This window comes from Anser cygnoides, chromosome 4 (genome assembly GCF_040182565.1).
Source record: "Anser cygnoides isolate HZ-2024a breed goose chromosome 4, Taihu_goose_T2T_genome, whole genome shotgun sequence".
Lineage (NCBI taxonomy): Eukaryota > Metazoa > Chordata > Aves > Anseriformes > Anatidae > Anser > Anser cygnoides.
The window spans coordinates 56842150-56914238 of record NC_089876.1 but is presented as its reverse complement, the minus strand read 5'-3'; positions in this window follow the sequence as shown (position 1 = coordinate 56914238).

Here is a 72089-nt window from a genome sequence, read left to right as displayed (position 1 = left end):
TCAGCCACACAGGAGAACAAAGTGAAGACAGGGGCTAAAACCCTTACACACTCTTGCTCTTACTTTCCTCCGTTTACTCAACAAATCTCTCTAACCACATTATGCCCTTTTGTCCCCATGTTGGCATCAAAGTTTCTTAAGTCTCTCAAATGACAGGCACATGTCAAACCTGCAATACCCATTAAACTGCTGAAGGTTGCAGCATGGATTCTTTCGAGAAATCATGAATTAATCTCCTGGTTGCAGTCATTTTTCTTAGACACATTTTTAATAGAATTTTGGGACTGGCTCTATTCAGTATTTGCTTTCAATTTGTCTCTCTCTTTTTTTTTTCTTTTTTTTTTTTCTTTCCCTCAATAGATAGATAAGCATGATAACTATTGCTGTTTCATCACTAATGGATGGTAATCAAAAACTGTTTAAAAAAATCAAACAAATGTTCCAGCATGAATCATTGAGCGAAACTGAGAACACCACCCTCCTGTTGCTGATGTACATCATCTTTTTAATAATTACCTACAGATTTCTTTTCAACTTCAGCAACACTAATTGTATAAGTAGGATTTATGGCTAAAATACCATATCTATATTTAGTTCTGAGTGGAAAAAATAGCACATTTGGACTTACTATGATATTATAATATTTGTTTTTCTTGTTTATTGGAAAGGACTTGGTTTTGCAATAGTTCATTATTTTGCATTTTTTAAAGAACTGTCTTTGAAAACATATATATATACACACTATATTTTATTCCCCTTTATTCCTTTTTTTCCTTTTTTTTTTTTTTTTTTTTTAATTGCATCAGCTACTTCTTTACACATATTTACATATCTGTTACCGAGATGATATACTTGGCTCTCCTGGACATCAATTGGGACACATTATTCATGTTTCTGTACTAGACTAATATAATGGCAGCTCATAATCCTCTTACATGTGGGGATTTTCAGGAATAATTCGATGTCATGTGAGATGTTTTCTCTGGCATATGAAACTGGCCTTCACAAGCATGCATGTTACCTGAAAGGCTCTTTTATTCAGACATTTCTTAGTTTAATACCCACCAGATTCTTCTTATGCATAAGTCCATATACCTGCATAATTAAAAATACAAAGCCTTCTCAGGAACAGTAACATACACATAAAAACTTATTAACCACCATGTATTTTTACACTGTGATTTTACACTATCTCACCAACACTATAAAAATCTGGAGAGAGTTGGGCATAGAAATTGTCTGAGTTTGAGTGATGGCAGAATTGCAGCTGCTGGAATTAAGACAGCTCTTTATAGCCAGTTTTAAGTAAAAATATATCCATCCCAATGATTTCATATATAGTAGTGGCCTTCTTGCCATAGGTATAGCTGCAGAAAAGCAGCTAGAGAATTATTTTATGAAAGTGTTTTGTGACCCAAATAAAGCTCTGATTTTAGGTCTTTTTTGAATATCACAGGTCACCAGGCATGCCACTGTACTACACCAGAGTGGAAATTCCCACTGCACTATGTTAGGTCCTCAAACACTATCTGCATAACAGATAATATTGGTGTATAGCCTGTTTGTGAGGTGTTCAGAGCCAGCCATGAGAAAACCTGTTGCAAAATGAGTCTGATGTCTAACTGATTTTAGAAACTGTCATAAATATCAGGGTTAAGCATGCAATGGCTTCCAAAAGTATTCTTAATTACTATGATATAGTGTAATATGTTCAAAGAGGGTGTTCCATAATGACATTTAAGGTATTAACAATGTCTTTTTTGGGTCACTGAGCAAAAAGAAACAAACAGAAGTCTTAGGACTAGGGAGCCACTATTAGGTAATTAGTGATAGAATAAATGTAGAAAAAATGCTCTGCCTTTCCCCAGTCATTTGGAAAAGAAATCCAGTTGATGCATAAGTTGTCTAAAAGGAGCAAGTGGCAAAAGAATTTAAATTTGCCTATGCGAGAGAGTTCAGCATAAGCTTAAAGTGAGAAGAATAATTGGCCAAAAGAGAGGTGACCCTAGTTTATAGTGAGATTCTCACAATCATGGAAAACCACAGCTGAGGGTATTTTGGTTCCCACAGCTGTTATCAACACTAATCTGCACTTCTGTAAATCAAAGTAAGAGAACTACTTGCTTGCAAATAAAGGAAATTAGTGTGTTGCTAAGGTGCCTGAATAATAAACTTGGTGTCAACAACATCTCCATTTCCTCACTAAGTAGAAAAAATTCTTTATGTAACACTGTCCTCTGTGTTTCTTTTCAAAGATTTGTGGATGTCGAAATTCAAGGCAAAGTGTTACAATGAAGTAGACTTTGGCTACGTACCTAGTACAGTATTCAGTAATCTTGTCTATAGAACCAAGTCATATTCTTCTCTTTGGTGCTGGGAGACCACCATAATACGTCTTCCTAATACAAATGAATACAAAAGACTATTTTATTTTAAAAAAATGCATGAACTTTTAAGTCTCTCCTCCACCCACCCAACTCCCCCCCCCCCCCCCCCCCGGGGGTGGGGGGGGTGGGAGGGCGGAGAAGTATATAATTAGAAGTTCCTTCTTTTAAACTATCTTTTGATAGCTAGAAACTTAACTAAAATTCAGTTGGTCTTGATAGAATACCTTATAATCAAGAAAAAGACTGCCACTGAATCAATGAACAAAATATACCATTCTTTGCACATGCATCAGACAACAAATATGACTTTATGCATTGTCTTAAATTTTCTATTACAACACTGATGAACTTTATTGTTCCCATAACATTGTGGGTGCGATATCAACCAATACTATGGGAGCTGGTACAGCCTGCTGTAAAATTGTAACTTCCAATCATTCAATTCATGTTTCCACATGTCATATTTATCTGGAAGTTAAAATATTTTATTCTTGTATGTTTGCTAAATTTTGAGCTTTTGTGACTGTACATGCAAAACATTTAGAAAAATACTGAGAGAAGAGATTAACTTATACCTATAATCAATTTATACCTCTCCACGTATTTTGCTTTCAGGCTATTAAGCTATCTATTGCGAAGAAATCCTGATTTTAGAAAGCAAAGGAAAATAATGGACAACAGCATTACTGAAATATTGCTTTTTTAATACTAAAAAATGAAGATGAAGTTCAACATTTGTTGGATGTAATCAACTTCAGTTATGCACCAAAGTATGAACTGAGTATTAGACAGTTTAACATTATTATAAAAATCTGCACTTTGCAAAAGAATGACGTGGATACATTATATGAATCTGAAAAGAAAACCTTTGGGAGATGATCTAATGGTAGCAATTATACAATACGTAGCAGGATAAAAGTTCAACAGCATAAATATTGGTGGCAATTAGCTAAGAATTAAATGCACAGTTAAAAAGGTAAGTGCCATATGAGAATTGAATGCTTCAGCAGAAATCTTGTTTGGAAAATAAAAGGAGATTATTTCAAAAACTTGTGCTGTAACATAAACACATCATTACTAAAGGATTTTGATTAGGTGGAAGAGATTAAATTTGTTTCTCTGAAACTTAAAAGCCTTGCATAAGCATACAAAATGAGAAGTGGCATAGAATTAGAGTTCAGCAGCAAAAGAGGCTGGGTTTTATTCCTAAAAGAACAATATAGTAAATAACACCAATAACACCAGTAAATCTATCACCCCAGCTGTTAATTACCATGTTTCATCTCAGTGATATATGTATATGTCTTGCTTAGATATTTGTATATCTGTTAATACAAAGATTGATATAATAAATGTGTCAGCTAATAATGTAGCTTCATATTGATATCTGCACCCTGGTGCCACAGTTTCCTAGTCAGTCCAGGCAGAAATCGGCACTGCTGCTGAACTAACAGATCCACAATATGCCTCCAGCCCTGGCTGCATCATCCTATCCCTATGCCACTGCCTCTTCCATATTGGCACAACCTGCTGTAACTGCGGTCTTAGTTTTATTCTGGGTTGACTCTGACTCAAACCAGATTTTGTGTAAGCACGTAGGAAGGGTGGTGTCAAAGTGAGGATGGGCAGATGTGATGGGGCTTCATTTATACTTCAGCAGCAATGCACTGATTGTGGAACACTGTCACCAAAGAGAAAATTGAGATTATATGTATTATTCCTCACTGAGATGAGGACTGATCTGTGAAATTCTGGATATGACAGTTAGTCTGTCAACAGCTGTTTTTCCTAGAAAGAGAAGCAATGTTTATTTCATCTGGGGAGTGGCAAGAATTGCCCCTGAATGAGAAATGCATTTCAGAGAAGTTAGCAGAATAACTTACAGGGTATGTAAAAGTTTTCTTGGTGAATCATCAGCCATTCCTCTATGTCTTCTAATGGAGAAAAAGTTTCAGCAACACAGGAAGGGGAAATGTGTTTGTAAACACGGGCTTATTTTCCCTTTAGAATCACGGAAGGTAGGCAGATACTAATGCACAGGTGAAAAGGACAGTTGACAAGGAACAAGTAATGCTACAGAAGACACTTGGTAATGCAGAAGTCAAGCAGAAATTTTTCAGGGAGCAACAAAATTGTCCATGGACTGCTCAAGTTGATGCTTTTTCATAACACAAACATGTAGTAAAAACAAACCTAGTATAACAAATGAACAAACAGACAAACAAACAAAAACTAAGGTAAGAAGTTTCCTTTAATATGTCTGGATATTTCCTATGCTAAATGTCTGTTCCAAAATATTTGTATCGTTACCAGACACAATCTCTGGTCTAGATCTATTGAAAGACCTGGAAGAGAAATGGCTAACCTGTTCCTCTAGGAAGGTATTTTTGTTAATGAATGCAAAATAAAACAAGTATGGGCAGAGTGACAGAATCCTTGACAAATGGTGACCTTCTACAGATGGATACAGACCTTTCATTTTCAAACTCCGTGCAAGAGCAGCATGTCTTTTATTTCTTTACTCAAATCTTTTATAAGCATTTATCTACTTTGTATGCTGAAAATAAGTACTTATATTTGCATTCAGGTTAACATCTTTAAAGAGTGAAGCAAATTCTTTTTAAAAATTATAATAGGAGCTGATTCCCATGACCTTGTTTAAGATGAGCAACAGCTTACTTGAAACCAGATACTGCTTAACGTCATCATTTTATAGTCAGATAATATGCTGAGTAATCTACTCAGCCTATATTTATGAATGCCTATATTTATTCAAATTATTCAAATTTATATCAATGTTATTTGCAGTGTTAATCTAAACACATAATTTCAAGATATGTTGAAAAATCTTGTCCTATCTCACCACTTTTATTCCCAGCTTTTACCAAATTCTAGCTCAGCTTTCACTCTTAGTTTGTATGATGATACAGGCCTGTAGTCACCTAACTTTTCTCACAGGGCAACCATTTTATCCTCCTTAGATGGTGTGAAAAGTCCTCAAGCTTTTATTATCAGCCTTTTTTATCAGCCTTATCAATTTACTGAGTCTGATTTTTCCACTGCTTTGCACAGTACAGACTCACTCACACCTGAGAAAAGTGAGTGCTAGGTGACTGTGGAACACTTTTAATCAGGAAAATTATTTGACAGCTATTTAGCACTTACTTTACAGTGATATAAATAACAGAATATATAAGGCAGTAGAAAAAAAGCCTAAGGTGCCTTAGTTGCTCTTTATTAGCTACTTTTGTTATTGCCATAAGCAAAGGAAGTTTTTACTTGAGAAACATATTCCATTCCCTTTGTTGACATTGGTGCTTTTACAAATCAAAGCTATGAGAAGAAATTATGGCACCGGGAGAAAAAAGCACTTGTCATTAGATTGTGTAAGTACCAAAATTATATCTCTTTCCAAACACCTCAGATGAGAGAAATTGAAAATAAGGTAGTTGTGCAAATAATGAGATAATGTATTTTTTTCCATGATAGCTGGAATAATTCTCTTCATACCTAATAATTCACAATGGAGGCTGCAAAGATGAAGTAAAATACATATATATATATGTATATGAAAAATAGATGTGCATGTGTATATATATGTATATAAATATGCATAAATATATATGTTTAAAGACTAATATATTTAAAGAGCAACAGTCCTAAGGAGATTCCTCTTTCAGAGCAATGAGTGAGACTCATATCCTGTGTATCCCTGAAAAATGAACTCTCTAAACTGAGTACTGGCTAGGAGTGTTGAGCTAGAATACAAAGAACAGAAAAAACTTCATGTCTTCATCTGAGGCTGTAGTATGGAATAAGATACTAACTATTCAGATTTTATTATAAATGATGAGATATAAACTCTGTAGATACAGACATTTATCAGTTGTGGTCTGGAGGAAAACTTTCTTTTAGCTAGTGATTTTAGAAGTAGCTACTATTTACTTATGTCCCAGCCTTGACAGCATCTTAAATAGTCCTATTAAAATAAGTGGGACCATTTCATGTGCAAAAAACTGACAGACACATATGTGTCTAAAGGACTGAAGCTTGAGAATCTAAATTACTTGATTTGTGGATGTTCTCAGGCAGCTAGACTTCTTAATGGACAATATTATGGATGAACCCACTGCAGATAAAAATAACACCCACAGCTTTCAAAAGCTGTGTTAGAAATGAGAGCCACCAAATAAATTACCATCTAACAATTTACATAAATGGAAATATGAAAGTATCATTCTTCAGACTTTCTGAAGGACTCTAGAACAAATGATGATTTACTTGAAACCTAAAATGGGATATTACTGGATTCAGAAAACCACTTTAAGGCTTACTAGATCAATAGAAAATAACTGTGCAGAACCCCAGCACTCTCTTGAAAGTTTACCCAGAAGATTTTGAATGAATAACAATGATAGTCAAACACTGGTTCGCTAAAGTTTTATTGATATCTCTGGTAATAAATGCAGTAAAATAATTTTGTGTGATGAAAGAAAAATGCAAATGAAAATATTTAAAGACAACGGCAAAATATCTAAAGTAACTAACAGATGATTCAATTAATTAACTTCACCCTAGATTCACAATGAGATTAGCCAAATGTTATTCATTAAGATATAATTTCTTTCAGAACAGTATTTAGTAAACTAGATACAGGAATATCCCCTTCAATAAAAGTCTAGAAGATAAATAAAAGTTGCAACTGAAACGATTATTCATTTTGCTGGGTATAGCTAACTATTCTTTTCTAGTAATCACCAAAATATTTAATTTCCCAACAGTAAATCTACTGATAATGAGGTCTGAGGGTGCAATAGCCTCATCATTTGAACTGCTGAATGTCATATAGATTTTCCAGGTAGAAACATGTTGCAGGAAAATTCTTAAAGTTTCTCCAGTGTCTTTAGCCCTGTTTCCTACAAGGCTCAACACTATAATCAACAAAACATTAGAATTTGCCAAGGGATTTGAACCTATCTGTGCTTTGGACAGTAAAAGCAGTGACAGATGTAGATCTGATGATAAACTATTACCAGACTTAACAGTTTAAACAGTTGTATCTTTAAAAATGAAGCAGAAAAGGAAAATAAAAATAACATGGTTAACTGACAAATTGAAGGGATCAATCAAACCAGGAAGAAACTGAAATCCAGTTTTGGTAAGCAGAGAGGAAAAATAAATTATGTCAGATAAAACATAAATTAAGAGACTTCAAAGGCAATCTGAAGTGCAAAGTCTGAGAGTTTACAGAGGGATCAGGAAAATAGTCACACAAAAACAAGGGGAAAGAGCTAGTCAGGAAAAAATATATATGTATTTTCATTATTTTTCCAGTTGATTCATGTTATCAAAATAGATGCAATTTTATGCCTAGAAATTTGCAACGAATCCCAGATTCCTGTTTTCCTTCTGTAGCATGTGCTTACTTTCTACAGCTTAGCTGGCAGACTGCTCTTTGGCACAGATAGCCATATTTTGCTGAATATGATCCATTCTGTGATATAGATTCAAGTTCCTACACAGGTAAGTTACTTGGGAAAACAAAAAAAGAAAAAAAGGAAAAAAAAGAAAAAAAAACACAAACAAGCAAACATGACTTCCCGGGTCCGAGAAGTTGTTAAGAAGTTCAAAATCTTATTATCTCAGGGAAAGACCAAGAAGCTATGGATGGATTAGTGTTACTAGACTACCAAGGAAACCACTGAGGGATGTCTGACTATCTGCTTGGTAAGAAACAGAATTGCTAAAGACTTTGCCTTTAGCAAGCAGACACACTGGAATTAGTTGTACCTAAATTAACAAGTAGTGTGGCAAAACTGGCAGACTCACTAGTGCTGAGAACTGACAATTGCATTACATAGTTTCATGGTAGTTTACAGACCAGACTAGTTCTGCTCTGCTCCTGGTAACAGAATGTCTGTTACGTGTTGAACAGTACTGATATACCCAGACCATATTTCCTAGGTAAGTTTCATCTGAAAGGAACTTTTGTGTGTGTGTGCGTGTGTGTGTGTGTGTTTTGATACTACTTTGTGAAGCAAACCAAAGAGCAGAAAATGGTGACTATCACGACATTTATTTCAAAAATGCACTTTTGATCTTTAGTAAAATGCTTATGCGGACTCACTTACTGATGATTAACTTGAAGAGAATCATCTGGTCAGGTTCAGATTGTTTTTTTGGGCAGTGATGAAATTATTTTTGACATGTTTAAAACAGGGAGGGGAAGGTCTGATCACGTGGAGTTATTTCTGCTTTCTTTCTTGACCAGTTTTAATTAAAGAACCAATTTTAAAGTGGGTTGTCAAGGAGTAAAAAGACCCGTCTTTCTTCCTCAATACTACAGAAAAGTTAAATGAGTTCTTTCCATCATTCTCTACCACACTTGCCAGACATACACCTGCCCTAGAGCTGTTCTTTGCAAGTAATGAAGATGAGGCACTGTCAAAGATCAAGATGACAAAAGAGGATATGCCAGAACAAAGTGATAATTTAAATCAAAATAATTTGCCAGAACCGGATAGTAGAAATGGAATGAATGAAATAGCTGAACTGCTAACAATTATTATTATTTTTTTAAATTGATTTATATTGGACAATTGGAAAGTCAGTCATTTTTGCTTACCATCATGAGAGATGATGTTGTGAGCTGCAAATCACTGATGTTCACAAGTAAATTAACAAAAAAAATTAATTTATATATATATATGATACATAGAACATTAAAAATAACATTAAATCCTCATGGATTCTGTGCAAGGCAACCATTCTGCTTCAGTTAGCTGAAGCCTTTTACAATATTTAAAAATGGCAAATAAATTTTTGAGGTAGAATTTTTATGGTATGTCACATTGTTATTTTTATGATGTGTCAATTAAAAAAAAAAAAAAAAGCTGTTATTTTCTTGCTCCGGCTATTAAACTTGCAGGTTGTAAATTCAATTCTACTGTAGATTAGACAACAATGGTGGGGCTAAGGAAAAAGTGTAAAAATAAATAACTACTATATGGGTGGAAGGTAAAAGTTAGTGCCTGGCTAGGAAGTGTCCAACTACTTATTACTCAATAGGGACATTTGAGTGTAGGGTGAAACTACTGGGGAATCTTATCCATCTTTAATGCTTGTCCTCCACAAAGGAGGCAATTCCTAAATTTGTGCAACCCCTGACTTTCACAAGCATTACTTAGATTGTGAACTACAGTTTAAATGATGAATACCTTTTTGTTTGTTTGTTTGTTTGAATAAGGCAAGGGAGAATTAGACTGCTTTTCCTCCATAGGTTGAAATTTTTTCACTTTTCTTGAAACTTTCCTGAATCTTTCTGGGCATGGCAGGTTCTTTCCAGGACAGGTTTCATTCTAAGTACTGTGTGAGATGAAAGAGATATGAAAAATGTGCTGTTAAAATATATTATAAAGAACTAAATGTGAACATGTTAAAATATGTGGTAGAAAAGAGTAGAAAATGTGTGGACCTTATTTCCTTATGATATTTCTTAATCTCTAGTACTGGGCATCTTTAATATGGTGCATGCACAATTTTTATAAGCCCATTGTTACTGCCCAAGTAGCTGTCATAAAATACAATTGAGACAAAGAACTGTAGGGTTCAGAAAAGAAGAAAAATGTGTACAAACAATAGGAACTACAATTACCTTGCCAAGGATTAAAATACCTACTTGGTTTGTCATTCATGTTTCACGACACAGGTCCTCACAGTGATTGCCTGGGATTAGGGAGACATGTCCCTTTCTTTACAGGGATCTCAAGCCAGCTCTGAACTCTTTCATATTGTACTTTTCAGTATCACCACAAGAATATCATGTTAGATATACCATTAGTCTGATTCAGAATGTCAGCCTCTGTGTTCTCTGTCTCTGTGTCATGTATCCAAAGCAGAAACTTTGCTTTACTACTTAGAGATAAAGAAATTCTGAATTCTAATAGTTGTGTCTTAAAGGAAACTTGCCATGATAGAGCATGCCAGCTGTTGATTAGTAACATGCAATTTTCCTTCCATGCCTCTAAGCAGAGAAATTGGCAGCTATGTATAGTTGTTATGATATAAGAAACACACTGCATATTAGGAAACTATACAGGAATGAGATGTGAAAACTTCTGGAGAACTGGAGCATTATCACAGAACATATTGAAAGCAATAGGACAATCAACAAAGTTGTATTTAGAAGATAACAAGGTAAAGAAAGAACACAGATGTCACAGTATTAAAAGTAAAATAATAATAATAATAATAATAGAAACACAAGCAAAAAAACAAATGAAGAATGGAGCTTATTGTACCAACTATACAGAAAAAGATCAATAAATATAAGGTCAGCGTAAGAAATCAGATCTGATTCAAACATCTAAAATGTTTTACTCTGTACTTGTGGCATGAGTAGATAATTAAGACTTTATCTTGCAATGTGACAACGTTGCAAAAATAAAATCATTGTCGTCTCCACTCCAAAATGTCACTGATAAATGTAAAAAATTTATTTGAATCTCCATAGTTAAGTGAATGCTCAAAATAGTGTTATTGCTTACTCTCTATGTTAAAATCTTCAGAATCAGTGAGCAAAATGGCAATGCTGACTCTGGAACACAAATGTTTTAACATTTTTAAACAGTCTGCTGTATAATCTTCAAGATACAATCGCCTAGTTTCAAAAGCACAGTGGTTATAGATATCCCCATCTGCTCGCTGTTTCGCTATTCTGAATGGGCACAGAAGGGGGGATGGATCATCCTTTACAGCATCTAGCTCTAAGGATTGTCTTTCTACGCTCCTTAGGTATACAGACCTGATTTGGATTCCTCTCTGGAACCTGACAGCTGAAGAATAACTACCTTTTATGTGCAAAATTCTACTTTTATGTTAGCTCTGAGATTCTTTTCTTTTCCGTTACCTGGATGAGATATGGTTTGGATTGACTCTCTTACCTTGGTCTTGGTCTACCTACCCAGCATCCAGCCTAGGACTGTCCATTCAAGAGCTGAACAAGACTCAGTCATTTCTGTGTGTGTTTTCTTAAATGGTAGCTGGTAATACCAAGCACACTCTGGTTATATGATAGTTCTGGTTCATGCAAAATTTTCGACTTTTGCAGTTCAAAACCCATGAAACTTAAATAATTCCTCTAGGTGCAAAAAGAGAAAAAAAAAAAAAAGTTTGTTACTCAACACAGCATTTTTACCTCCTGATAAGGTTTTGGTTTTCTCCCAGAAGAGGATGCAAGGATCACAAATTGCACCATAATTAATCATGCAAGTGCTGCCAAATATTGAGGTGAGCTCATGAGCTTATAAGTTTCGTAACTGTATATAGCTCTTTATGGGAGATATCAGCAAATATATCCCAAAACGGTATTTCTGTGATTGTGTGAAGCTACCTGAAAACCACAAGCTTTTCATAGAATCATAGAATGGCTTGGGTTGCAAGGGACCTTAAATATCATCTAGTTCCAACCCTCCTGCCATGGGCAGGAACACCCACCACAAGACCAGCTTTCTCAAAAACCTGGTTTTTAACACCTCCAGGGATGGGACATCCATAGCTTCTCTTGCCTGTTTCAGTGACTCACTACCCTCATAGTAAATAATTCTTCCTTATATCTAATCTAAATCTATTTCCTTTTAGTTTAAAACTGTACCCCCTTGTCCTGCCCAAGGAATAAGCTGCTCTCTTTCTTTTTATAAGCCCCCTTTAAGTACTGAAAGGCTGCAATAAGGCCTTCCTGGAGCCATCTCTTCAGGCTGAATGACCCCTTGCTCTCTCAGCCTTTCTTCATAGGAGAGTTGCTCCATCCCTCTGATCATCTTCATGGTCTTCCTCTGGACCCCGTCTAACAGGCCAACATCCTTCTCGTGCTGGGGGTCCCAGACCTGGATGCAGCACTCCAGGTGGGGCTTCACAAGGGCAGAGCAGAGGGGGACAATCACCTCTGTCAGTCTGCTGGCCACCACTCTGTTAATGCAGCTCTGGATGCAGTTGGTCTTCTGGGCTGCAAGTGTGCGCTGCTGTTAAGAGTGGAATATAAAAGTGGAATTTCCCCTCTTTAAGATGTCACTTTAAATGAATGTTTTTCATGCTGATGAGCACCTATGCTCTAAAAATCAGAACCTCTGTAATGTTTTTTGTTGAATCACTAGCAAATCATCATCATCATCATCATCATCATCATCATCATAATGATAATAATAAAAACTTCTTTCACTGTGTGAGGTGAATTGCAAAAAAAAAAAAAATAGAAAAAAAAAGAAAAAAAGTCATAGCTACCATGATACAATGGTATCTGTATAAAATATTTAAAAACAATTGGTCATAATTTTGATTTTCAATTTGTCATAGACCTCTTAACCTTCTATAACACATTGTGCTTGAGGAGTAAGGCCATTAGTCTAATAACTATAATTAGTCATAATTATCCTAATAGGGGATATTAGTTAATGAAATCTCATATCAATGTTCTTAATAGATTTAATTAATGCAATATTTAAGTCAGCTTGAAAAATAGGCATTTTGCAATGAACCTAATTTTTAATGACTTACCAAAGAAGTATTAATTTAATAAAAGTTGCCAAAATATACACAATTTCTCAATGTGCCATAAATTCACCTTTTACCAGTCAAAGTAACATGAGAGAATATGAAGACCTTTATACCTCTCTCATTTACTTTTGCTGCAAAGTATTTTTAAACATCCATGGTTTTTCTAATGATTCATTTTTCTTCTCAACTTCTTGATTTTATTACTACCCTAACAAGTGATTCAAATGTTATTCAGTCACTAGTGTCTTTCCCTCACTTATGATCCTTTCTGGGAGAAGACCAATAAAACAAGCTGAAAATTTCCAAAACAAGAAGGAGATTACAATAAGGAAAGAATACCTATGTGATATTGCCTCTCAACAGCTCTGGACTCAGGGAATTCATGTTTGCATTTACGTAATAAGCACTTAAAAGATATTAGCACTTGTTGAATTCTAAGTGCTAATTGAATGTTTATGTTGAATTTATCACAGAAAACCACAAAGATTTAAAAAATACTTTTGTTTACTGGTTTCAAAGACCTTATGCTGATATAATCAGGCTTTCTGTCTAAATCTATTAAATTCTTTGTTCTATTTTATGTAGAGGCTGAGCTTTGCTACTGTTTTCACAACTCAGGGCCTAAAGCAAAGTACAAAATCTGCTTTGGAATTACGGAAATATCCTTACCTGTGAACAGATGCAGTTCTAACAGTGGGGGACCATTCTCACCAGAATTTAATAATCCTCAGTAAAATCTTTTCAAGTCTTACTCCCCATCTATGCTAATCATGATGATGTCCATACCCAGCCTGACACCACAGCACATTAGCACTGGAAATATAACTTGCCAATGTATCAGCCCTCAAGAGGAGATCTGCAACAGCTAAAAGGATTTAGAGTCCTATTTTTAAACATAAACAAAAGTTTTAAAAAGTGATAGAATCTCCAGGAAAAAGAATATATACATATATGTACATTGCAGAGGAAAAGGAAGTTTTCATTGTTCTGAGTACCAGATTGAAGGCTCTTGCAAGCTTTGTTTTCTCCCTGAAGACAAAGAAAAATTGATAGGAGTCTTTCATCCTTTGAGCCTCACTGCCAAAGGGCCACAGATGCTTAGTCTGCCTGTCCCTGCTGAAAGCAGCAAATGGTCCAGGAACTTGGACCATTCATGTAAAAACTGAAACTGATAGCAGCCTTCTAGGTGATCAACCAGGGACCCATCATTTTCACTCTTCCCACCAGAAAAAAAGGTTCCTTAGAAAAAAAAGATATTTCCTATCAGACATTTGATCTAACAGAAAACAGTATCAGCTACCGATAAGCTTTTAAGACCCCCGCATGAACTTTGAACTAAATTAATTTAAATGTTAGCACACTATTGTTGTCTGTAGGTTACACTGTCCAGAATAAAACTTCCAAAAACACCTAAGTGTTTTATAAGCGAAACTGTTTTCAGCAATGACTTAAGCTTTTATTATTTAGATTCTTTGGAAATTTATAGTTTTCAAATCTTTGATGCTAAAAATAAAATACAAAAATGAAAAAAATAAAAAATTAAAAACACAACCAGGAGTTGAGGTTGTTAAACTTTCTACAAAGAAGGTTATGTTGAAAAAGTTTGTTTTTAAGAGACTGACTGTTCCATTTGAGTAGATTGATATGGATTGATCTTGTCTTGCAGCCGCTCTTTTGCTTTCTTTATGATTGTTTTATATCCTGAGAAAACTGCTACAGGGAAGCTGGTAAGCATGTAGTTTCTTCTCCTCGCCAGCCACACATTCCCATCCGTTCCCTTATGCCAGCTTTTGAGCTCACGTGGTTGTATCATTAGTTAAATAAGGAGATGATGCATTGGAAGTTGATCTTTGGTTGCTTCTTTTTTTTTCTTTGGTTCATTTGCAGCTCTGTCAGCTTATTGAGGACATGGAATTGAATCTGTGTCAGGATGAGGAGTGTGGAACTGCCCCACCTGCTCCCATTTCATGCACTAGAAATAAAATGTGTCAGGGAAAGAAAAGGAAAGCTACTAAAATTCAGATTCAAAATTCACATCTGGCTTCTTTTTCTACTCTGTACTACAGCAAATTATCCCATCTTAAAAACTGGAAGATTTGGTCTGTCCAAAGAAGCAGAAGGTTCAGTTTGATGTAAATCATGCATATAAATCTTTATTTTCAGTATCTATTACTTGTTTTATTTATTTATTTATTTTACCCTACATGGTTACAATTCACTGTAGGTTAAAGAATCAGGAATTAAGTCTCTAAACCATCCTCATCCCTTCCGAAGCCTTCCCTTTTGTAAGCAATATATATCTAAATTCAAAGGTGATGAATAAGGTGGTATAAGTAGATGTAAGGCTACATGCTGTTATAATTAACATGTTGGAGAGCCATAATTAATTCTTTTTTTTATACATTTCATGAGAGTTTCCTTGAAGAAGGTTAAACATCATAGTGTTATACACCTTATTAAAAACTAAAAGTTCCAGTGGGTTATCAACAGAACGGATTCTTTGCTATACATTTTGACTTTTTTTTTTTTTTAATTACTGAATGACTAAGTATAGTTACTCAGAATTTAAAAAGGCATTCTTAAACTTTCTTAACCTATCACAAACCTAACAACAATATGCACTAAAGATCTGTTCTAGCTACCAGGCAGAGATTCAGGAAAAATGAAGTTTGTTTTGGACACATTTCTTTTTGTTTCTTTCTTGCATGCTGTTATCCGGTGCAGAAAGCAATCTCAAAGTTACTGTATGTAAGAAGTATCCTAACCCTATTTTGAGACTCTCAGCAGGACTTCAGAAGGATTTAAGGCTGGGCATTGAGAAAATAACCCTACCCAAAGGGAAGTTTTTAGTAATTATTGTCATCCTGGAATTTTAAAAAACAATACATGATAATGAAGAAGGCTTTAAAATATTGCCCTGGTCATTGTTAATTCCTCTGGTATTTATGGTAATAATGGTACTTGTGATGAACTGGTTTCTCACTAATGTGAATGCTTCTGGAATTCCACATTAATTTGTAACACTATATTAAAGTGTTATTCAAGAAGCATACTATACATTATGTTTTTAAAGGTTTATAAACTCTTTAAAAACAAAGACCTTGGAAAAACAAACAAACAAACAAACTTTTTTTAATATATTATTTATTTTTGATTAAACCCATAATTTCTGCAGAGATTTAACTATGATGAAAATTGACAAGATTGAAGGGAATAAGCTGAGGCTCTTGTCACAGGAAGTATGTTCACAGAGAGAAGGAAAATCTTGTACTCTTCAAACGTATTTGCTTAAATTATTTTTGCTTTTGTTTACCCCTAGTGACAACTGCCAGATTAATGCCACGGGAATTTAAAAATTATGAGTTTATTCAGTACATTTAGAGTGCCAGGTTCTGGTAATGTTGACTGTATCTGATTGAAACACAGATTTATAATGAGAGTTGGGCAATTCAATTTCTGTATGTTTTGGTGTACCTCTGATGCTGCATCTGTTTATGGAATCATCACTCTACTATCTTTACTAATGATCAGAGTGTTAGAGATGTATTAGTCTGTTACATTCACAGCATGTAAATTTTTGGGAAACAAATATTTAAACCATAACCCTTCAAACTCCTTAAATTAGCTGTGTGGTTTGTTTCTTTTTCCTGCTTCAACTGCCTGTTGCACCTAGGCCTTAGCATCTTCCATGCAGGTGAAAGGCCAAATCCAAAGCAGATATGTGGTTTGCTTTGCATTTTTCAATGCTTCTTTCAAAGTTCTGGCAAGTGCTGAGAACTTCCATTCACACCTCGTCAGGACGGGACTACTGCTCTGTATTATTTCCACTGGCAGCAAGGCTGACGTAAATGACTCCAGTATCCTGCCACTCATTCTCCCTTCAGAACTGCCTGGTGAATTTGTATTACTTGAAGCACATTTTTGCAGTGTTAATATCAGCACAGCTGATGGGAAGTCACAGGAATGAAAATCATCAGCAAGAGGAGACAGGAAGATGCTTAAGTCAACTTTGCTGCCTAGGAGAAATGGAAAGACTGGTCTTAAGTTTATGTGCCAGTTAAATTTATAGAAGGCTCAAACAAAATGGGATTTAAGTTGTACATAGACTTCTGTGCACAGGTATTTGTGCTCTGCCAAAACAAAACAAAACAAAACAAAAACAACTGGTAAATACTCATTCAAACATTAGTATTTTCACAACTTTTTATTTTCACTTTTTGCAAGCACTGGAGTTTGTGAACTTTATTATGCTAAAATACACATGAAAACCAATGAGAAAAATCAAATGAGCTTTGTTAAGCTCGAACTCTCTGTTATTCTAGACAGAGCACAGCTGGAAATCCTTTGAGCTTTGCTGGCTATTCCTCTGGAATAAAGAATGTGTCCCCCCCCCCCCCCCCCCCCCCCCCCCCCCCCCCCGCATTCTCTTCATTGTTGCTATGTGCCTCTGAATCCTGGATACTAGACTGTCTCCTCTGAGCAACAGGCAAACAGACATGGCTCAATGTAAGCCTAAATGCTGCCAGTATCACACAGCTGCAAAACTCTGTTTCGCAACCCTTTCTTCATACACTGCCTGCTTAACCAGCCGCAGCTGAGGTTACCTATCACATTAATGGGATTGTGTGTAGAAAGAAGACATGAGATGCAGGGGAAATAAAATAGTGAGAGGAATGATTCTTTGCAAAAAGGAAGATTCCTTCATATCTTGTATGTGTTTTGTGGTACTAAAATATTTCCCTGTAGAGGAAAACTTTATATCGACCAGTAAGCATATACTTCAAAAAACAAAAGCAAGAAGCAACAAAAAATCTTTAACCTGACAGACAACTGCCTAGAAGCAACCGTATGAAAATACCCTCACAAAGCAGAAAGTGAAAAAAAGCTGGTAAACATATCTCAAAGGGCAGCTCTCCTGAATTGCCTGTGTTTCCTACATACTTATGTTGCCAGCTCTACAGCAAAACTTCCAGGAGGAAAGGAAACTTTTAACATAGCTTTCCAAAATGAATGTGACTATTACTTACTATTTCAAGAGATGTTTTCAATGTCCATAATGATGCTGAGATTTTTTATTTTCATATTCCTTCCCCATTTCCCCACAACTGCTTCAGTGAGGTATTAACTCTCTTTCCCTTCAGGTTTTTATTCTTAGTAAGTTTGATAAGCCTAACATTTCAGCATTTATTGCATTTGTATTATAATTTTTTGTTTGTAAACAAAATGGATTTTACAGTATTTTGCATTTTAATTTAAAATACCATGACTGCCTATCAAACTTTTAAAATTTGCTTTGAAAGTATGTCAAAATTAGCATTTGTATTTAACACTTCACTGTGCTGGTAATAATCAGTGGAACAAAATTGTAAACCACAGAAACTCATCTTTTATGGCTGGATAATTCCATCAGGAGGGAACAAAAATAGGTTGTTCTCTTCTTTAATAGGCTTTGAGATGCATCTGTCTTACAGTAGACATCAAACCTCACCAGCCATATTAAAAATTATTTATATTGTCATGAGTTAGTTCTTTGAAATATGGCTTTTAGAGACCATAAAATTGTTTGTTTGTTTTTCTTCCTTACAGGAAATTTTCAGCCTTAACAGACTGCATAGGATATGATTAAAATATTGGAAATGCCAAGACAAATTTGTAATAATTAGTTTCATTAATTCAGATAAATATTATCACTGTAAGATTAGTAGGGAAGTAGGGGAGGTAATCCTTATAATAATAATAAATAATGAAGTAGTGTAAATAGATTTAAACTATCTGAATTTTCCTAAACCAGAGCATGAGGAAAGGAGAGTTTGGGGCTGTATTGCACCTTTATGAACACTGTCTTGTTTCTGCAATTCATGGATGTTCTAAAGCTGAGTATTAGTAGTGAATAAGGCTCAGAAAATATTTATTGTCTCAGTGTGAAGCATTTTTAGCCCAGAAATGCTATCTTTCAAAGATATATGTAAACTCAGCATTATGTAACAACATCTTTGGAATAACCATATAGCTAAATATTGATTATGGCTCTAGATCTCATCTTTGAAATGAATGTCTTGATATAGAACAATCAGTGAAGTCAGAGGTCAAAAATGCATCTTCTCTTGTATTTTTTCATTTGAGAAATTAGAGCATGAAAAGAAAAGGAGAATGTCAGGGATAGAGGGCAGAAACAAGATTGTTGCTTCTGCAGAAAATACATAGGAGGTGTAGTACGCATAAAGAGGTATTGAAGAGCCTCACTCAGCTCCTCATAAAGTCCCATGACCACACCAGATGGAGTTAGAGATCGGATGAAATTCAAGATAATCTAACCAATGTACTTGTTGATTCATTACTATTATGAGTGATTCTTCATATTCATCGTTAAACTCTAGATGATAGTAATTTTCCATTTCTGTCCATGACACCTTTCTAGAATTGTTTTTCTCTTGTCTCTGATGTTTCTGTTTAAAATATTACCTGACTGTCCATAGTTGTATATTGTCTCTTTTAAGCATGTAGTAAATCCAAGTCATCTTTCAAATTGGATATCGTTGCAAAGGTTTTTCCTTGTCATACTTTTCAAAAATAGGCTTTTCTGTATAATTCTTAGTCTGTAATTATAATCTGTAAATTGTGTTTAATATTCTGTTTCAACTCCCAAATTGAAATTATTAATAGAAATATTAAATATTGTTAATTAATTCAACAGCCCAACAAGATTACAGATTCAGAAAGGCCAGAATTCAGTAAGGAATGAGCATTTGTTTGTTTTCTCAAGACCTCAGTAATGCTGGCTTTCAATACTGCAAGGCCTGATCCCCTATTGGCACTTGTATCACTACGAAATGAATGTAACGCACTATCAAATTCAAACTTAACTGGCAATCTTAGTAGTGACTTTCCTATGCTGTTATGTAGTAACCTGGCACAGAATTTGGCATTGAAGATCAGAGTCTCCTGAGCCTCAAACTGGGGCTTTCTGTAAGGCTGAAGAAAAGGGACTGCTTTCTCAGAAAGGCCTTAGCTTAGTGATTATTCAACCAAGCTACATGAGCTCTGTCAGTTGATGGAGACCAGGAAGTGAATTTCTCTCCTACACTGTTGATCCAGGCTAAATATGGACTGGCTTTGTCATGGAATGCAAAAAAAAAAAAAAAAAAAAAAAAGCCAGGTTACTGGCAACACAGGGCTATGTTAAGTAAATCTCCTATTCTTCTGTCTTTTTGTCTTCCTCATTTCCCTTCTCCTCATGCAGCTTATGCCAGCAGAGATTGTTTTGTGAGTCTTTAAATTCAGTTCGGTTTGATCACTTCTTTGCAAACCTATTCCAGGCACTTGGCTGATGACAGTCATGAATGTGTTGACTGTGAAATGGTTTAGTCTCTAAACATAGCCTCTCTAGAACTGTTGGTTTTGGAAATGATTTTTAGTACAACAGATGACTAGGGAAGGTAAGAGCCACTTTATGCAAAGTTCTCCTTTATTACACACCTTTTGAATATTTGTTCTCAAATATTACATCTGATGCCAAGTCCTCTATGACACTTTGTTGCTGCTGTTCAAGAGAAATACTGTTATAGATGAAATCAAATGGAAGCAAATGTGATATCTGCTATTTATTTGAAAGAAGAAGAAAAAAAAATGCCTCTGGAATGAACTAATTCATTTCTAGCTTGAGAGGGAAATTTTAATATTTTGTTTTTTTGTTTGATTGATTTTTCATCTCTGACAGGCAAGGGAACACGGCATATAAAAGTCAATAGAAGCTTCCTTGGAGACTCCAGTATCTTTCAGGTACAATAGATGGAATATTTTCTAAATTGAATGTTTTTCGTCACATTAGAAGGACCAGTCAAAAATACAGAATTGAGACTATACCTGTAGGGAGCCATTTTAGAAAAATGTGCAGAAAAACTGTTAATGCATGAGTCTGAGAGTTGGTAATGCATGTTATGGAGGAGAATCTAACATCAAGTTTTTAGATACAAGTGGCTAGCCAAGAACTCAGGTACAGTGTGGGGCCCATTTCTAGTACTGAACTCATGACTCTGAAATATATATTCTTCTATACATTTTGAAAATGTTAAAACATAAAATATGGAGAGTTTTGTTTTTTTTTTTTTTAACATTTGAATAACTGCTTACTCCTTATAAGATGCCTTATAATATGCTTGACATATGAGCTTGTTTAATACCACTGAGATGTGTGCATAATCAACTCAATGACTTTTTTTTTTAAAATTGCTAGTAATTTTTGATGCCTTGCCTGAGCTCCTTAAGAGAGATTCATTTCTTTAGAGAGAAGTAAGCATTTCCTTCTTCCCAGGAAATTAGATCTTTATTGAAAAACCTAATTTAGAAAAACCCAATAATTTCTTAAGAATAAACTGTTGATATTGCAAACCAATTGTATTCTATGTACTTTATAAATCTAGTGAAACAAATGATTTAGGTATAATATATTTTTTTAGATAGAAGGATACATATTCCATAATAACAGCTGTTTGAGATCACAGCTTCTACCATAATACAGAATCAAACTAAATATAACAACTTGTATGAAGAGCCATAGCTTCTTCGATTGTCAATAATCTTTGTAATTAAACATTGCTTTTATATTGAAAGACTAATATTATTTTTTTAAAGTTGCTTCTTCATAATTCTAGGATTATTTTGCTGTGGCTTGCTGCACTTAGCTGTTAAAATCAAGGGAACATGGTGAACTGTACATCAAATAAGAAAAAACAAAACAAAACAAAACAAAAAAACCCACACTGATCACCTTGTGAACTTTTCCATGCATCAATATTCTACTGGATCAAAAAGTAAATGTGATTGCTCTTTTCAGTTTCAGAAACTCCTTTGACTCCATGACCAATCCAAATATGACTAGTAAATAAATTCATGAGAAATTTACTTGTTAGAAGAAATCACTGCAATGTGGTTTTGATTCATAATATGAAATGTTAATAAATGTTAATATTTCCAATAAAAAATAAGTGGAAAATATTTGTTGCATTTAATTTAGCATTTCAGAGTGTGTTGCAACTGCTGATAATGGTTTAAATCGACTTTCAGATAATGGAATTAGAAAACTACTTAATTCTGATTACAAAATGAGAAACCTTACAGTCTAATGAATTTTTAATAAAGCTTCTGTGTATCATTGTCTGGGCTTGCTCCTTAACACATGAGATGGAGATAACATTCCATTTGTTTCCTTGTTTCAGGGAAATGATAATAAATCATCCAAATATTTACATTTCCACATTACTCTCCTAAGATTGAGTTCTTGAACATGTAGGACCAAATTCTTCTCTTAGACCTCTATATTTAAGAATTTGATTCATGATGTCTTACTTTGTTCTTCAGAAAAACATGTTCATTTCCTAAACCACAGGCATAAAATGTCAAAGAGTACTAAATAGTTAGAGTGGACTTAGATGTTTCAACATCATCTGTCTAAAATATAGGTATGTAGGAGTTTGTTTCAGCTGAATGAAAACAATGAAACAACAAAAACTATCTTTCCTTGTATTAACAATGAAAGATAAAGAACAATTCATCTGTTAAATATATATATATATGCATATCTTTTATATACCACTTCTGACTCACTTGGTATGTTCTGAATTGCATTAAAAAGCAGGGTATCTATTTCTAGATATTGGAAGTAAGAGGAGTAGGATACTGTGAGCTATGAAAAAAAGAAATAAGTAAAGCTTCATGTCCTCTCCCTATTCAAGTACCCATGGTGAAACCAGTTAAAATATATTGCTTTGGGGGGACTTTTTAGAAAAGTATAGAGAATGCATATTTGATATTTGACTTCATTATTTTACTCAGGTCTGTTTCAGAAGGTAAAACATTGCTACTGTTACAGATAACACTAACAGTCACAAGTATTGAATTACAAATCTGTACCTTTATGATATTGTTCTGGGGGAGTTGTCTATTTATTAATCAAACCTGTTATTTTTTTGTGTTATAACCACATGAAACCATAATGTCTGCTTAATATTTACTTAAAGAGGATAAAGCTATTGCTTTTGCTCTTGCTTTATGGTTTCTGAGCCCTTGCATTTCTATTCCAAAACTGTTTTAAATGTGAAAGTACTCAATGCTCAGCAAAGAAATTAATTAAAGGGAATGTAAATATAGCTAAGGTTTCTTCTCCCTTTTCCTATCTTGCCCTACTGAATTTTTGTTGTGCCTTTATTTCAAGACGCTGACTGAATGGCTGTGAACTCTGATGTTTGATAACTCAGAGAATTCTGGTTGATGGGTTGATGTTATGGAGTTATTTTTATGAAAGTTTTTTTTTCTTTCTGTTAACGTCTATCTAATAGAAATGTTTTAAGTGTAACAGGATGATGCAAGATCTTATTTTCTGTTGCTGAGAGAATATAGTAGGAGAAAGTAATACCTGAAGGCTATTTTTCCCTTATGCCTGCAGTAAAGGAGATTAGAATAATATAAAATTAAAGAAATCGGACACCAGAAAAAGGGCATTAGAGAAGGGGTCAGAAAGGCACAGAGGAAGGTTTAGGAAGAAAACAAGAAAAATACAGAATGACTTTCCTAGAAGTGTGGATGAGGGTGATCGCAAATCAGCAAAAGTGAATCAAGGGTTATTCAACATATGTACACAAAGTTCTTGTATAACTGAAAATAACTCAGGACTCACACCTAGAACCAGAATTAAGAGAAATCTGAAACAAGGTAATGTATGGAGAATTAATTCAACACAGGTGTACTTCTTGTACTACCACATAAAGAAGAATGAAGATTTAAAATTTGCAGTTTATGCTATATTATATGTTGTACCTCTCAAATATCTCTTAAAAACTAGTGTTAAGCCCAGATCTAGAATTCTGTCAAAATGTGTTTAGAGGTCTGTTAGCAGTCATTATTAATTCTGGCTGTTAAGGGTTGCATTTCCATTAAGAAGTAACAAACAGGGCACCTGTGCCTAGGAGTGTGTCACAGAAGACAAAGAGTGAAACCCTACTGATGCCTACTGCTCAAGGTATGGCAAGGCATTCATGGTATGTCTCAGCTGTGGAGCATCTATACAGACTAGTTTTGCCACCTACCAGGTAAAGATGCCGTGTGCCCCATCACCTTCAGGGGAAGTCGCCTACACAGTCTATGTCAAACTCATAAGAAAGTAATGAGAAACTTGGTGCTAAAGTGAAAGGGAAAGAAAAAAAAGGGAAGAAGAAAAACCTCTTTTGTGTTTTTTAGGTTGGGTAGTGGTACAATGCAATATTTCTAGAGACATCAGCACCCAAAGGTGATAAGCATTTTGAGGAATTTCTTCTCTGTCTTCTCCATCCCTCAATAGAGAAAGACAAGAAGGATGAGAGGTTGACCTCAACTACAAAATTATCCACCTCAGTCCTTTCAAGTGGAACTTTATTAAATTCTGTCAGCAGGAATCAGGTCCTTGGCATAGCACGTAATTTTTTCTCCAAGTCCTAAAAGAGATAGCATGCCCTATTACCATTGAAATGGGACTTCAGCTAGATATGTGCCCAGTGATTAATGTTGCTCAGCTTAAGCCTGTGTTGACATTGGTCAGCCTGCTGCACTTCATAGTAAAACCTGTGGGAAAACAGAATATATTTTATTGCCATGCAGATATATATGGTGAAAAAAATCAGAATTTTTCGGTGCATACTAGTCTTTCAGCTTTGGAATAGAAATTTCCAACTTCTAAACAGCAGCTATTCTTATACAGTTTGAGAACAAAAACTCTGAATTTAACTTGACCACATTAATCAGCGCTAATATGAAAACAAATTATTGGTAGACTGGTAGGAAGAAGCTATAAAACGGTTAGCTTTTGTGGAACCTGGAGAGATTCTCTTTTATCTGGGAAAAATTATAACGTCATAAAACTGATATTTCCACTGATGTCAATAATTTTTAATGGAGTGTGAGTTATGAATGTTAGTTCCTGGGCTTGTCTTCTGAGCTACTTCTGTAGATCTCCCTTGAGACTTCTGGACTGAGAAGTCAAAGATAAAACATTGTTTGTGAAAAATGTTCTTCAAGTAGTAACTGGACATCTCTGCAGTTTACTGATTGTGCATTTCTATTTTGGTGCGTTATGTTTGAATTATTTAATCCCTTTAATTTCTAGAGAGGCCTTTAATGAACCAGATTAAAATATATTGCATTTTGGAATGTGTAGTGTAGGATTCATGTATTTTCATCCACCAGTTTCATCATGGTTGTTGTTGGTCCTCAGCAAGATTTTTTTCTGCCGATGAGATTAACAAGGCTGGGAGTTGTGAAAAGATTGGGAAAGTATGGATTGTAACTGCTCAGATGTTTTTCTGTGCAGGTTTCAGTAACAGTAGTGATAGGGTCTGCATAATTTTGAATATGAGTATAAATTTATGTTGAAAAAATGCTCAAGCTACTTTATCACTACATTTTTTTTGAGGTATAGTTACTATAACAACTGCTACTAGATTGTAACAATGCACACTAACACCAAAAATCAATATAAAGCTAAGGGAGATAATTTATTTAGTGTTAAAAGCTTTGGAAATTTCAAGAAAAAGTTTGTCTATCTGAGAAGTGGTGCTCCAAAGACACCAGATTTGACTTCACTATTAATGAGCATGTTTTCATGAGCTTTCTTCGTTTCTGTTATATGATGTTACATCTCTGGCATTTTAATTTTCATACTAGTTTTCAGAAACTATCTGAAAATATGAGAAACAAATGACATTTATTTTACCATTAACGTTCAGATGACTCCCTGTGGAGTCACCCATTTTCCCTTTTAACGTATTTCCAGAAAAATGTTGTATCCTGTTTATGGTAGCTGTCTGCACCAAATGCAGTATTTTAGCAGGTGCTGCTACAGTGTTAGGATTTTTTTTACAACAATTTGTGCTTTCAAATTCAAGTTAATGATTTTCACAAAGTGCTGACAAAACTCTCCTCCCAGTAAAGGAAATAGTATTTTTGAAAACTTCAGCAAAAGCAAACTAAGACTATGCAGAGGACTATAGCAGTAGCTAAGGTGCTGTACTTAACAAATGAAAAGCCATGAGTGCTGCCCATGTTTCTTACCCATCTGACAGCTGTTCTGTGTCTTAGAACAATGAAGTCATTTTCTTCCTCAAGTTGTTTTTAGTAAAAATTAGGATGCCAGTGAAAACAAGTGCTATAATTGTTGACAGTGTAGTTGCCAAGCTGTAAAAACTTGTTAGAGAAGGGATGAGGTAGTAAAACAGCGTGTAGGTATAGAGATCTATACCAGCGCTCCACAATAAACACTAAGAATGGCAGTGGTTGTATAGAAATATGGAGTTAAGAGGGAGGCACTGGTTTAGTTAATAAATTCTATTTGCTGTTCAGTCCCTTATGTAAAAATGAAAATAATTTAGTGAGGATACATCATGTATTCCTATCATTTTCTCTAGTTCTTCTAGAAATCTCTGCAGCTGCTTAAGTATTACTAAGTGGGAAAAAACAGGCTCTGCATGATTGGCACACAGTCTTAAAGAACTGCCTGGACAAGGCACTGCTGAGAAATCTCTTGTCCATGCTCTTTTTAGCCAGTATCACTCCTTGTCCTTTCTTCTGAAGAAATTAGGTCTGCTGCCACTTCTTTTTCTCCTCCTTTTTTTTTTCTTCTTTCTTCTTGTGTTATGGAGGTGAACCCACCTTTTGCTGCTAAATACTGTTCCTGCTTCACTTCATTCACTTCAGTTTAAAAGAATTGCCTTTTATTTTTATTTATTTATTTTACTACAACTGAGCAGAAAAGTCCTCTGTATTTCTCAGGGTTTGTGTTTCCTTTATAATATGATCTCATATTAATAATACATGTAAGGTTTATTTAAAATATCAACACATCTAGTAGAAAAAGAAAGCAGCAGCTCCAAACAATTCCCCAGCTGAAAGTGGGAATTAAACTACAGCAATAAACCGCATGAAAATAATTCTCACAGGTTAAGGGGAGTATTCACAAGGCAGAGGCTAATCAGGCCTCAGTATCATAACAGAGACACTAATTGCCTAATTTTCAGTGTCGCCAGGCACCTGCACCTCCTACTGAAGTATACATTACTGGCAGAGGAACAACATAATAAGAATGTATGGGGTAGTTTTCCTATAGGATGTGGCATATTTGAAAGCAAGGAAAAAATGTACAACAATAGATAACACTAACAGAAATACTTTAGTCCCAATACATTCTGTTTGCCATTTTATTTTAATTCCTGCTTGTAAAAATGTTTAAAATTCATAATGTTCAATGACCAAGACTGTTTGTCAGAACAGTGAGCTCAGTAAAATGATGTCGAAATTGAAGATAAAACCTATGTCAGTTACCAGTCATATACAAGGAAATGTCAACCAACCCAGCTCAGATTTTTAAAATGCCCTGTGATAAAATGCATAAAAATTTCCATGGAAACACAGACATTTGGCCTTCCAACAAGTAATCTGTATGTTGAAATATCAGCATGTCTTTTTTTTTTTAATAGAAAATTAGTGAAAATTATGCTCATTTTGTGTATAATAAAATAAAATTGGCTTTGATTCCACAGGCGAATCATCTGCTGCAAATAATTCATCTTTTTTCTTCTTTTTTTTCCTCTTTACTATATATCTCTGTAATCATTTTCCAAGTAATTTCAACGAAGTTCAGAAATTGTTCATTTTCATGTCCTTTTGCTGTGATAGATATTTAAATAGAAATATTTAATATTTGTTTATTTTAATTAAAAACTTATATAATATTTTTATTACTTATGCAGCAAGTTGTGGCTTAGCTTGTTGGATACCTTTAAAAGCAAATATATTTCATGCAAATGAAAAGCAATACTCAGTCCAATTACAATGTTTAAACAGTTTTACTATTGGAATTATAATAAAACTAAGAAGTTGTTAGATTAAAATTATGAGTTACATTGTGTTAATTTACAGACACATGAATGATGCCAAAACCTGTTGAAGAATATATAAGGAAAAAAAAAAATCCAAACATAAAAAAACTGCTACTTTTTAAATCCTCCCACCTTCCTCCCTGTTAGTATTTATGTATTATGTGTTTATGTTCTATCTGGATGTGCTAAAATTCATTATATTTACATAAGTAATATTATTGTTTTAATGATAACTCTGGGTAAGAGCTCAAACGTTAAACCACTATTTATTTGTTATTAAGTCTCTTTGGGAATTCTGATAATTTTTTTCTTTTTCTTCCCAAGATGCTATTCAGGATCAGAACATCACTGAACTAGTTGCTGTACACCTCAAAAACAAATTTTTTTCCCAAGGGAAGGGAAGGGAGTGGAAGGGAGTTTACATGTCAACCCAAACTCTTGATCTTGTCTTAATCTACTAACCATTGAATTATTTTACAGTTTTATTCAAGATTATAGCTGAACAGATGTATTTGAAAATATTTGGTTTTGGCACTCCTCAACTTAAGAATAGGTAAGAATTAAAGGTCTTAGATTACATCTTATCTACTTTCCTCAGAACACTGAGATCTTACAGGGGGAGAAACCAAAGACATTAGAAAGGGAGAGCTATGACTGAACTTATACCACTCATTCAAAAGACTGCAAGATCACTTATATCACCTTTGCAAAAAAAAAATTCTGCCTTTTCTCCCCACAGAGGTAGGTGGAAATGGTCCAGAAGTGAATGTAGACTGACTTTGCCCCTTCTGTGCTGCAGAATTTACTGGAAGTTCTCTACAGACTTGTTGCAGTTTATCCCATCCAAAGCCATCAGACGACCACGGAGAGAATATCCATTCCTACACACTAGATCACAAAATTACTCTCTGTTTACTTACAGTTGTAATGCAGATAACTTTGTAAGGAGGGGCTATGAAACTGGTTAAAAAGAATATGAATAAAACACAGATGTTTGGTGAAAGGCAAACCTATTGAACAACCTTTCTGTGAAGATGACCTGTGGGAAACCTGAAAAAGCCCTTAGTGAGAAGTAATATAGGTTACTTACCATATCCCACACACAGAGGATAGAAATTAATAAAAAGTAAAATAAAATTCATACTGCAAACTCCATATAGTCACTTCTAATTCAAAAATGGGTGTATTCTAACTTATCACTTTGTAATAAAGAATTCTTACATCTGGAATGAGAGCAAGTAGCACTCAGTTCCAAAAAGCTGTGATAAGATGGTAGGGAGTCAAAAGAAAATATCTTCCTTTAGTATCAGCATAATAAATAATATACAAAAAGAGCTAAAGGTTATGAAGTTACTATTCCTGATATATATATATATACATATATATGTATATATATATATTGGTGGTTGCTTTGGTTTGATTTTTATTTTAAATGTCTGAAAACATTTCTGCTGTAAAGAAAAGTCATTTAGAGGACAAAAGCTATTTACCTGTTTCTCCCTAGTTACAGCCCACAGGTGGACGTACTTAACACATTCTCAGGCAAGTTATCCTAGTAACTCAAAGGTGTGTTTGAACCCATAAGTACTCACATGATTCCTGAGGCACAGGACAGGGCTTTTTTTTTTTTCTTTTTTTTTTAATTTTTTTTTTCCTTTCTTTGAAAACAAACTTCTGTGTATTACAAATCTGTTCTTGTTATGGAACAAAACTATATTTTCAGAGCTTTGTTACTCGGTCTAAAGATGTATTTCAAGCTTAAATAAAGAACATAAGCTTTGAATGGGGTTCATTTTATGCTTATACAAAATAAACTGTTATTTCTCTATCTAGGTTCACAACCTTATGTTATTATTTTCCCTTAAGCTTCATTTTTAATTTAATTATATTGCATGTGATTAATACATAAGGACTAATTGCTTAATGTCTTTTGAGGAAAACATATTAGAAAAGAAGTTGGCTGTAGTCATCCAGAACTGGCTGTATGAGTTAATTGTAGGAGAGACCACTCTAAGGGTCCCAGAGAGACTATTTGGCTTTTGTCTGCTAATAGTGCTGTGATGGTACTGCAGCTCCCACTCCACGAGGGAATAAGAAAATGAAGCTGAGAGCATCTTAACTTATATCACTTTTTCTGTTCCCTACCTACATTCCCAGACTTTGGAGGTAGGGTAATCCACTGACTAAAAAAGGGGCGTCCCATGAGAACAAGGCTTGCTGTCACCACACCAGTGCCAATTGTCAACATATCTCAAGTAGAAGATGTACAGGACTTGCACTCTACAAAATAGTGCAGACTTTTCTCTTTCTTCTCATTTTACAGTCTGTACCCTTCTAATCCTGACAGTGAATGCTGTAACTCTACCACTGCTTGCATTCCTGGAAGAAGAAAGCTTTTTAGTTTACCTATTCTCTTAATTAACCTATAGTCTTCAGCAAAGCTCTGAGTAGCAGAATTCCATTCATTTTCACAGAAAATATGAACAATTACTGTAAATTAACACTATGTAACACCTTTATATACAAATTACAAAAACTGCACAACCTCCAACAAAATAGCATACAAAAAATGCTTTGCAGAAGTTCACAGCACTATACAATACGTTTGCTGTAACTTTAGCAGAAACAGCTACATGACCTTCCATTATTGCTTTTAAGTCATCAGTAGAATTGGCTTGGCCAACTTGCCTTACCTAGCTAGCAAAATAAATGTTTCAGGTCTAAGGTTTAATCTTTCTTGTAACAGAGGCATTCAGTGTGATGCTAACACAAAGTTTGTTGCTCTCACCCATCCTGTCCAAGTGGTTAATTTTTGGACTCTGTCCTGGCTTACTGGACTGGTTTATTAGAGGTGTCCTGGGTAAGTAAATCAGGAGCTTTGCAAGGAAATCTCACTAAACAGACCAGGAATGCTCTAGTACAAATGAATCATACTATTAAAATTAAATGATATATGTTTATTCGATCTGTCAGTGACCACCAGACCAGATTTTTTTTTTCCTAGAAATAAAGCAGAAACAGCTTCCTGTTATATATTTTAGCTTATTTAATAGAAAAATTGTCCAAAGAGAAAAACATCCAGTTTCTGTTCTATTGGCCTTTAGACATGCAGAGTTCAAAACAAATCTACACCTGAGATTTCCCCAAAACACCAGACTCTTTCTCAGGCAGTGAGAGACATGGAAAATTGGAAATACTTTCTCAGTGTTTCTAGTTAGCATTGCTCCACTGTACACAAAAAAGATTTGAGTTACAGACAGCATATACAAGCAAGACCATAGCTTTTATCTGAATGATGTGTTCTGATATCTGCTTCTGGGAATTTTCTCTCTTTATTTCAGAAAGCCATTATGTTACATCATCACAATATCTAACAGGTATTAACAGATATATTTTTCTAAAATTTCTGTGTAGAAATGTGTTGTATCTTCTTTTTACAGAGGGGTAACTGAGGCTAATTAAAACACAGCAAAGGAAAGCAAAACAAAATAAAATGTTCACTAGTTTGAAATACTTGTTTTGTGATATGTGGCCAAATTCCTCAGTATAATTAAGGGCTCCTGTATCAAGGTCTCATGTTTGGCACTCAAATAGTGAAGAATATGAAACCATTGAAAAGAATATATTATTATCATATTAGTGTACTCAGCTTCTTAAAGGCGAAGCATTCCATTAAAATTTTATTTTTTTTTGGAAATACAGGTTAAGTCAAAGCATTTTGGATGTGACTTACTAGCAAAACTACTGGGAACTTTGCCCTCAATATCAACTAAGACAAAATGCCATTTATTTCCAGGATGAAATCTATAGTGTGTATATAAAATATCATGGCAAGTAGACTTTTTTATTTTTTATTTATTTATTTATTTTTTAATGCAGGAAAAACTGGCTATGAGATTGTCACTATCTTCCTGTGACAAAAGTCTCATTAACATTTGGAATAATTGCTTTGGATTTCATCACTTATAAATGTGGCCTACTACCCCTTTTCAACCACAGGGCAGAAAGAATTAAGTTTATACTGCGAGTTTTAGATTCAGTTTTTAAAATAAGCTTAAATGTCATAGTCAATTAATACAATTTTTAAAAACTAAAGTTGATATGAATTATTACTTTTCCCAGCCCAGAACATATTACAAATAACTCTAGTCTCCAGGCAAATATTTCTTGAATATCAGAAAATATTTCCTGAAGAAATTTCCCTTAATTTTTGTAGGATGATACGTGCAATACCCTTAACTTAAGCTCTTCTTTTCAGCTTGGCTTTCTCAGAAAGAATTATTGACATTCTTATAGACTGGCAATATTCACTGAATATACAGTAGTGTTTACTTTAAAAAATGAAACTCTTCGATCAAAGAAGGTAGACAGCTAGGACTTTCATCTAAGCCAAAGTCATCTCAATGGGAACTTTCCTGCCGTGCAATGCTCCATATTCTAAATTGTTACCATGCTGTGCTTGTCTTCTTATTTTTAGGTAACAGATGCAGCTCATTGCTTGGAATACAATTTACGGATTTTTATAATAGAGGTATGAATTATTAATCTGCCTTTCAGTTGTAACTTTTTGTGTATTGTAGCTTAGTAAATAATGATCAGGAAGAAATCAACAAGCATGCTATGGTATGCTTCCTAAAGTCAAACAGGTATGAGAACAGAGTTAATGGAGATAGTGGCTAGGTGGAGCATAGGTTTAGTGACCAAAGAAAATATATCCATTTGGTACCTCTTAGGAGCAAGGTGTTTTTTTGAGAAAAAAAAAAAAAATCAGTCTAAAGGCCTTTAGTATCTCCAGAAGAATCAACATAATTCAAGCAGTTTATATCACAATTCTTATGTAGGATTTACATTAAACAATTAATTAAATAAATAAATGGAAATCATACACTCATAACCATTTGAGCAGACGTAATCAGGAAAGATTTAAAATTTTACATTGATTTTTTTTTTTTTTGTCCCCATATGTCTCAAGGTAATACTTACTCAGATACTAAAGAACTTCAAATGACATTTGCATTGTTTTCAGTCAATATCATTTGTATAGACTATCACGTGTTATCATTTTTATTTATTTTTCTGGCCTGATAAAAATATATCAGTTTAAGACCTTATCCTTTTTCCTAAAACATTTGTCATGAATTTGTATAAATTTGGATTGTGATAATTTATCTGTAATACCTAAATATTGTTAGATAATATTGTCAGATACTCTGAAAGAATGATGTTAGTTAGTATTACACATGCAAAATTAATTGTGTATGTGCGCACACAGATGTGCAAGATGTGCAAATACTGTTTGTTTTTTTTTTTTTTTTTTTGTACAGGCACATTCTAAGAGGAAGAACTCCCTCATAATGTGAGGTCATTAATAACATATCATTAAAGATATTCTGAAAATTGAAAGGAGAAGGAGAAGGAGAAGGAGAAGGAGAAGGAGAAGGAGAAGGAGAAGGAGAAGGAGAAGGAGAAGGAGAAGGAGAAGGAGAAGGAGAAGGAGAAGGAGAAGGAGAAGGAGAAGGAGAAGGAGAAGGAGAAGGAGAAGGAGAAGGAGAAGGAGAAGGAGAGGGGAGGGGAGGGGAGGGGAGGGGAGGGGAGGGGAGGGGAGGGGAGGGGAGGGGAGGGAAGGGAAGGGAAGGGAAGGGAAGGGAAGGGAAGGGAAGGGAAGGGAAGGGAAGGGAAGGGAAGGGAAGGGAAGGGAAGGGAAGGGAAGGGAAGGGAAGGGAAGGGAAGGGAAGGGAAGGGAAGGGAAGGGAAGGGAAGGGAAGGGAAGGGAAGGGAAGGGAAGGAAGGAAAGGGAAGAAAGAAAAGAAAAGAAAAGAAAAGAAAAGAAAAGAAAAGAAAAGAAAAGAAAAGAAAAGAAAAGAAAAGAAAAGAAAAGAAAAAAAGAAAAGAAAGAAAAGAAAAGAAAAGAAAAGAAAAGAAAAGAAAAGAAAAGAAAAGAAAAGAAAAGAAAAGAAAAGAAAAGAAAAGAAAAGAAAAGAAAAGAAAAGAAAAGAAAAGAAAAGAAAAGAAAAGAAAAGAAAAGAAAAGAAAAGAAAAGAAAAGAAAAGAAAAGAAAAGAAAAGAAAAGAAAAAAGAAAACACAACCCTAACAAAATTAAAACAGAACCTTGGAATATATGGCAAAGAAAAATAGCAAGATTTTCTTGACACCACAAGTCAATTAAAAAATAATGAGATGGAAGAAACATAGAGTTTTCAAAGATTTTCTCTAAGCATCTAAGATATTCCTATAAAGTAATCATAATTAACTATATTTGTTATATAATTTTAGCTAATATAATTTTTATTTACTATCTGTTCCATACCACTCCTCGATTCACCATGGTGTGTGACATTTGAAATACATTATTTTCCTTTGATCTGTTCCATTGACAGCCATGTGTAAGATCAAAATATCAAAACAAACAAACAAACAAAAAACTGTCATTGGCCTTACTGTCATAGAAGCAAAGTAATGGTCCCACTAGTTTAATCATCACAAAGATAATCAACACTTTTTATCTTCTTTAGAGTTATATAATATCCTTTATCACATTATTTATTATCTCCTAGCATTATTATTTTGTGGTATTTTTACAGACTGTGATATGTAGCATAGACAGATATGTGATGCATCTTTTGTGCAATTAAATGAGCACACTTCAGTTCTGTATGTAAGTACGATGCTTTAACTTCAGTTGACAACATTTTAATAGAGGTTACGATCAAAATTATAAAACATTGCATACTGGATTCAAATTTATGATAGTTTCTGATTGAGACTGAGTGATGATCAGTGAATTCCTTTTCACTTCTGCCCTATATCTAACAGCATATGGGAATCAAAATCATGACAAGCAAGTGATAAAAATGACAATTGGGGCATTCAATTGAGACTTATTGAAGCCAGGTTTTCAACAGTAAAAAAAAAAAAAGATAAAATCAAAGTTTCAAAAGCTGATAAAGTATCAGCAGAACAAGAATAATCCCAGTGACCAGATATCATGACAGACCATATTAAACTATACATTTATAAATTAAGGCTTATAAGATATTGCATATAAAACACTAGGCAGAAGTGGCACTACAATCCTTAAAATCTCTTCTGTCTTTTTGCTAGTCTTACATTCTTGTCGATGTCATGAATAAGATACAATTTTTTGAATGACCCTGAAAATATTTTGGTGTTTAGAGAATTTAAGCTTATATGTTTCCTAATAACAAATGAATAGCTGTTCATAGAATCCTGTCTTCAGGCAAGGACCTTTCAAAGCTGTTTTGCATTTTATTCGTTTCACACCAACTGCATCTGATAATCTGTTCCATTATTTGGGGTTAGGAGTGCTTGAATACTCCCATGAGTTTAGAATTCAGATGTGCATACAGGAGTGCGGGTACAAAGTTTGCATACAATACCTTCTGGGAGTTTGTATGAATTTCACTGTGCTAGATAGGTTCAGAGAAAGTTATGGATTTTCTGCATGAAGCTTTCTGGCTTCCTCTTGCAAATCTCTACCAGCAAATTTGGTATCCTTATTAAGCACTAGCAGTATCAAACCATGGATATAGAAAGAGATAACTGAATTCAATGATTGTGGCAGAAGACATACTGAAAGCCTTGAAAACTCTCTCTTTCATACTTAGTATTTTCTCGAGTTGGTATTAGCTTAAGATTTCCTCTCAGCGGAGGATGTTCTCAGCTTCTTCAACAATTACAGATCTGTGAAGCATAGCAGCACTCTGCCCTCACCAATTTCCTTTGACAGATTGTACCACATGAATTGCCATAAATTGCATGAAGTCTAGGCAGAGCTGCTCATTTCAGCTCTCCTTCCTGGAAGTCCATCTCTGTGAAAGAGCAATCCACAACCACCTTTTACTTCCATCTTCAGCTGGCCACTCTCTGAGTTTGTTTTGCGACCATGAAATGCTATAAGGTAGATTTAATGAATAATAAGAACTCACAGAAGTTCTCTCATTAGTCACAAACAGGCATTGCTTTCACACAGATGCCACAAGCAGTTACAGCCTCTGAGTAAAAGAAAGATGCTAGACTGTCCTTTATGACATGGAAGTAGCTCCTAGCTGGGCTGTTGAGAATCCAGACAGCAAAAACCTTATGCTATGATTTTAATTAAGTGCTGCTTTCATTTCAAAATCCTAGCAAGCAGCAGAAGCAGCAATGCAGACTTTCTTCTGATAGGCTATTGGCTTCACAAGCTCAGGAAAATATTGTGAAATTATAGCAACATCTATCTATCTATCTATCTATCTATCTATCTATCTATCTATCCATCCTTTCTTTCTTTCTTTCTTTCTTTCTTTCTTTCTTTCTTTCTTTCTTTCTTTCTTTCTTTCTTTCTATTTATTTATTTGCCCGGTTTATGTTGTTTCAATACAATGCAGTACCTGTCATGAAATGTAGAAGTTACAAACCAAGTGAAAGAGCCTTTAGACCTTTCTAATCAATATTTAATAGTTACCTTTAGCTCAGAAAAAAGAGCTCTTCAATTTATGTATTGGTCTACAGAATAAATAAATAAATAATTTTCCTTAATAATCTGTTTCATTGGAATTAATTTTCTGTTAACCTCACCAAGATTCTCTGCAAGATTTTGTGATTTTGCACATGGATGTGACAATAATAGTTCCCCAACTAGTTATTTCATTAAAAATACACATGAAATCTAAACAAAAATTGCATTAAAAGCTGCACAAAGAAAGGTATAAAATGATGCAGAGGAGCTTCTAATTGCTAACACATTCAACAGACTGCAGATGGAAAGAACAGCAGACTTTGTTCATGATGCATAGCTGCTCTGTTCCTTCCCTTTCCTCTGAGAAAAACTTAGCTCTCAGAATGAATATACCAGGCAACCAAGTACATACCAAATATTGCTTTTTTAGACCAACTTTTTTCCTTTCTTAATTGTCCACAATATTTCACCTATCAATACCCTAAATTTCCTCAGAGATAAAAAGAAACCATCTAAACAGTATGCTCCCCCCACAGTAAAAATAGTAACCACAGTATACCATTAGAGCAAACAGAGCCCTATTTATTCATTTCACACTTGGTTTCTGGAGGAGACTGGTTTGTTTCTGTCCCTGGAGGAAGTGCCTGGTATGAGGTTTGAAACGTCAGGGATAATTAAGACAAACTGTGCTTTTTTACCCCAACAAAAGAAATATATCTCTTAAAATAACTCCCTACTGAAATCTCTGAAAAAAAAACCAGCCCAGCATTGTTGAGGTAGCTTAAAATGCTAAATCAATTGTCAGCATTAGCAAGGCTCTGAACTGGAGCATCTTACAGTTTCATTGCCATCCAGCAGCTACTGTGCTACCAGCAGGTACAACTACAGATAGAATGCTGAATAGCTGAATAGTCAGATGTGAAAGCACCAGTACGGGGATCAAATAAAAAGACATATAGCAAAGATGTTTATGTCTCAGAAGCTGCAAGTATAATTACTGTAAGGCCAAAGTTTAAACCTCAGAGGCATTCATCATCATGTCTCATTCAGCCATTGTAATGTCAGTAGGCTTTAAGCAGTGTTTGAGTTCATGTCCACTTAAGAATTGTGCAAATTACTGTATCTTCTGTACAGTCAGTTCCCAACAGCACCATAAAAACATCTCTAAGAAATACTGAGCAACATTCTCTGCCAAACTGAATTGTTATCAGACCTTGGCTTCATGTCTGTCCGTCAAGTTTTAAGACAGGAAGATAACAATTTTTCCCCATATAGTTGCTCATTAAACCATCTTCAAGTCACTGAACAAACTAAAACATCTGATTTTTTTTTTTTTAAATGGTTCTCATCACACTGGGTTATTACACTGGTTTGAGCTTCAATCTGGCACTGCTCAGTCCTCCAGCAATAATAAATAGAACTTGGATTCTAGGCTTTATAGTCTTCTCTGAATTAACAATGTGATGTTAATCCCCTTATGACGTTTTCTTCAGTGCAAATAGTATTTGCCTCTAGTTTTGTGGGTATTTTTCCTTAATGCTTAAACATTTCCATGAATCAATGTTTTATATTGAACATATTTTTCTTTACATTTTAGGTATTTTTTCATTTTCACAGTCAACATTTCTTCTTGCTTTTATACCTATTCTTTTGGACTACATTATTAAATCTGAACAAGGTTTAGGGACACATTGATGGTGATGATATAGAGTTTTATTTATATTTATTTTAAAATAGCTTTTATGTGATAGAATGAATTTTTTTAGAACATTAAAAACATAGTTTCAAAAGGTTAGAATAACAAGTTTGATTTGGAGTCCTTCCAATGAGTAAATATGGAAGAATAACTGTTGTGATTTAACCCCAGCAGGTAGCTCAGCACCACCCAGCTGCTCGCTCACTCTCCCCAGGTGGGGGGGGGGGGAGAAAACTGGAAATGTAAAAGTGCAAGAACAATGGGTTGAGATAAAGACAGTTTATTAAGCAAAGCAAAAGCCATGCATGCAAGCACAGCAAAGAAAGGAATTCATTTGCTATTTCCCATTGGCAGATGTTCAGCCACTCCCAGGAAACTGAGGCTCATAATGCTTTAGAGTTTCTTGGGAAGACAAACGCCATCACTATGAAGATTCCCCCCTTCCTTCTCCTTTGCCCCAGCTGTTATCGTTGAGCATGATGCTAGGTGGTATGGGGCATCCCTTTGGCCAGCCTGGGTCACATGTCCTGTCTGTGTCCCCTCCCAGCTCCTGGTGCGCCCCCAGCCTCCTCGCTAGCAGGGCAGCTTGATGAGCTGAAAAGTCCTTGGCTCTGTGTAAACACTCCTCTTCAACAAGTGAAAATATTGGTGTGCTGTCTTGGTTTTGTCTGGGATAGAGTTAATTTCCTTCACACAGGCTTGTACAATGCTGTATTTTTGATTTTTGATGCAAAGAGTGGTGATAACACACAAATGTTTTAGTTGCAGTAAAATCATACACAGGATGTTAAAAACCTGTTACTATCATATGAGCAGTAGATTTGTTTATAGTTTTAAGAGATAACTTATCAGAACACTTCTATGCAAAATGAATGAAAACTGGATGGAAACCATTAAAATTATTATGGCAAAACTGTGTTAACATATTTTGTAATGGTGCTGACATAAAGGACTGTTGGAAGGATATTCACAGTGAACTTAGGTTCAAAATCTGGAAGTGCTCAAAAACTGTTGAATGCTTCCTTCATGCATCTTCAGTTACAGTGTAATCTACAGTGCTGTTGGGGGTGACAAGAATACCTCTGAGATGCAGAGACTCAGGGATTTAGACCAGGAATCACAGTAATAATTGTACTGTGTTCAGAGCTCATCTAAGAAAGCTGGTAGGAAAATGTTGAAAAGAGGTCTGGCCCCTCTTTTGTTGTCCCTTTTCTCTCTTTATAATATAGGTGTTTCTGCCAGCGAATATGGCAGTGCTGTCCTTTCCCCTCTTTTGATTGTACAATAGTTCTAGAAAGGTGGTGAAGAGTGAGAGAGCTGATCCTGATTCTTCACATCCTGTCTGACTGCTTTACTCTTGCCTTTATAGAAGAATAGGGGCATGACCACCACCATTATTTTTCTCTTCAGCAGTTGTATTTTTAGAAAAAGAAGGGATCTGTTTATCTGACAGTTCTCTCAGGCTAGATATACTCTGAAGATACCAGCTGGAACAGGTTCCTACTCTAGCAAAGAAACTACCAAATTATGTATCCTAGAGAAATTTAGATGTGCTCAATATTGAACTGTTCAATTATGTCAAGCCTTAGGCACTTCAGGGCTTCTCCTAAAATAGAACTCTAGGACATGAAATACCTGAAGGCCTAGCATAGACATGCCTTAGAACATTAAATCCCTACACCAAGATGGCAGCTGAATGAGAGTTTTGAGGCTTACAATTTGCATTTAAGAGCCTAATATCACATGAGATATCTCAGTCTGGCCCCCAGTAGCTTTCAGTTTGATGATTCGAATACTTAAACAATAGCCTTGCAACAACTGCTGGCATCACAACAGTTTGTTGTGAAGATAAAGACTGTAAAGCACACTGGTACCGTGGTAACAAGGATTACTTTAGGTAAAGGAAAGTGTCAGGATCTGAGACTATCTTAAGTACCCTTAGGTTTCTTGAGGCTTCATAGTATTTACCTGCTTTCCTCATGAGAAGTGCTTCTAATTCATGTCATGTTTAAGAAATTAGAACCGTGACAGCTCTACTAATTCATATTAATGCTTTCCCTTGAAATATGTACAATGCCATTAGTAGATATAGTGGCATACCCACACATACCTCAGTAGTTGTTCTAGGGTGGGTCAAATATCACTGAGTGCTGTGAGGGTGGGAAAAGTAAAAAAGCATATTAAATTTACAAGGGTTTCTTTCATGTCTGACCATCATCATTTTTGTGTATCTAACACAACATCTACAGATGGTGCTGGAATAATCTGGAATCTGACTCTCTGTCAAGAATAGCAATACTCATCTGAGATGTAAAGTCTGGCTTTAGTGCTCATGTCAGCATTAGCAATAAATAACATTTTCAGCAATATGAAGAAGGAAAGCATTAGCACTGTCCTGGGAATTGTAAGCTGTGGAACCATGACAAGGTCTTTCCCCCACGCCTGCTGAATACAGCACATAATTGCCAGCTGTGTGTAAAAAGAAAGAAGTAAGAAAGAAAAAGAGGGAGGGAGGGAGGAAGGAAGTTGCAGAAAGAAAGAAAGAAAGTTGCAGATGCAGAAACATCTTTACAAAGGAAAATATTTTGTAATATTGTCTTATGTAGCAAAATGAACAAATAGCATCTTTGGACCAGATATTTATAAGCAAAAACTGAAAACATCAGCCAACCTGTACCTGGTACTGACGGAGTGAATGCTAATAATAACTTAGTGTGACATCTTGAGGCCATCTGATGATTCTGAGGGAGGGATGATAGTATCAGCCAAGGAATTCAATTAATCTATCTTCTGGATAAACAAAATGGAACAACAAAGCTGACATGAAAGGTTTAGACATATTACAGTGGGGGTGACTGGGAAGAAATAAGACAGCTGACCATAGAAAAAAATAAAAATAAAAATCTGATATTCAGATTATATAGCTGGCCACATATTTAAGGACAGAATTGTTTCTTTCTGGCTAAGAAAGGAAAAAAACAATGGTAAAAGAGAGGACTAATTGACACATGACCGTATTCAGAATGGCCATGATTCAAGCAGTAGGCATATAACATTGCTCTTCAAACAGCACAGCAGGAGGAAAACAATGATTCAGATGGAGAGATGTCCCTGTGGGGAAGCCAGCAATTCTTTGAACTTGTCAGACTTACCTTGCAAGCTCCAGAAGGATTCAGATGAAGCTAGGAATGCACCAGTGCTTGATGGATAATTCTAGGATACCACTGTTCTCTTTGCCAATGCATATTCTTTAATGTCTTGGCAGCTTGCAATGGCTCTTTCTAGCAAGTCCTGCCACATATAGTTCAGCCTTGAAAAATTCTTATGAACGTTTACCTGCCAAATTACAAAATATAATTTCTCCAGTATTATCATAAGTTTTGAATACAGGTCATCTGAAGCTGTCACTGGAAAAATTCAGCCCAGCAGAGAACATTGCTCCAAATTTACTCCATGACAAAAGTCTTATTAAAAGCATTATGGCTGAAATTATCCATCCCTTACTTAAGAATACATAAGCTAGTAGGATGTTGTGGTTATTCTGAAATCAAATTTTATGAACCCAGAACAGCTGGATTTAAGACTAAACTTAACCTATTGAAAGAGATGCAGTTATGGTAGCTGAACAATGCTAATTTTTTAATAATCAAAGTATTTTATTTTATTTTTTTTAAATACAGTATTTCTATATTTTGGGGCTCAGGGTTCTCATACACAGTTCCAGTTATATCAAAGGACTTGGTCTCCTACCAAAAATATAAAAGTGTAAAAGTATTTTTAAGGTCAAAGGTTTGGCATTAAATGGCCTGCAAGTTCTTTTATACAATGAGGATAAAGAAACATATGGTTTAGTTCAAAGCCTCATTGTAGTTTAATTGTGTTGATAGTTTTTGTCTTTTAATCAAGTGAATGAAGAATGAAAAATTTGGTGTATCTTTTGAGGCCAAAGAGAATTCACTGAAAGAGTAGAGGACACCTAAATACTTTGCAGACCTCACCTACATAAAATTAACTTGTATTAAGCTTCTATTTGGGGATGCAATTAAGGACTCCAGGAAAATTTATAACATCCTTAGTTCTTATCATTGGCAAGCTAATCCTGACAGCAATTCATTACCTGCTTGATATGTTCTACCTGCGTACTTTTGCACATTTTTTATTAGTAAAGACGAGGAATGTAATTTGTGAACAGACAGGAGAAGACACTCTATTTTAAAAAGGAAGGCGTTCAGAAAAAAAAAAAGAAAAAAAAAAAACAAACAGTATCCAATATACGATTCAAAAAAAAAAAGACAAAAAATAAGTAGATAAAAGATGATTCATATGCTGAAAAGTTTAGACATATGAGATAGTGACCCTGTCCATTAGATTTTAGCCTATATCTGGAGGTCATTAAGGGAGAAAAAATAATCATCCTGTTAGTGAACATTCTTATGGTTTGCATATTTAAATGCACTCTTAATGAATGTCCATTTCTTTTTCAGAAACACTAAAGTTGGAGTTACTATAAGCAGATGGGTATAAAATTGAGGTGAAATCAGATACCAGTACAGCATTCTGAATTTATTTTGGATTCAAATGGTCTTTAGTATGCGCAAGTCATTAAAGTCTCAATCTATGCCTGAGGTGTATAAGACTTGCTTCAATATTTTATAGTAGGGATTTTGATCTATGATTTATCAGTCAACAGACAGCACTAAAGGCAGATTTTTTTTTTTTCAAATCAATTATCCTCTTGGTAGTTTTTTTTTTTTTAATTATTATTTCTATTTCCATTTCTGCCATTGAAAAAAAAAAAGTTTTTTATATGCCTGTCAACTTGAGTGACCTGCCATATAAGTAATATAAAATGCAGGTTTTCTTCTGAAGTGAATAAAATATTTGTACAGCATGAACGATTGGACATAACACTTTTTTTTTTTTCTTTGGATTTTCAGGTACTGTTCAATCCTAGCATATATCTGACTTTCTCTATTTTCCTCCCCTCCTCCATTTAATGCAGCTTCTTCATTATTCTTTCCTGAAACTTTTAAATTACTTAGGCAAATATTTGACAAGCCCAACAGTTTTCCATTCTCGGTATTTGCAGCTGGAAAGGTGTAACAAGTTGCTAAAGTCAGTATATACTTTGTCTTCTGCAGCTATGTCTAACTGAAAAAAACTTTAGAAGTGAGCATTGTTACTATTGCTACTTGTTTGAGAAAGCCAATAATTTGAAAAAGCAATGACAAGGTTTCAGATTTTATAGTAAAAATCATTTATTTCTGAACTATTCAACAAAAAATATTATCAAGCATATAAAGTTGCTGCTTAGCTGAACATCAGTTGTTCTCAGACAGCAATACATGGCTTTCAGGTTTTACAAGGAGCTGTGTCTCCTGGTGAAAGGTTTTACCTGTACATTTTCGATAAATAAATAAACAGATAAATAATCCAACCACAGAATTGTGCTAGTGCCATTTCTCATTCAGATATTCAGATGGATATCTCCATTATTGGGTAGGTAGATGCTGATGGCTTTCTGAGAAGTCTCTGTTATTGAATTGGAACAGCTAAATGTCCTGTATTCTGACAAGAAGTAAAAACTTCAATGAGCATTTCCCAGGGTCTCTTTTGCAAATGTCCTTTTAGGAGTAGAAATATCATCCTGTCCTCTTATTTTCAAATTGCCTAGAAGAAATGGCAAAGAAAATAAAGGACAAGCAAGTTCTTCATCCCAGAAAAGAACCCATAAAAACCAGCATAGCACTCTCAGTGTGGCTTCCAAGCTTTTACGAGCTTGTGATGAAGCCTTCCAGGTAGCTCTCCTCTGCAGAGGCAGGCAGTGATCTACTAGAGATTGCTGGGTGTAAAATCCAGCAGCCAGTTGTAACCAGGAAATAAATGTGTTAAATCCCTAAAAAATTTGCTGCACCCTGCGTTAGGCAATTTTGGAAAGCTCTCCATGGGAGACTTAACAGTAATATTGTTAGTTCAGTTCAAAAAAGGGGGGGGGGGGATTTTTCCCTTGTTTATATATACAGGTCAAAGCATCAGACCTCTTAAAATTATTCTCTTCCTTTGGACTACATAGGCAAAACAAGGATCATAGAATCCAGTTATATGTCTCCAAAAATCTCCTCTGAAGCAATGAAATCTGAAACAGACTTAAACCCACTTCCTCATCAGTACCTCATACTTTCTGCAGTGTTACCAAGAAAGCTTTATCAGGAGTTGAGGCCACAGACTGATTCCTCTGGCTAACAGTTGCTAGGGTCTGCATGCAGCTGACAAATTGTTATAGATAATGCATTTAATTAAGGCTAGGGCACATAACTGCAAAGATGTTCTTTCCTCCTGAACAGTTCCCCTATTCTGCATCATCCAACTTAAGTGTAGGACACAACTTCTTTCTGTGAAATCCTGTTTATATGAAGCTTCTGCTTTGCCAAAATGGTATCGTAAAAAATCTGTTATTAATAAAATGTTCGGGTTAATATGTTTTCTTCCTATCAGCACCAACAATATGCTAGTTTTATGTATTATCATATGTAGCGAAAAACTCAGTCCTTTCTGAAACCAGAATCTTGCAGCACAAGGCCCACAATTTGTTTATCATCCCTGCAAAAATGCTAAAATTGCTCAGTGGTATTGAGAAGCTCAAGCTTTAAACCAAATATGGATAAAGTTGATGTAAATCTCTTCCTGGTCAAAGAAATATTAATATGCTAAAATATTATCTTTAGAAAGTCTGAAAGAAAATCAAAACTCTACTCAACATAACTTGTCATGTGTATATGCTAACATAACTTCTGTTATGATCCAAAGTTCACCATAGGATATCCTGGCTTTACACATCAGTTATGAGAACCAGTTTCTGTTTTAGGGGATCTAAAAATTTAATGAGTAGTAAAAGATTATGAAGTAAGGTAGGAGGCATAAAAGAAAAGGGCTACAACAGTAAGAGTTCAAGATATGACTTCGAACATACTCTAATATGAATTTGTGTCATGTTCATGCTGACTTGTGCAAGATCTCAAATGCAGTGTTATGGTGTTATGCTGAGTCTGTCCTGATCTGTATTTTTATGGCATTCACCACAGCTTTCAGCATGCAATTGTGTAATGCTGGTGCCGGCATTGTGCTCCCCAAGCATAGTTTATAAACATCAGTGCACTGGTACGTATTTTTAGAAAACTAAAGCAGGTTTTGTGGGTGCTGTGATATATTTCTGCTGCTGCTGCTAGCTTTGCACTTTGAATGTTGTTCCCTTGGCTTACATAAAGTTAGCTTTCGTTTAGTCCCCAATCCATTTTTGTTAATTACAGACACTTTTATCTAGAAGTATTTGAATTTAAAGAATGAGGAAACATAAAGTTAGTTTTGCAAAATTTCTATGGAACACACTCCTAAAGCTTTTATGAACCCCAGATGTGTATTTACATGTTTGTAATTTATCTTCTGGATGCATCATGAAAGATGGTAGGAAAATATTCTTCATCTTTAGAAATACAGATATATAATTCTACTGGCTTTTCACAAGATCATAATGAGCAACATTCAAAACTGAATAAGTAAAACTAAGTCTGGAGCTGCATTAGAAAAGGATAATTCATGTGTCCCTAGCTGAAGGTATGAATTAACTCACATCCTTCAAATATATCCTCATATGACTTGTGATTTGCCAGCACAATTTCTTGATGTAGATAACAATTAACTTATATACATAGAAAAAAAAGATAAACGAAAAGGGAATTATAAAGAAAATTAGTCTCACTTTCTTACCCAAAACACACATTTGCAATGCATCCACCCCCCATGGGCTGAAGGTATGCTATGGCTGCAAAGATTTCTAGTACTCCTCTCTGGAGCCTGAGGGAGATTCTAGCACAGCACCTGCTCCTCTCTTTGATTAGACATCACCAGCAGTCCCCATGCCTTTAGGCTGCATCTCTGTGATTGCCGCAGTACACCTGGAAACTTCGTGGTAAGAGAGGACGCTTGTGTTTGGGAGTATGGTTAGTTTTCTCATCCACAGCTTGATTCATCCTTAACAGCTTCATTCTTTTGATGGCTTTCTGTACTTTCATATTCTCAGTTTTCCCACTGTAGAATGCCATAATTTTATAATGCTGTTCATCCATATCAGTGTTTCAGTCAGCTCTGTAAAACGTGGTGTAGCACAAGGTTAAGTGTAGGAATGTGCTTCACTCATTTAACAAATGATTAAACTACTTCTGAATTTGGAACCTAGAGAGTCTCTTGACTGCTCTTTAGGACTTTATATATGCCTTTTCTATCCTGAAGGGAAAAAAAATGAAAAAAAAAAAATAATAAAAAAAGATGTACCTCTAGAAAAGATTTTAATAAATTACAGGGGATAAACTTGTAGTTGTATACATTCCACAGGCTTCTGGTTTTGAATGATGGTGCTCAGGTGGATATTAATTTAGATGATAGAAAGCAACTTGCATTACTGCACACACTTTTCTGAGAGGCACGGATTTTCTTTCCACTGACAATCTTGTTGACAGCAGCTGCTTTTTCATGGATAGTGAAAATAATTTTTGAACAAATAACCTACTAAAATAGTTTTTATTTATTTATTTTCTTTCCAGAAATGAACAATGAACATACGGAATAACTCTTTTCTTTTTTAATGCAGAAACATATTCTTTTTTGCACATTGTTGATGAAAAGGCTGCAGTGGCTTGTCAGAATTTGAAATTCTGCTTTGATCCAGTTGATATATGACAATGCAACAAGCCTCAGGATTTACATTTCCAGTTACAGGTGAGCTTGAACTAGATTTACCAACTGCAATTCCTTTGCACAGCCATAATGAAACAAATAAAGGAATCATGATTTGAAAGACTAGGTAATAAGCTTGTTAGACTATCAAATAGCTGGTCTATCACAACAGAAAAATATCAAATGAAAGACTTAATGGGCTGAAGAAGGTTTTTCTAAAAAGCCCACCTCATTCTTTTCAAGATGTATCAATTGGTCTATGTCATGGTTTTGGCTGGGATAGAGTTAATTTTCTTTGTAAAGTCTTGTATGATGCTGTGTTTTCGATTTTTGATGAAAATAGAGGTGATAACACCCATCTTTCCTACCCATCTTTAGCTTTTCTGAATAATTTACATTTGCCATTGTCTACAACCCATTTATGATTTCTATTCCACAATTTCTAGTGTTCATATTTCTGTTGCTGATTAACTTCCACATTTCTATCTTGCACCAGTAGTTCACATTGTTCTATTTTATTGCTTGAGCTCTTGTACTGCATGGCAAGCATTTCACTTGTTACTCGTTTCCTGCTTGGATTAAGAGCTGCACTATTGCTCTCTTTACATAGTACTTGCACAAATCCAAGGGCTTTTCAGCTTCTTGTGGTCCCCTGCCAGCAAGGGGACTGGGGGTGCACCAGGATCTGGGAGGGGACATAGCTAGAACAGCTGGCCCAGGTTGACCAAAGGGATATCCCATACCATGCGGGATCATGCTGAAACAGACGGGGTAAAGATGGAGGAAGGGTGTGACATTCACAGTGATGACATTTGTCTTCCCAAGAAGCCATTCTGTGTGATGAGCCCTGTTTTCCTTGAAGTGGCTGAACACCTGCCTGCTGATGGGAAGTAGTGAATAAATACCTTGGTTTGCTTTGCTTGTACATGTGGCTTTTACTTTACATAGTGAACTGTCCTCATCTCAAATCCTGAGTTCTTGCACTTTTGCATTTCTGATTCTCTCCCCCATCCCACCTGGGGAGAATGGCTGTGTGGTGCTGAGCTGCCTGCCAAGTTAAACCACAAGAGTCTAAAAACTAATGTACCTTTCTTTACAAACCTTGCCTCATTCAAAAACACTCTGACCTTCATAAGTATAATGCCAAAGCAAGGTAACTACGAAATTTGTTTCATTTTCTTGTTAACCAGGTATTCATGGTGTGATAAGCAGACAAAAAGTGTATTCTGTTTAATTCTATGACTGTACATCAGTCTTTCATGTTCTAATATGAAGCTGTTATGACAACAGACCTACTCACTATGATATATGTGGAGAACTAAAAGGATACAAATTGAATTGGTTTTAATATGACAATGATGTTAATTCAATATTTCTTTCAATTTTTAACCAACTTTGCTTATAGCACTTGACAGCAAATCAAAACAGACAAAACAACAAAAAGAATCCCCACATTTCTAGTTTCAAAGTGAAGCTCCTTGGGAATGAAGCCCAGACCTCCAGAAGTTAATGCAACATTAAAACTATAAACTACAAATACCTCTGATTACTATCACGGAATCACAGAATGGCTGAAGTTGGAAGGGACCTCTGAAGAGTATCTAGTCCAACCTCCCTGCCAAGCAGGATTGCCTAGAACACGTTGAACAAGATGGCATCCAGGTGGGTTTTGAATATCTCCAGAGAAGGAGACTCCACGCCCTCTCTGGGCAACCTGTTCCAGTGCTCTCTCACCCTCACAGTAAAGAAGTGCCCTCTCATATTCAGCCAGAACTTCCTGTGCTTCAGTTTGTGCCTGTTGACTCTTGTCCTGTCACTGGGCACAACTGAAAAGAGACTGGCTCCATCCTCTTGACACCCTCCCTTCAGATATTTATACACATTGATGAGGTCTCCCCTCTGTCTTCTCTTTTACTATACACCTTCTTTGTAGTATACAGCTGTTTTCTTATTGAAAACTTCATTTTATTTGCAGATAGAATTTAGTATCAGACTACATTAATCCTGCAAATGTTTTTATGGCTGTTACTGCAAACCTTTATTGGTAGGTTTTATGCTTGTTACCATGAACAATTCATTACACTTTGCATAGTGAGCATGATGCTTGGTTGTAAGAGCTTATGAAAAAAGACCTACTGGCTGTAATTCATAAGTAGTCCCATTGACATGAGTAAGCACACGTATAAATGTTTGAGGATTACACCTATGTATTGTTGTCTGTAAGTAATCAGATCAGTAATCTGTATATCTTTAGCTCTGGAGTTAAATGTCAATGAAATATGGCAAAAATATATACAAAGTTGCATTTGTGTTCATGTTGTCCTTAAAGCTTTATTGTCATAAATGTTTTAACCTATTCCCTTGGAAACCTTTACCAAATGGAAACCACAATATATTAGAAGGTTCAACATCTCTAATAGATTTCCAATGATTTTTTGTTTTATATATGTAAGTGCCATTTTATGTAACAAAAAGCTGCTGTGCTCTCCTAAGAAAATCATCTTCATCTATAGGGACAATTATGGTTCATAACATTCGAATACTTTCATAATAAACTTTCAAATTATGTTAAGTGTGCTTGCCCAGACACTTCAGCCACAAATAATACACTACCTCCTTCAAATAAACAAGTGGTATCTATAATGACTACTTAGGGACAACAACATTTACTGACTACAAAAATTATATCTCATCTGCTGTTTTATGGTTTCAGGAACCAGAAAACCACTTAACAGCAACCAGACATGTTCAAAAAACACATTATTCTAAAAGCAGTCATGCTATGACATATTTTGCAAGTATAATTAGTGGACAGAAGTAGTATTTGAGAAATTATTGTATAAACATACCAGGATAAAGAGGAGAAAAAAGTTGCTATAAAACTATACCTGACTGCTTAGGGTGCAACAAAATACAGAAAATATCATTTTCTAAGGTATAAGTTACTAACAGATGGAAAGAAAAATAAGGGAAGAAATAAAATGTACTTAGTAGCTTATATAATATTCTGTTGCCTGGGATCTCTAGATCCATGACTTATTTTTCTCTCCCAGTATATCTGCAGGTTTCAGTATGATTAAAGAGGGCTTTGTCTTTGAACAAACTAATTATATGAACAAACTAAAAAACTGGTACCAATTGCTGTGGTGCAAATATAGGGTAAGGAGCAGGAAGATGGAGAGGAAAGCATATTATTAAGGAGAACAGTAATCCCACACCTGTAAAAACAGGATCAAAGGGTTGGATAGTGTGTGTGTGCGCTTTTTGACACAGCAAACGTCAGGGGCTATGATATTTTCTTAACCTACGAGGATGAGATTTTTCTGTTTAGGTAATTGTTCTCTGTAGAGATTCATTCATGTCTTTTCCTTTTCCTTTTCCTTTTCCTTTTCCTTTTCCTTTTCCTTTTCCTTTTCCTTTTCCTTTTCCTTTTCCTTTTCCTTTTCCTTTTCCTTTTCCTTTTCCTTTTCCTTTTCCTTTTCCTTTTCCTTTTCCTTTTCCTTTTCCTTTTCCTTTTCCTTTTCCTTTTCCTTTTCCTTTTCCTTTTCCTTTTCCTTTTCCTTTTCCTTTTCCTTTTCCTTTTCCTTTTCCTTTTCCTTTTCCTTTTCCCTTTCCCCTTCCCCTTCCCCTTCCCCTTCTCCTTCCCCTTCCCCTTCCCCTTCCCCTTCCCCTTCCCCTTCCCCTTCCCCTTCCCCTTCCCCTACCTCTTGCTCTTCCTCTTCCCCTTCCTCTTCCTCTTGCTCTTCCTCTTGCTCTTCCTCTTCCTCTCTTTTCCATTATTTCCTTTTCCTTTTTTCCTTTTCCTTTTTTTCCTTTCCCTTTCCCTTTCCCGTTCCCTTTCCCTTTAGTTCTGTGAAGTTTTGCATCCACATTTGGTTGTGATTCATTTTTGAGTGAAAACACAGATGGACCCACAAGCCCCAAATAAAGCCAATGCAAAACTTTAGTTTCAATGGTTGTCATAGTTTAGGACCAAACTGACAGTGAGAAGGCTAAATGGACTTGAAAGCCAAACCAGGTTCAATGTTACATCATTAGCATTGTGCAGCTTTCTGTCCTGTTATCAGTCCTTGTCTGTCCAATTATTTCATCTCATGACTAGTAGTTATCTGTTGCCACTAACCTTTCCCATTGACAACTTTGTAGGGTACACTGACCTGAACCATGCAATTGAATTTTCATGCCACCTGTCTTGCAAGGCTTAATCCTTCTCTTAATCCCTTGTGTATCTAATAGTCTTTCAACACTTCCTTTCTCAATCTCACCCAGATGTCACTTTTATGCAGATAGTGCAAGGATTTAAGTTCCTTTCACTGCTCAGAATATAGAGGCTTCTCCTTAATCTCATGACCTCTTTTTTTTTTTTCTTCTTCTTCTTTTCCTTCAACACAATTTGAAGGGGTTTTGTAACACTAAAGCAAATGGTACTTAATGCTTCTAGATGTCATGCTGACCAAGGGTTAGCAAAATAGGTAACAGGTTCATAAAAGGAGATGGACAGACTATACGCCTGGCAGAAATATTTTGCTAAAAGAATTTAATCATCAGTGTTTTTTTTTTTTAATATAAAATAGAATAATGCATAGTTTCAGAAATACTATAGTTTTTCCCTGTGTAAACTATTTTAATATAATATTCTCTGCTTTTTTTTTTTTTTTTTTTTCTGAGTTCTCTGTGATCCTTGAGGTCTCTAAAGATTTAGAATTGTTAAATGACAGTTATATAATTCACCTATCATGTTTTCCCCCCTGTAGATATGTAGAAATAGACAGCAGTTTTCCTCTAGTAATTTGGTACAAGCCCCTGGAAATTTGTGCCATGAAAAGTTAATCATTGAAAATAACTGAAATGTTGAATTGATTGCTCCTGTATTTATGAAGATACGTATAAAAGGCACATATAAGAAATAATCATTCTAATCATCTCATTTTTTAATATCTCAATTTATGTCGATACTCAATATTTAATGTACACCTTACGCATTGAAACTAGTATAAAATGTTTATACATATTTTTGAACTCTATAAACACTTTTGAAATGTTATTATGAATCAGTAAATACAGTAGTTTCTTCTACTCTAGATGTGTTCTATAATGTACAAATATTCTTTATACTCTACTAATATTCTAATGTTCTTTATATAGATTTCTCCACTTGTATTCTCTTATTTAAAGTCTTTAAATGCATAGTTTTAGCTTTAGCAATATGACAAGGATGGCAGACTTACTGTGAGACACATGAATCCTTCCAGAGTGCTTTTTAAATTCCTACTGCAATAGTATTGTGTAGCACCCATCACATGGACACTTTTGAGAAGAATGGCAGCATATCACTTCTTTTCTAAACATTTCTGAACTACTTCAGGAAGTTAACTTTCTGAGGTTTTCAGCAGCTGGTAGAAATCTAGCCCTTCAGATAATATTTAACTTGCCTCAGTTGCCACCAAATAAAGAACCAGTAGCTTATATGGAGTCAGCATTTGAGAAGTCTCTTCGTTGGATTTTTCTGAGGTCCTTGCTTCAGAAGACAGAATTTTCCTGTGTGCTTGGCAAAGTCAATTAAGAATGTATTCCTTTCTTTCTTCCTCTGATCTCTCCCTAAGAGAGGCCAAATGCCTCTACAAGCAACTAGTTGTAGATAAATGAAAGTTCTACAAACTACAGGGGAATTGGGGTAACCCAAGCTCTTCTTCTTAGAAATTGTAAGCACATCACTGTGGAAAAATAATTTTTATATGGAAAATTTCTGTAAAGAATAAAGATGATTAATATCATGAAGAGCGAGAGCACATTCCTGTATCTAATGCATCACAAGTGCTTAATCCAACTTTTACTATTGCCACCTTGATCCTGCTGAGCGTATAGAGCTGCCCTTCATTACCCGTGCTCAAGATGTGATTGCATTGCTTTGAAGTGGCAAATATCTGTGGGGTAAATGTATTTCCTGTTTGTATACAGGAATCCTTGTCTATATAGCGTAAACAATATGTAATGTGTTTCACAGGGCAAATTCCATAATTACTACAAACTACTTTTGAATGTTCCTGAGCTAAATTACTCTACCCTGTATTCTGTATAAATAAGACAGAGACAGAATATTAGACATTAAATTCTGGTCTTAAATCCACATCATTGTGTCTCTTCATTTATACAGGCAAATTAAGTAAATAACATCATATGGGTTAGAAACATAGCAGTGGACTACACCAGCAGAAAAAAATGTTTGCAGCATCCCTGGGACATTTACAACCATTCACTGGAAAAGTTCTGAGCTTAAACTGAAATAAAGCATTGCAGAATCAATACTTATTTTAATATTAAGGAAGGGTTATCAGGATTTTGAAGAGAGAGATTAGTGACAGTCATTTAATGCCATTATTGCTTTAGTAACTTTTTTTCTCTTTCCTGTTTCTTCCTTCTATTCTACTTTCATGTGTCTCAAAACTCAGTACAGTCATTTGTCATGACTCCTACAGGAATCAACAAATACAACAAATGGAAATCTCTTCTGAACATATTTTGAATATTAATTGAATACATTTGACCTGGCTGTATGCAAACTTGCAAACTGCTTTTATGTTTGTCTTCTTCTTTTGTATTGCTCCTCTGTTCTGGCTGATCAATAATTGCATACTCTTGTCTCTCTGTAAAACTATAAGTTTTTGAAAATAAAACCTTCTCTTATTTTCTGTTCCTAAATGTCTTGTCTTGCCTATATCAAAAGCTTGTCTGTAAAGGTGCTACTGTAACATATGATGTGGTATATAATAATAAAAGCTTGCAACTATAGCATATAATACTATAACATATAAAGAACCTCTGTCCACCCCTGAAGACCCATCTGCTTTTTCTCCTCTCTTTCTAACCATGTTTTTCCTCTGTTCTCTCCACCACTCTTCATCTTTTGTGTCTTCTTCCTTCTCCATTCCCAACACAAGTTTTTTCTATTAGCTTTCATTTCTTTTGTCCTCTTCAAGTCATATTTTCACTACTTTAAATAAAAAATCATGTGAAAATAAGGGTCCTTTATCTTTCACTTCATTTGTATGCACACTACCTGGGATAAGGTCTGTCTCTTGCACTTTATTATTCATTTATGCCATTGGGGTATCCTAGTAAAAAACTACCTGAACAAAGCTGGTGCCCTAAGGCATCTTAGGAAAAGTTTGCTTACTGATTTGTTTGTTCATTTAGTTGTATTTTTATTTGGCATGGATTAACATCCTGAAGTGCACATTTATTTGGCTGTACCTGAGGGGTCTGATATAATTACCTGACTTAATATGGGAGTTCAAGGCTGATGGCCTAGAGTTTTTCTGAAGAAAACCCTTCTTTCTGTCTTCTCAAAAACACAGTTTTCTAAAATTCTGTTAGTTTGATGCCCTAAGCTTTTTTGCACCAAGGGCACCTTGTCAGCTGAAACTTAAGGAACTAAAGTGATGCTCTCAGATATTATTTGAGTTGCATGGCCTTGGGGCTTCCTAAAGCTAAGATGGCTGCAAAAAAAAGATAAATTTATGTACCAAAGACATTTTTTTTCTGTTGGACAAACTAATGCCCTCATACCACAGACTTATACATGGACCTTGAAAGAGAGAAAGAGACATTCTTTAATACCAGATGCCCTTGGAACTGCATTTCTCCTGATATAAAATGATGCCCCAAAGCCATTAGGTATATCTTACAGTACCCAATTCCATAAAAGTAGCAAAAAGAGTTTCTCTGCACTTGGATAATATAAAGTTATAAATTTTGTATTTAGGCACATATATATTTTGAAATAATACTTATTAATGTTATTCTTTTTACCTCTAGAAAACAAAAACAAAACCAAAAACAAAACAAAACAAAACAAAACAAAAAAAAGGAAGGATGGGGGTGGAGGGAGGGAATTCCAAAGCACCAAACCCAATGCATTTTGTATTCTTTCCCTGCAGTTAGAAGGTACCATCCAAGGATAAAGGTTTGGTGATTTCTACTTTTGGAACTTATATTGTCAAAGAATGTAAGTGTTGAGGGGCAGAATCTTACAAGAATTCTAGATAAGGAGAAAGAATGTTGACAAATGGGAGTTTCTTCAATGTACTACTGCTATGGGTCTAAGGAAATCGTTCTTTGTCGATTACCTTTTCACTATTTTACCGAGCAATTCTACAGCTATTCCCTTCAGTCATTTTTCTTTCTCCTGAAAAAAAAATAAAATAAAAAATAAGAATGAGATATAAATCTCAGTTTGAAACAGAAGGAAAATAATTTGTAAAACAGCTCTTAATGAATTATATAACTAATAAATCTTTGCAATTCAATGTGTACTTCAAATGTATCAATGCAGTTTAATTGTTTTTAACATAAGTCCATTTATACTGCATATGTTCAGGTCTACGCAAAAGGGCCTTGATTTAACTGGTCTGACCAAAATGAGTGTGAAGCTTTCTGGGCTTTGTTCTTTCTTCTGGAAACATAAATTTTGAGTGATAAAGCATTCAAAGAAATATAGATGGTCCTAGGGTAGGTACTTCTATTTTTATATGTTTTAGAAAGAGTCTTTCATGTCTCGTTATGACCTCAGATTGGTTTTACGCTGCTGTAAACTGATTTTGTGGACAACTCTTCATGTGATAATTATTAATAGTAGCAAGTCCAACCTATTTATCTGTAAGTGAGAAGAAAGATATTTCTTAAGTCTTATCATAGCTGATGGTTCACAAGTAATTTTTTATTCTTTAATGTCCACACCGTAAGGACTCTAGAGCATTCAAAAATGATTTCAATGAAATTATTACATATCGTTAAATAGCAATTGATCTTATATGCTTGAAACTTTAATTGATATCTTTTGTTAAATTTGTGCAAACAGTATTGGTGGCTTTCTAATACTCTATAGTCTTATATATAACCAGTCCTAAGGTTTCATTTCTCTTGAAAAATGAATCAAGAAAATGCCTCTAAAGCTAATACAGAAAGCCTGTTGCAGCCAGTTGTGGTTGTTTTGTTGTTGTTGTTCATTTTTGTTTGGTTTTGCTGTCATTGTTTGTTTCTTTTCTGAAGATATATATATATACTGATAATTTTTGTTTGTTTGTTTTCTGCTAAAAGAAAGCATATGTAAATTAAATTTGATATACAAATTATAAGAGATCAATGTATTTTGTGCCTTCTATATTTCCGGATATGATTTTGGCATTCAGCAGAAAAACAAATGTTAAAGTATGCATATTACATTTGCAAATATTTTTATAGTCCATCTAATATATTTGGGTGCTATAAGTAGTGATTCATGGGTTGTTTAAAAAGTCATCTATAAATTACGTTAAGTATTGCATTTTTTTTTCTCCTTTATTTAAATACCAGACATAAGAACTGGAAAGTTAAATTCATATGAAAGCTATGTTCAGTATAGAAATGTATTACCAGTCACACTATATAATCTCTAACATGCCTGGGAGTTAGGTGACGCTGAAAGAGACTGCTGTTTATCAAAACTCCCTACATAAAATATTTGTCTTATTATCTACCAGCTAAAGTACATAGACTGGTGATATTCAATGAAGATTTTGCAATGTCTGTATGTATAAAGTCATATAAATCTTTGTTATTAGCTCCACAGTTTAATAATAACAAAATCCACTGAAAATATTAAAAGTACATACACGTACATGTTTATGTGCATATATAAAAAAAGGTGTGTGTGTGTATCTATGTATTTTGCTCCTCTTTCCTCAAAGATTTTAGACTTGGTAAAGACTCGGTATTCCATAATATTAAGTTCAAATATATCTGTGTTCTACATTTTTTCCCCCATGTATTTGAACAAATTGAGCTAGAAGAGAAGTACTTGAAAATTCTTTGAATCTTACAGGGCAATATTTCATTAAATGCAATACTTTTGGAATTTATGTATTTCTCTTCCTTCCTTCCTTCCTTCCTTCCTTCCTTCCTTCCTTCCTTCCTTCCTTCCTTCCTTCCTTCCTTCCTTCCTTCCTTCCTTCCTTCCCTCCTTCCTTCCTTCCTTCCTTCCTTCCTTCCTTCCTTTCTTCCTTTCTTTCTCTTCCTTTCTTTTTGTTTCTCTCTTTCTCTCTCTCTTTCTTTCTTTCTCTCTCTTTCTTTCTCTCTTTCTCTCTCTCTTTCTTTCTCTCTTTCTTTCATCACCTCACAAAACTTTTCTTGTAATTACATTTCAGGGTCCAATCACAAAGACATGTTATCTAAGCCCTCCTAGAAGATTAAAATTTAGATGTCCATGTTCAGAACTGAGGTTTCAAGGTCAGTAGTGCTTACAAGTCATCTCCTCCTTGAGGCATCGAAACTGTATACATCAAACAAGCTGGTTTGGTTTTGCTTTTAATCTTTAATTTAGGCTTTAAGAGCCCTGGTTATTTGCTCACTTGGAAGTTTTTAAGCCTTTACTAAACTCATATGCAAAAATAGTCATGATTCAGTAGCTGGACATTTTTTTCCATCCTTTTCACCCTGAGAAACCTCACCTGGAATGAGAGCATTCATACTGAAACCTGTTTCTTTCTTTCTTGTAAAATATCCTCTTTCTCTCTCTTCATTATCTTGATCCAAGATTTGCACATTCATCCAGAGTATGGGAAATCTAGGTACAATTTAACCTTTTCCTGAGTTAGTTGAAATCCATATCTCCCATTAAAATGTTTTATCCTGTAAGTATAGGCAATTTTCACAGTTTTCTGCTAAATATGTTACATTATGCAAAAGCATTGCTGATTTATTGGGCCAGAAAGAAAGGATAAGACAGAAGTCTTCCTTTTCAGTACTTTTAAAGTAAGTTGTTAGGAAGGGAAAATCTAATTTCTCATCATCCACTCTGCAAGACCTGTATTTATTTTTTCATGCAAAGAAGTCATCAGAAAATGTATCTACACAGTGACTGGGGAAGAAGGAAAAGTATTTAATGTAGTACTTAGTAAGGAACACTAAGAAGGCTGGATTTGGGTGTACTTTTTATTAGCTGCTCAGTCTTTCCAGGACTAACTTCTGTCATTTAAGTGATAACTTTGTGTATATTTTGAACTCTCTTTCTGGGTTCTGGATCCCAGCTTGAAGTTAAGTACCATGACTGTTCAGGCTTTATGGAGCCTGAATGTCTTTTGTGTTTACTTCAATGCAATTTTAAATCACAAGCAAGGCCAAATCCACTAACCAGTTCAAAATATATAGAACCAAACCAGACCAGCTGAATACAAGTGAAAAGACGTTCCCACACTTTCATACTAGAAACAGCCATGTGAAATTACTTACCACAAAGTCCATGACAGGAAGCAGTTTCCCATCATGTTGTGAAATGATGGGCAACAGATCTGGCATGTTACAGTCTAAAGGGAGGAGTGAGTTTTGCAATCCCACAGAAAATGTTAAACTGACAAGTTAAAATGGTGAAAATATTTTTGACAACATGTAATCTGACAAAATATACTGTTTTTCAAACTCAAGACATTCTGCAGTGATTTATTGATTTTTATGAAGATTTTTGTAAAGAGACTTTGACATTTCACCAGATTGCTTTTGACCAGAAGGACTGACTTAGAACCTGAGCATCAAGTGACCCATTTCTGTTTCACTCAAAATCACATGAAAGTTTTGTTTTCTTTCCAAAATAAAACAAGTAACCTTTAAAGCTGTTAAAGATGCATAAAAACTGTAGTTGTGTTATGATAGTCATTTGTCTTTTTGTCTTTGAGTCTTTTGTGCAGGTAGATCCCATTTAATATCTGTATCAGTGACATAAGCAGTGGGATTGTGTGCACCCTCAGCAAGTTTGCAGATAACACCAAGGTGAGTGGTGCAGTTGATACAAGAGAAGAAAGAGATGCCATTGAAAGTGACCTGGGCAAGCTTGAGAAATGGGCCTGCATAAACCTAATGACATTCAACAAGTCCAAGTGGAAGGTGCTACACCTGTGTTGGAGTAACCCCAGACAGGAGTACAGGCTGCGAGAAGAACTCATTGAAAGCAGCCCTGCAGATAAGGACTTGGGGGTTCTGGTGGATGAAAAGCTTGACAGGAGCCAGCAGTATATGCTTGCAACCCACAAAGCCAACTACATCCTGGACTGCATTAACAGAGGGGTGGCTGGCAGGCTGACGTTAGGTGATTGTCACTCTCTATTCTGCCCTTGTGAAGCCTGACCTGGAGTGCTGCATCCAGGTCTGGGGCCCCCAGCACAAGAAGGATGTGGGTCTGTTAAAGCAGGTCCAGAGGAGGGCTATGAAGTTGTTCAGAGGGCTAGAGAACATCTCCTATAAAGAAAGGCTGAGAGAGCTGGGGCTGTTCAAACTAAAGAATAGAAGGCTCTGTTGAGATTTCATTGCAGCGTTTCAATACTTAAAGGGAGCTTATAAAAAGATGGAAAGCAACTTTTTATTGGTCAGACAAAGACAGGACAAGGGAGAATTGCTTTAAAGTAAAAGAGGAAAAATACAGGTTTGATCTTAGGGGGAAATTCTTCACTCAGATCATGGTGAGGCACTGGCACAGGCAGCCCCGAGAAGCTGTGGCTGCCCCATCCCTGGAGGTGTTCAAGGCCAGGTTGGATGGGGCCCTGGGCAACCTGATTAGTGGGTGGCATCCCTGCCCGTGGCAGGGGTTGGATCGAACTAGGTGATCTCTAAGGTCTCTTCTAGCCCAAGCCATTCTGTGATTCTGTGAGGGGCTGAGGCCAAACAGTAACTAGTTTTGGAGCTTCCAGCTATGTTTTGTGTTTAAAGAAAGATATTCTACCTGATAAATCACTGGCTTTTGTTCAGCATTACTTTCAAAGATAATCCTTTATTGCATACTCCTGATTTCTTCTTTTCTATGCTTTACCTTTCTTGTCTCTGCCTCATTCTCTCTTCCCTGTTTATTACTTTTCTTCTTTCCTCTGTAAGTTACCACAGTCACTTCCTCAGTGTCTCCACTAATTCTTTCTCTGCTTCTCTCCCTCTTCATTTTGTACAGCCCTAATTTCTTGTTTATGTTCTTGGTTAAAGTATGATCTTTTAATATTCTGATAATTTTTCTCTTAATCAAAAAAATCTAACAAGATTTTTAGTACCTTAAGAAAAAAAAAAATCAGTCCTTAAAGTCAGTCTGTGCACTTCTAACACACTTCAAATTTCTTTCAACTCAATGTTTAAAACTTTTTTACAGCCAATGTCTAAAATAGAAAGCCCTCTGTGAATTTCAGGTCCTTCTGAAAAGCACTAGCTACCATTAAAAATAAAAAATCATTTGCATGCAGAAAAGCCTAAAATACTTTATTCTAAATGTTTTGTAGAAAATTATAAATATCTTAAATAGGTGTTAAATTAGAACAACTCCTCAACTATAACTATAACTTAGTCACAGCAAAGCTATAAAAATGCAAACAAATAAATGATAATATTAGTTTATTCAATTGTTTTGAAATATTTATAGATGTGTATTACTACAGCTATTATTAATAGATTTGTTTATTCCTATAATTGAACTTTAAAAAATTATAGTGCTTCATGAGTTATAAAACTGGTAGTTTTATTAAACACTTGCTTAGTGAATTTTCTTCAAAAAATCTATACACATAAAAATGGCAACATAGAAAGAAATAATGAATATATGAAACATCTTCATCTCCATGCAGATGAAGAAATGTATGTTCTTGTCCTTGATTTAACATTCACAGAAAATCAAACTTAAAGAGTAATATGAAAAAATACTTGTGTCAGCACTTTTAGAGTGATCATGTATTTCAGTATAGCAGTACACAGTTTAATGAGAATGCCTTCAAAATAAATCAAAGCACTAGTGTTCTTTTTGAAAGGGTCGCTCATCAGTGAAACGTTCCAAAGAAGAAAAATAATTCCTGACAAACAGTATATAGATCTTCAAAGAATGAAATGTGAACAGAGGAAGCTTTATGTAGTGTTTCTGCTTAATAATACATTTACAATTAGCGATATGTACACAGTTAATACATTCTAGGCTGAAGCACAAGTTCAGAACCTGAAATCTGTTAGCAGTAAACAAAGCAGCTTTTGATTTACTACTTGGTGGAAACGGACTGTTGTAAACAATCTACAGTGTCCAAGGTTATTTATCTTTTTTTCTTCATTTATTTGTAATTTTGTTTTTATATTTATGAAGGAATCCAATTCTCAGTAAATGAAAATGAATGAAAAACAAATATTGCAAGACTCATCTGGGAATAGTACGTTATCTTCATCTCCCAACTTCTTTCTCAGATTTATTTGTCTTTTGGAGGCTGCTGCTTTCTTATTTCCTTTAATACATGCACTGACTAGTGCAATTTCTCTCCCTCTCAGATGTGGCAGGAAATTTTGTGTGTTTTGATAATAAGTGAGTAGACACCCTGGCTCAAATCCCCAACAGCTTACTTCTGACATTCTTTAATATTACTATGATTTATCAAGGATTCCCACAGTTCCCTCCTGACTCTTTTAAAAGATATCTTATATGGTTTTACAATAAATCTGTTTAGTGGCTGTCTAATTTGACACACATTTTGACATAGTCAGTTGTCGCATATGCTTAACACATTGCATGACAACAAAAGAAGCTTATGAACTGTTTGAACTTTGCTCTGAAAAAATACAATAATATTACAATAATATACAAAAAGTACAATAATATACAATAATATACAATATATAATATTGTATTTTTTATTATGTATTCAGGACTAGGATTAAGAATGATTAAATGATTAAAGAATCCAATTTATACTTAATTATCTTTTAAATACTGCTATACTATCTTAAAAAAACTTATATTTCTGTCTGAATCTCACTATCAGACTAAAGATCCTCTTATTGCATAGTCTATTTTGTCTAAAAGAATCTAAAATTGTACTGAATATTTAGAGTATATTATTTGATTCATAAATATATTGTGAAAATAGCTGAAGGACATATTCGAAAGTTAGTACATTAAAAATATTAAAATATTTAGAGAATACAGCTCTATGAGCAACATGTGTAGGAAGGTGTTACCTACTAACTTCATGCTCCACTGATCTGAATTTATACAGAATTTTTAGAGCTTGGTTTAAAAATGATCATTTAACGAGATTTTAAAACTAATTTGCATAATCCTCAAAGAAATTAGTGTTCAATATACCAACGAACCATCAGTATTCTTTTTGAAAACTCATATTAATTTCAGCTTCAAAAAAGGGGATGTTTATGACACCAGGATAAGAAAACACAAATACAGTTGTTAATCACTGTGTAATTACAGAAGGTCTTTTCTTAAAGCCATAGCAGAAATACGTCACAAGTGCTTATTTCACATTCATCGACAAACTTTAATCTTTCCTGTTTAACTGCTGCTCAGGAAATTTATAAGATTAGTCCACACAAAATAAACTTTATGCGACTGAATAAAATTTTGTGAAAGTAAAAGCTCTACTCTCGTAAAGAAGTATTGCTGAAGGTAATTTGTATTTGTTCTACAATATGCTTTGGTGATGTGTAGTAATTCTTTCTAAGATCTTTTCCCAAATAGATCCCAGACTCTGAGGAGAGCCTTGTGAATGCAGTCACATGTATGCAAATGCATAAACTAAAAGTGAATCTAATGACAAATGTGATATTTAAGTTAAATGTTACTTTTGAGTTAAAAAAGGTGGGATTTTATTATTATTACTATATTCCATTATTATATATTTTATGATTCATAATAATAATAACAATAATAGCAATAATAATTTTACATGAAAGCAAGGTACTTCTATCAAACACTGAACACTGTTTTGCTGGGTTGCCTTCCTGTCTCGTGACTTATTATGTGGGACATGGCCCTGAACCTTGAAACTGCAACTTCAGAACCTCAGGAGAGATATGAAGAGCAACAATGTTAATTTTCAATACCTTTTTTTTTTTGACCTTGATCACTAGAAGTCAAAAAGAGAAGTTCCTTCTCCCAGCTAGAGCCAGTGTTCACAAAGGAGTCTCAGTCAAATTTGGTATAAAGGAGATCAGTTCCTGAAAATCCTTCTGAAAGTCCCTAATACCATTTTTATTTTTCTCATACACCATAAGTAGTGTGCAAGTATGCAGAGATAGCACATTGATAATGTTGTCTTGCCTCTGAACATGGTGCATCCAAGAGCAGTATCATTCACTAACACCTCTACGCTCTGTTCAGAGCTCTTGGATGCCGTTGAAGCAGTCTGTTAACTGTCTTCCAGAAATGGAGGTACTCTGGTAAGGAATATATATATACACCTCTGTGATGAAGTAGAAAATCCAGATTGTTCTGCATCCCCCTGGACTGTTGTGAGTAAATCAGCATCATGCTGGGTGTATTCACCATTGTGTCAGAGAGCTCACAAAGATGCCCAGATGTAAACATCATTCTCCTACTGCTAAGATGCCTAGTCTAGGCTTCCACACCAGTCAGCTTAAGCTAGTAAGCTAGAAAAATGTACAGCAGTGTGTCCTGAGAGCTCACCTCATTCACAGAGCACAGTCTCCATTTTCCTCCTTCTATTACTATGATCAGTGGAGCTCTTTCTGCAAGATACAGAACTGTAATTTCAAGTTTAATTCATAACATTTCTATCATTGAGACACGTGTGACTTAGACTCCTGAATTCCTAACATTTCTGCTGGAGTGCTTTGTCACTCTGTCCAGAGCAAAGGAGAAAAAAAATTTCAAAGGGATGAAGTTGCTGAAGGATACAGATAGTGAGTTACAAAGTATGGCTGGTAGGTTAGGGCATCAGCAGGCTGTAGCTGACTAGCAGTGAATCCTATTTCATATCTTCAGATTCTAAATGTTAATTTATCTGCCTTTCTTTTTCTCTGCTGACACATCTGAAGGAGAACATCAAGCCAGACACAGGTCCTGTGAGGGATTTTCAGCCCTAGGCCCCAGTCAATGGATAAGCAACAGCTCTCACTTAGCAAGCTCATTTTTGTTACTGATGTCTCAGGCAGGCATACTTCCTCTGAATTTCTTACCTGCTTTTCCAGAAAATCAAGAGAAGACAAAACCCAACCTTAAGGTAGGGTCAGCAAACTAAAATGAACTTCTACTGCTCACACACCTGAATCATTTCTGTGTGGCAGAAAAAGCCAAAAGGGCAGAAGACATCTGCCAGGGAGAGAACAAACGCAGAAATAAGGTGGTTGATGTCATTGTTTTCACCACCAATATTTTTTATGAATGCATTGGACCCCAAAGGAAAAATTACTTCTTCCATTTGTTTAGACTTTTTTAGACTATCAGGCCACAACACTGGCTTGATACACAACAGGGTAGAAAGGAAATTTCCTTCTTTTCCCTTTCCCTTTCTCTTTTTTTTTTATTTTTTTTTTGTGGTCCATTTTAAGAAACCCTTGTGTATTTATTATTGAAGTGCAGTCTTTTCAAAGCCTGAATGGCTCCTCTCAATTAAATAAACATTATTGAATTGTTTGACTACAGAAGGCCACATGTTGGCATAAAAGTGACCCTAGAACATTTATTTCAGGGAGCCCTGAAGGAGTAAAGTAGCTTTATATTGCTTCTTTTTTCATTTTCATTCTGTCATGTAATGCACTTGTTGGCATTCATTTTCTTATTGCTTAGTGCTAGCCATATGTTGAAATGCTGATGAAAGAACAGATGTGTTTGGCTTTTTGAAGATCTCTTACTATTCAAACTTTTCTGAGAGACTTCATGTTTTCATTTCCCCTGCCTGAAAATTTACTGTGGCTTCCTGTGAGGGTAAGTCCAGAACTGAGAGATTTTATGGGCAGCATAAGTGACATTCCAAGATGTGAGGGACATCTTTTGTGACAAGGAGGAAGAGTATATGGGATGGTTATTAAGAATGTGAAAAATTATTTTGAGAGGCAGCTGATGATTGCTGATGAGTGATCTGGACATCGTATGACCTGCCTTGGTGTTTGTCCACAGGCTGAATTAAGGTGAGATAGGTCAGGAAAGGGAATGAGACCACTGCTTGAAAGATCTGAAAAGAGAACATAATTCATGCTGTATGCAAAGCAGGTCAGAATAAATTAAGGACTAGTATCCAGGTCTGGGACCCCCAGCACAAGAAGGATGTGGGTCTGTTAAAGCAGGTCCAGAGGAGGGCTATGAAGTTGTTCAGAGGGCTAGAGAACATCTCCTATAAAGAAAGGCTGAGAGAGCTGGGGCTGTTCATTTTGTACAGCCCTAATTTCTTGTTTATGTTCTTGGTTAAAGTATTTTAAGGTCTCTTCCAACCCAAGCCATTCCATGATTCTATGATTTTATGGAAGATTTATTGGGAGGAATAGTGTTCCTAGCAATTGCAATTTTAGTGCATGATGCAGCTTGACGATTTGGCAATGTAATTGCAAATTAGAGACACCCCTTTCACTTTAAGTTCAGCCCACTAAAATATTTTTGTAACAAATGACATCCAAAATTCTTTGTCCAGCTGGTAAATCTTTCTGGTATCCTCACTGAAAATGGCAAATATACCAGTATACTGCAATGAACTCATAATTTTCAGTTAAGTATGTAAAATCCTGTATGAGATTTAACCTTATAAACTTGTGCCCATCCTAAAATAGTCTGATAACTAACTTTTTAGAAGCACTGCTCTTCAGATATGGACACATGAGGCAAGGTAAGAGAAAGTGAGATGCATGTGCAGCCTGGTACCTGCTTAGTACTAGAAAGCTGTGCTAGACTGGATTAACAAACAAAGTATGAACTCCCAGTACTGCAAGTGATAAGCTTGTCTGGTACTGCTTTGTAATAGAGTGCTATATTTTGCTGCCTATAAAGTTACTAAGTCTCTTGAACAGCAGATTAGAATCTAAATGACGCCTATGACCATCATGCCATTGGAAAAATAGCAAGCACAGCCACTGGTATTTTTGTCAATGGTTCTGATGTTCAGCATATGAATAGGAGTGTGACTGACCATACTGCAGACTGAACACTAGATCCCAGTGCAAAACATCAAAGGTGTCATTTCCGTATCAAAAACCTACTACTGCTGGTTGTATCCAATATGGAAGATATGTCATCCCACAAAACAGTGCAGTGCTTCTCCAGAACACAGCCAGGCTGTAGCCACGGAAAACTGTACCATCCCATGCGCATAGGAAACGGTAGCTGCCTTGCTAACGGGGCTTCAGCATCCTTCCATGAATTTAGAAAAGAGTGTGGTTGAATGTTTTTTGCGTGTTTCCAGTGTGTGAGTGTGTGTGTGTTCAGTTCTGCCTCCAATTACAGAAAATACTCACTAAAACATCCAGCATGCTTTCGTTAGCCTCACCAGTCCCACTGCAGCAGATACCATTTCTATGTGGATTCTCAGACAAAAAGGTTTCTCTTCACATGTAACATACTGCAGGGCTTTCTCTTCACATGTAACATACTGTAGGTTTAATGAGTAAGGACAAGTATATACATTAATTAGTGGGAGCAAAGGATTTTGGCATACTTGGCAAGTCCAAGTTCTTTCCTGTTGAGATGTGGTGTGGATGCAATCAGGAGTCACGTGTACATGGTGGTGTGGAGCAGAGCTCCTACTGGCACAAACTTTGGCTCAGACAATATGAACCTAAACTCAAGCACATTTATCAAAGTCAGCACAGAAGCACAGATGGGGATCTTTAGCTGTTTTAAGTAATCTTTTTTTCAAAATAAAGCTCAAAGAATAATGTGGCTGTGATTAAAAAGAACAGCTAGACAATTATATTTTCGTTGAAGAAGCTGTGTCAGTTTGAAATCCCTAAAAGAAATAATTGAAATTTATGTATTTTGTTACAGGTCAGACAAGTCAGAATCTCTGCCTTTATTATTATTGCACACTAGGTTGTCTTGTCACACAAACTATACTTCATTTAATCTGAAACCATTATATATTTAGTTATTACAGTTAACTGCCTGAATTTCTATCTTCTCATGACAAAACTTTTTGATTTCTTAATTTAAACTTGTTTGTCTATATTTTAAAAACTAGTTTCAGCAATATATGACCATTTCAGCAATACGTGACCAATGTATTCATATAATTCTAGTTTCAGTAGTATGTTATTTACAATAGTTAGAAAGAGCTATATGTATACATATAGCTTATACACATACTTTTTTAATTTATAAAGTTGCAAATAGTAATATTAGTGAATAAAAGAACATCAAAAACAGTATCCAAAAAGTATAGTGTCTGTAAAAAAAAGCAGGTCACTGTGTTAGATTGTCATTGTAAATTTTAAATAATCATAATTAATCATGTCAAATTGCAATAATTTTCTGGTCCTTGGCCAGTCAATGGAGAAAAACTTGTAGCTATGATGTTTAAATTGTATTACAGGTTTACAAAAGAACTTGTATGCTATGATAATAGTCTTATCAAAATAATACGTCTTGAACTGTTAGAATAAATCCTCTTATTATTTCCAGGTGAATTATTGGGAATAGAACTCGAGCTCTTTCAAGTTTTGAAGCTCACTAATTTTTAAGATGCGTATTTTGAGATATTATTTGATTTTAAATTCACCTGTCAGAGACTTTCCTGTCTTTTGCAGGTGTTATCCAAGAAGCTTGCTATGTTACGTAATCAGTATATACAGTATACTTTACATACCTGTAGCCTCCAGAGATATATTTGACAAAGAATTATGCACCAGTTACATGCTATTTTTCACAGAGATATTTCATGAAAAGTCCTGAAAATGCCATTGGTGAATAAAAGTCTTAGGTTTAAATTTTAGCAAAGCAAATATCTCAACAAACAAGTCCATCATGCTCTAGAGAGATATATGCTAAAAGGAAAAGAATCAGAAAAAATAGTTCCAGATTTTACCAGACACCAAAAATAAACATAGTTTTCCATGATAAGAGGAAAGAAATGCCACATAACCGAACCAACTTAAATGTTGTTTTGTTTGTTTGCTTGTTTGTTTGTTTTCCTGTAAAGTGTTTACAAAATGCAGTTAGGATTTCACACAAGGCATACATATATTTACTCAAAAAGTATTTTGTTTGAAAACTATCTGTTAACATCACCCCTTTGGCTATCTTTCAATACTTAAAGTAATTTTCTTCTTACTGTAGTGTTCATACTGACTCTTGATGCATAACTTGCTTTAGAAATAAATGCTGATATGGGTGATGAAATTAAAAAGCCCATATTTGGGGGTTAGGGATATAAAAGAGGAAAATAATAGAATGATTGACATTGCTTACATTTGTTTTCAGTAACAGAATATAACACATGTTAATTAACCAGGAAGAAAAATAAATAATATAAACGTAGATAGCTTTCCATGGAAATGTAAGCTAAATTTAGTTGACAGAAATCACTAGGAGTAGCCACCTTTTTCTATTTTGTAATAGGACAAAAGGTATTAACTTCATAAAAATAATATTTTCCTATCACTGCTAAAATGCCAGAAGCACTGTGGCACTCTGGTAGTTCCTTTTTCAAATGACTCTTAGCTTCATTTTTTGCTACAGATGAAAGAACAGTATGGCAACTTAGCTGGCAATTTTGTGCGATTCTTTTATTTACTACTGAAAATTATACTTGGGCTTGTTTTTTGTTTTAACAGAGAAAGAATTACTCGAGTGTTGGCAGATATGCACAATATAGGAATATCATTCTTTTTGCCATTTGTACCTAGTAAATTACTTCTGAGAATACTAAAGTTCTCTCTTACCAATTCCCCCCCTTATTGATCTAATTGAAGAATAGAAAGTTAAGAATTTTGAACTTTTGAGTACTAATGTGACATAGGGATTATGATTTCTTCCCCCATGTTCTTGAAGTTGTACCAAAAGCTACATACATCTTTCTATAAGAAATGCATATTTGTATTGTTTTTTCTTTCTTTTTGAAGCTTCAAAGGAGTCATATGTTCTCATTTTCCAAATTATTTCAAAATTTACAATATATGTCTAATATACAGCTGCTTTGTTCCATTTGTAGCTATGAGTTCTATGGATTTTTGAAGCATTATGTTAAAAAGTGTTTTCTACTGCCAGTTTAAACTTAATTTCATTTCTGTTTAACTAGATGTTTTTAAGCTGTGAAGAGAGGTTAAATAGTACAAAAAAAATCTGGTTTTCTTAGTCCTTATTGTATACTTATGGCTTCCATTATTTATATAGGGTCTAACTCAAATTGTTCCAATCATTTTATTTTTTCCTCATAGGAAAATTTTTATTCCTTTAATACTTCTGATTATTCCCTGATTTTTTATTTTGTTTTGTTTTGTTTTGTTTTGTTTTGTTTTGTTTTGTTTTATTTTATTTTATTTTATTTTATTTTATTTTATTTTATTTTTTGATAGGGATCGGTATTTCATTAATAATATGAAATGAAAAGGGCAGGAAAAGACATCTTCATTGATCATATCATGAGGCCAGAATTACACACTGAGAAGTTTGGATTACCTGGAAAGATCCTGACTGCCCATTCCCCCTCCTGAGGTCTTGGTAATATAAACAGTTTCAGTTCTTTCTAAACCTTATTTCTTTTCCTTCACTTCCACCTATCACTCTATAGCCAACACTGATCAGAGCTTTACTACCTTTTATATTTTTACTTTTTGCTAAGAGGAGTTTCAGTATAGTTAATACAGGTGTTTGCAAGGATTTTGCTTATACAGTTGTCCCCATTACTATTATCAAGAGAGAAATATATATGCAAAAGTGAGGAAGAGTTAGCAAAAAAATAATAAGACAGAAAGAGAGAGAGAAGTACAGAGAGAATGAGAGAGAAAAGGAGAGAGGAGAGGAGAGGAGGGGAGGGGAGGGGAGGGGAGGGGAGGGGAGGGGAGGGGAGGGGAGGGGAGGGGAGGGGAGGGGAGGGGAGGGGAGGGGAGGGGAGGGGAGGGGAGGGGAGGGGAGGGGAGGGGAGGGGAGGGGAGGGGAGGGGAGGGGAGGGGAGGGGAGGGGAGGGGAGGGGAGGGGAGGGGAGGGGAGGGGAGGGGAGGGGAGGGGAGGGGAGGGGAGGGGAGGGGAGGGGAGAGGAGAGGAGAGGAGAGGAGAGGAGAGGAGAGGAGAGGAGAGGAGAGGAGAGGAGAGGAGAGGAGAGGAGAGGAGAGGAGAGGAGAGGAGAGGAGAGGAGAGGAGAGGAGAGGAGAGGAGAGGAGAGGAGAGGAGAGGAGAGGAGAGGAGAGGAGAGGAGAGGAGAGGAGAGGAGAGGAGAGGAGAGGAGAGGAGAGGAGAGGAGAGGAGAGGAGAGGAGAGGAGAGGAGAGGAGAGGAGAGGAGAGGAGAGGAGAGGAGAGGAGAGGAGAGGAGAGGAGAGGAGAGGAGAGGAGAGGAGAGGAGAGGAGAGGAGAGGAGAGGAGAGGAGAGGAGAGGAGAGGAGAGGAGAGGAGAGGAGAGGAGAGGAGAGGAGAGGAGAGGAGAGGAGAGGAGAGGAGAGGAGAGGAGAGGAGAGGAGAGGAGAGGAAGGAAGGATATAAAGCCTATTCACAGGTTTTAGAAAGGAGGAATTCTCTTAGCTATGCAAACGTTACTGTATTGAGTGGAGGAGGTTTCAACCCTTGATGCAGTACCACCACCTACATAGCCATTTGCAGATTTTAGCAATTTGGATTCCAGATCAAAATATTTGACATGATCACTGGACTGTACTGTGTCTAGGAGAAATAATGTCTATAAAACAAATATTGATAGCAGCTGCAGTGCTTAAAACAATTTAGAAAGTAAACAAAGCTGATGTGAGAGTGCAGATCCAATAAAATGTCTACCTGGTAGGCAAAAAAATGATCTGCTGCAATTAGCATAGTACTATAGTTCAACAGGGCCCATGCCAAATTTCCTTCAGGTAGACACATGTACTCCTATCAGGAAAATTCATGCAGAGCAATTTCAGAGTCATCTGGCCACATGTTTTCAGTTCTTTGAATTTATAAGCCTGTCTCCTGGGTAGTGTCATAATCCTACGCTCCATTTCTCTGTTGATATAGCTGTTCAGTGAATGCTGTTTTTTCCAGTATGTTATTTCTTTACTTTCTGGCCCTTCTGTCTCTCTCTACCTGTAGCTATATATAGACTGGATAAAATAAACTAACAACCATTCTGGTAATTAGTGCTTCTGAGTCTTCTGGACAGAATGAAAAACTAAGAAAAATCTACCTACTGATGAAACACTTCAGTTTCCAAACCTTCAGTTACACATACGTATTGCATATTAGCTTCCTTTGCGATTACCATCCAAACTATACCTAAGTTGGTTCTTCTGAAGTAACTGTTGGCTTGCAGAGGAATGTACTACTACTCTTCATGAGTTTACCTGGTTTCTGTGCAAGTAGCACCAATATTGAATATGATGCTAAATGTGGTGGACGTGAATGTGAGAGCAGTTCTTAGGGTTTGGGATCTTTTCACGACATGTGTTTTACTAATATTAGGACTAATTTTGAATTAAAATTGTACATTTTATCTAAATCATGGAAAAAAAAAAACAAAACACTCCAAAATATTAAAATAGCCCAGTATAAAGAAAAAAAAACATATAACCACATTGATCATCAACACATACATACATACATACATACATACATATATATATATGACCAATGTGGGCAGTTAACTTGCAACTCTGCAAGTGACATTGAGCATATTAGAGTGGATATTTAAATTCCCTTGTTAATGACTGGCCAAAGTTAGGTAACTCAGAATAGCATTCACCACAACTTTTATGCTTGGAATAAGGTGACTCAAATAAATAATGTGAAATGTCTGAGAGAGAAGCTGATCTAACATCTTTTCAGTCTCCTGAACTTTTGCTGTTAAGTAGCAGCCTGAATTATGTATCTCTTGACAAAATTTCTTTCTTTGCTTATCTGTTGAAATGTTTCTTTCCTAATTTTCTTTGAAAAGGAATCCAAAAGAAAGGAGATGAGCATGCCTATTTTTATGTTATCCAGAGTGTTAATAAATTCCAGATTTCCTTTCCTTCTACTCTCAGAACCAGATCACTGTTTCTTATCTGTTCTTGATTCCTGGACAGAGAAATATAAATGAGAATTTCCTAATCCATGCTCTTACATATGTATATATATGTATGTATATAAATATAAATTTTGGGTAGACCTGTGTGGTGTCAGGAGTTGGACTCAACGATCCTTATGGGTCTCTTCCAACTCGGGATATTCTATGATTCTATGATTCTATGATAAATATATGTGTGCATGTATGTATACAGACTACATTTCATGATACAAATAGTGTTCTGGTGAATACTAGATATTTAATTTTGTTATTTGTTCATCTTACAAAGTCTATCACCAGGCTCATAGAAAAGTAGTGAAGTGGTCAGATTGAATATAAAGTATCTATGACAAGTTGTTAAATTATTGTATATAGTAAGCTCAGTCAGATTCTCACCTTCAGTCCTGCTGCTTGAAAACAAGGC